The 58,195-nt window shown below is 40.4% G+C and overlaps 7 protein-coding genes across 9 annotated transcripts; 3 read left to right on the top strand and 4 right to left on the bottom strand.

The window, feature by feature from the left end:
- Window positions 1-693: 693 nt before the first annotated feature.
- Window positions 694-8,987, bottom strand: LOC104946252 (sushi-repeat-containing protein SRPX-like). The gene is made up of 3 exons (XM_010772039.1): window positions 8,785-8,987; window positions 3,048-3,104; window positions 694-919 (listed from the first exon to the last, which is right to left on the bottom strand). Exons 1-3 carry the CDS (start codon window positions 8,843-8,845, stop codon window positions 720-722), a joined length of 318 nt encoding a protein of 105 aa, XP_010770341.1. The 5' UTR covers window positions 8,846-8,987; the 3' UTR covers window positions 694-719.
- A 2,963-nt stretch (window positions 8,988-11,950) lies between these two features.
- Window positions 11,951-21,388, bottom strand: LOC104946250 (X-linked retinitis pigmentosa GTPase regulator-like; the record flags this gene model as incomplete). The annotated part of the gene is made up of 13 exons (XM_010772037.1): window positions 20,942-21,388; window positions 20,565-20,684; window positions 20,379-20,471; window positions 19,497-19,559; window positions 18,910-19,068; window positions 18,672-18,821; window positions 18,417-18,575; window positions 17,572-17,727; window positions 17,328-17,452; window positions 16,947-17,153; window positions 16,023-16,527; window positions 15,834-15,925; window positions 11,951-14,218 (listed from the first exon to the last, which is right to left on the bottom strand). Coding segments are annotated over exons 1-13 (4,128 nt in total), but the record flags the coding sequence as incomplete, so codon positions are not given.
- Window positions 21,389-21,906: 518 nt separating this feature from the next.
- On the top strand, window positions 21,907-31,744 carry pfkla (phosphofructokinase, liver a). The gene is given in 21 exon segments (XM_010772038.1): window positions 21,907-22,153; window positions 22,903-22,976; window positions 23,092-23,169; window positions 24,057-24,246; window positions 24,838-25,003; window positions 25,495-25,539; window positions 25,622-25,730; window positions 25,910-26,005; window positions 26,384-26,476; window positions 26,695-26,820; window positions 26,925-27,014; window positions 27,281-27,460; window positions 27,553-27,623; window positions 27,881-27,968; window positions 28,070-28,222; window positions 28,706-28,870; window positions 28,963-29,024; window positions 30,777-30,888; window positions 31,001-31,100; window positions 31,198-31,303; window positions 31,392-31,744. Coding segments are annotated over 21 exon segments (2,337 nt in total). The 5' UTR covers window positions 21,907-22,068; the 3' UTR covers window positions 31,540-31,744.
- Window positions 31,745-32,523: 779 nt separating this feature from the next.
- On the bottom strand, window positions 32,524-36,021 carry LOC104946247 (protein SIX6OS1). Of its 2 annotated transcripts, XM_010772034.1 has the most exons (14): window positions 35,885-36,018; window positions 35,567-35,623; window positions 35,348-35,474; window positions 35,106-35,195; window positions 34,823-35,010; window positions 34,695-34,737; window positions 34,490-34,598; window positions 33,936-34,068; window positions 33,765-33,829; window positions 33,304-33,494; window positions 33,087-33,222; window positions 32,969-33,010; window positions 32,857-32,884; window positions 32,524-32,776 (listed from the first exon to the last, which is right to left on the bottom strand). In XM_010772034.1, the coding sequence occupies exons 1-14, from the start codon at window positions 35,934-35,936 to the stop codon at window positions 32,649-32,651; spliced, it is 1,389 nt and encodes a 462-aa protein (XP_010770336.1). In that variant the 5' UTR covers window positions 35,937-36,018; the 3' UTR covers window positions 32,524-32,648. The 2 variants fall into 2 exon arrangements, with proteins under 2 accessions (XP_010770336.1, XP_010770335.1); XM_010772033.1 differs by having other exon boundaries at window positions 32,857-33,010; window positions 35,885-36,021.
- tmem169b (transmembrane protein 169b) lies at window positions 36,003-40,457 on the top strand. 2 transcript variants are annotated; one of them, XM_010772036.1, is made up of 3 exons: window positions 36,003-36,049; window positions 37,433-37,835; window positions 38,352-40,457. In XM_010772036.1, the coding sequence occupies exons 2-3, from the start codon at window positions 37,562-37,564 to the stop codon at window positions 38,984-38,986; spliced, it is 909 nt and encodes a 302-aa protein (XP_010770338.1). In that variant the 5' UTR covers window positions 36,003-36,049; window positions 37,433-37,561; the 3' UTR covers window positions 38,987-40,457. The 2 variants fall into 2 exon arrangements, with proteins under 2 accessions (XP_010770338.1, XP_010770337.1); XM_010772035.1 differs by lacking the exon at window positions 36,003-36,049 and adding an exon at window positions 36,736-36,856.
- Window positions 40,458-41,683: 1,226 nt separating this feature from the next.
- Window positions 41,684-48,623, top strand: xrcc5 (X-ray repair complementing defective repair in Chinese hamster cells 5). The gene is made up of 21 exons (XM_010772032.1): window positions 41,684-41,746; window positions 42,060-42,173; window positions 42,266-42,449; window positions 42,759-42,807; window positions 42,934-43,056; window positions 43,301-43,480; window positions 43,667-43,781; window positions 44,248-44,386; window positions 44,472-44,584; window positions 44,820-44,882; window positions 44,961-45,098; window positions 45,185-45,275; window positions 45,560-45,690; window positions 45,911-46,107; window positions 46,663-46,753; window positions 46,915-46,984; window positions 47,138-47,247; window positions 47,497-47,593; window positions 47,800-47,867; window positions 47,973-48,047; window positions 48,209-48,623. The coding sequence occupies exons 1-21, from the start codon at window positions 41,732-41,734 to the stop codon at window positions 48,221-48,223; spliced, it is 2,178 nt and encodes a 725-aa protein (XP_010770334.1). The 5' UTR covers window positions 41,684-41,731; the 3' UTR covers window positions 48,224-48,623.
- Window positions 48,497-56,010, bottom strand: LOC104946253 (collagen alpha-2(VI) chain-like). The gene is made up of 26 exons (XM_010772041.1): window positions 55,336-56,010; window positions 54,893-54,913; window positions 54,686-54,751; window positions 54,526-54,579; window positions 54,393-54,437; window positions 54,277-54,303; window positions 54,164-54,190; window positions 54,013-54,057; window positions 53,870-53,923; window positions 53,571-53,633; window positions 53,332-53,394; window positions 53,183-53,236; window positions 53,045-53,080; window positions 52,902-52,964; window positions 52,381-52,443; window positions 52,020-52,082; window positions 51,870-51,932; window positions 51,732-51,782; window positions 51,559-51,657; window positions 51,153-51,215; window positions 51,031-51,066; window positions 50,892-50,937; window positions 50,657-50,809; window positions 49,857-50,312; window positions 49,504-49,542; window positions 48,497-49,420 (listed from the first exon to the last, which is right to left on the bottom strand). The coding sequence occupies exons 1-26, from the start codon at window positions 56,008-56,010 to the stop codon at window positions 48,819-48,821; spliced, it is 3,027 nt and encodes a 1,008-aa protein (XP_010770343.1). The 3' UTR covers window positions 48,497-48,818.
- Window positions 56,011-58,195: the final 2,185 nt, after the last annotated feature.

Here is a 58,195-nt window from a genome sequence, read left to right as displayed (position 1 = left end):
CCCCCCTAGCCATGCCTCATTTCGCTCTATTTGCTCTTTTCCAGCCCTGTTTTTGCAGGGGCTGATTCTGTGAGAAGTCTTCTTCGCTGCTTTTGTGGCAGACTACAGCACCACTTACAGGCCTGGCATATGTACTACAGTGTCTCCAGCACTTTCGAGCGGCAATGGCCGTGGCCCTACCCCCCATTCCCCTGATAGGTGGAGAGTTGCCTATATAGGCGGAGCACCCCTTTTCTGACGTCAGAAAAATTCAAATCTGTATCAGCTCCGTTGCAGCCCCGTTTTTAAAAGATTTGGGTATGGAGGAAAAGAGAGAGGGTTGTGTTTTCTGACTCTTGGTGAGTTCCCTGACACACCGGGGACACATCATGTATAAAAGACGTACAAAAGTGAATTTTGTATGATAGGTCCCCTTAAATAAAAAATAAATAGGCATCACGTGGAATAAATTGACCCATGTAAGTGTTTCAAAATGTTATGTTTTAACATTCATTAATTTGAGAGTTCCTGAACTTCAACTACATGCACTTTTTGTTCATAAAAATGTAAGCTCTAGGCCAATAAAGTAACGATAAAGACAGTTATATTAAGTCCAACGGTGAAGGAAAAAGTCAGGAAATGCTATTTTTGCTGCGGTGTGAATTCGTTCAAAAATGTAAGAATTGACTTTACTTTACATGAGGCAAAACCAGTATGTGCTGCATGAGACGTGTGTGTGTTCAGTTCTTACCTCGGCAGGCGTAGTTAGAGGACCAGTGTTTGTTGGCCATACACACCACCTCTGAGTTCTGGGACTCGTATCCCTGCTTGCAGCGGATTTTACAGCGAGTCCCCATCACGTTCCTGTAGTGTTCTCCTCTAGGCGCGCGACAGCTCACGTCTCCATGTTTCAACTTAATGGGCGCACACCACGGTGTCCCTGAAAGCAGAGGAAAGATAGCTGCTCTGACCTTTCCTTTGCTGCAAGTACAGTATATGTTTTTTATGGCACAGCCTTGGAGTGAGAGAGTATCAGTATTCAATGATAAGCACTTACCTGAGGACTATTAAACATTAGACCTTTATATATAAGCGTTAAAATGTGAAACCCTCCCATCCTCTGAGTTCAGACTGATACGGAGGATTTCTTGTTACCTTATCTGCTACTCTCCATAGTCCAACAGTGTCTCATGAAGATAGACAATATTCTTACTTGTAAAAAATCCAGATAATGATGGGAAGAGAGCACTTAAGTTTAACAGTGAGTGTGATAGAGTGAGATTACGGTGTGTGTTAAAAGTACTGTTCTTTATTGCTGAAAGATTTTGTTCCATCGATTAGGTCTGTCCAAAAAATGGGGACTGGTAATATTGTTTTATCTGTAGAGTTTACTTGAAGCTACCCTGCAGCAGCCGGTCAGTCTGCAGTAACAAGGCTGCAGTAACAAGCTTGGCGCTGTTTGTAAAGGTAACAAAATTCACCTACCAGCAAAAATATGACTGGTTAAAAAAAGTTTTATGAGCATTTCTGATCTTCTCTTACATTATGACCCATCCAGAACTTTCAGGTCTTCTGGGACGGGACTGGTTTCTGTCCGCGGAGTCAAAACTACACATGGAGAAGCAGCGTTTTTTTTAAAAAGCTCTATATATGTGGAACAAACTAGCAGAAAACAGCAGGTCCGCCGCAAATGTCACTACTCTCTATAAACGAATCCAGGGCAAAGACCTTTCTTTTTGCCACTGCTTACTGCTTTTAAGCATTTTAAAATGTCATTTACAGAGTCAGTCTCATTTTTTGTAAAGCGCTTTGAATGGCCTTGTGTTAAAACTGTGCTACACAAATAAACTTGCCTTGCCTTTAGAGATGAATGTTGTTACCTTTGGACAGAGCCAGGCTAGTTGTTTCCCTCAATCTTCAGCCATGTTAAACTAAGCTAACACGTATGGTTATGAGATATTCTATGTACAGATAGTGGTATCTATTTTCTCATCAATTTATAATCAAGAAAGTGTTTTTTTCTCCAAAATTATAAACTAATACTTTAATAAGATAACTGCGTTTCAGTTTTACTTTTCTCCTCCTCCTCTCCTGCCCATCTCTAAAAAGCGTGTGTATAAATTCCTTGTTTCAAGCCAAGTTTGAGGGGCCGCATGGTTCTTATTCCAATACAGTGAAATCCAAATCTGCAGTTTATTTCATGCTGGCTCAGGACAAACATTCTGTAGACCGACACACACAAAGCCCACAGTTGGAGAGAATAGTTTAGGCTAATTTCCAGTTGGAAAAATATTTAGTAGCCTATTCATTACACAGCAAACCTCCCCTTGCTGCCTCTCTCTCTCTCTCTTTGTGTTGGCCAAGTCTCCACAACCAAGGAGTACGAGAAAATAAAATGTGAGCTTTTACACAAGGGTTGTTTGGTTTGGCCTGGACGATAATGTTCCGTGTCTAACTGACCCCGAATATAAACTGGAGGCTGCTTTGCCGTAACAAAACTGGCTTAACTTCCTGGAGTTGATTATACCTCTTAAAAGACACGATCAAATAAAAGTTTTAATACAATTCTAATTTGTTTTGTTATTCTCTAATAGTACATAATCAAAATACATCCCTTCTGAATCCACTCCTATCTGATTTGGGGAAAACATATATACACTTTTTGCTACTGTGGGATTTACTAGCAGCTAGTAGGGGAATTTAAAAGGTCACAGGTGTTTCTTGACATTTTTCTCAATATATTTATTTCTCTTCTGACCTTCTGTTTCTGATCTTTCAAAGCTGTGGAGGGAGGTTTGGGTGCAAAGTGTTTACCAATCTGAAAGATTTTATTTAAATTGTTTTGTAAAGGATCATCGCAGATATAGTCAGTTTTACTCTGAAATAATAATGATGCTCTCACTGCTGTTTTATTCTGACTGTTGACTAGAGGAACTTGGATAACTCTGTTGGTCTGCATGACAATATAGGAAACCATAGTTACTTTGATAAGCAGTCTCTGAATAGATATGGAGTCACGTTTCAGAATACATGTACTGTATGTATCGACAAACTGAGCATGCATTCACCTTTATATCTACGAGAATGCCAGTTCTCGTCGTCTCCATGGGCGTATTGTCCTGACCCTGGGGAAGAAAGAAAGGAAGAAAAGCAACTAACACGGCAAAAAGAGCTGCATCCAAGATGTTAGGCAATGTTTGAAAGCACTGTCCTGGACTGACCTTGATCACCAAGAACAGGCTCAAACATGTTGCCTAACTTTTAATCTGAACCAGACTCAGTGGGGGATCTGGATCTTTTGGACTGACTACATGCACATGAATAAATCACAAAAGACCAATCCTTTCCAACTGGTTTGGAAAAAAGGAATCTGTTCAAAACAAAGTTTCATTCTGCTCAATGCAGTATGCTGTTTTTGCTTTGTTCTTTATTTGTTTGGTTTTGAAACCTTTCTTCCAAATCAGCGCCATAGATAATACTTACCATTGTAAGAATGCACAGAGCATTCAGACTGAGGGAATATATATTTCAACAATAAAACAGAAGCATCCAAGGAGAACTGAAATATTTCTCAGTGGGGGCTGAGAAGAGGGCACAGCGATATTGGTAAAAGACATACGTGAGAGGAATTGTGATCAAGGGGGGATTATTTTAGGAAAGCAGGAATAAGGGAGGGGGTCAGGAGGCAGTAAAAACAAAAATGAAAGAGGACACAGGTGAGGAAGGGGTTAATGTAGGGGGAAGGGTGTTCAACCTTGGCCCTGGGGTGTTATGAACTCCGGTGTGAATGTGTCCTCTGTTCAGGATCCACAAGGGACGAGTGTTCAAGCCTCCTTCAGCTTCATGTATCAGCCGCATGTTGGCCATTGAACCCGATACTGTGATTGAAGAGTCCCTACATTCAATACAATATCTATACAATCATGGCTTTTCTGTCAGTTTAATTAAAGCTGTCTGGACCAAAATGCCGAAAGTTGTCTAATACACACACACACACACACACAAAAGTTCTGAGGTTTTTAGCAGTCTGATCACACCGCATGAATTGTACCGAGCAAACCCACATACTGAGTGAGTCAGATTGAGCTGCCTATTGGGAAAACTTCAGTGTCTGCTTCCTAATGGGGAGAGGGAGGGAGGTGTGTGTGTGTGTGTGTGTGTGTGTGTGTGTGTGTGTGTGTCTCCCTTTCAAAGCGAGCATTATTTAAATCCAAATGCAGCAGAAAATTGATCAGTTCTGTAACAACTCACAGCCATTCCAAGCAAACAAAACACAGGAATTTACACCATGAGAGACAGCAGTTCCTTGTTTGTGATTGGCTGGCAAGTGTTAACAAAAATGTGACTTACTTCTTACATTTTTCAGACGGAAGTTATAATGCTTAAGATTTGGACACATTTTATGTATTTAGGGGCTAAGTCATGTATCGTAATAACAATTTAACTTAACCAGACTATAAAACTTGATAGACTCCTGTCAACAGCTACAATAAACACAAAAAAAGTATGATTTATATAGTCAGAGAAACAGCCCCTTGCTATAGAATAGCAACAAACTTGCAGACACCTTTATGCAGTAAGATGATAAGATGCTTTCTCCGGTAGGATATATTATCTATAATGTCCATTAAGAACTGCTAGTCTGTCCTGTTATTTAATTTCAGTTCACTCAAATCCAGTACTTGAATGCATAGAGGAAAGTCCTAATCCTAGAGCAGGAGCATTAGATCTGATATAAAAAAGATCAGGTTTGATGTGAAATCCATGATGAATGATATTCCCTTTAAGCAGAGGAGCCTGTAATCAATACCACTCTAACCGGGTAAGAAACGGCCTCAAACTACATTATACATATCTTAAAATAATAACATTGTACATCATTGTGCCACACCAGCCTCCATGGGCACATCCAGGCCAACTATTAACAACAGTTATTTCACTCCTGAACAGGAAACATGTGAACAATAACAAGCAAGGCAGAACTAAAGACGTATCCACTTTTCCTTGACACATCCTTAATGTGTTTGCCAGCATTTTGTAAAAAGAGCTGCAGTTACTTTCTTGCCAACAGGTGACGCAGGTTGGACTGAATATCCGGGCCTGAAACTGCATTTCAGCTTTGCATCTCAATTTAGATTAAATTGACTCGGTTTGGCTTGGCCTTTGTTCGTAAAAGCACTCCAGTTTCAAACAAACCAAAGAAAAGAAAATATGATACGAGACTCGTCTGAAGGCTGAAGTGGGATCGGCAGTGATTTCATATTCCTGCTCATCTACTTCAAATGAGATCTTAGCAAGAAAGATGTCAAAATGTTAATAGTGCAGGAAGCGTTGAAGCTTCTGGGAGTGAATGAACCTTTAAATTACAGAGCGCGATATTCCAATTAGTCTTTCTCTGCAGGCCTGTAATATAAACTGTCATTATATGGATGCTCATCTCCTCTTGAAGAATAGCTAAAGGCAATCGGAGCAGAAGAGAGCAAACAATAAATGTCATTTCTTTATCGCTCAATTCAACACAGCAGTATAACAGGGTTATGTAACTCCTCTTAGTGCACTAATGATTTCTGTCCAATTAAATCTGTGAACCAACATTTCTGCTGCTGGTTCTTTAATCACATCATCAATTTCTGGCCCTGAGGTTCAAACTGATGCTGTTTTTAACTCCAATAACACTTTGCAATGAGGGACCGCAGTTGCTAGTTATAGTGATGAACCCATAGCTCACTGGATCTTACTGTATTATTATTGCATCTAGGTTGTTAGCAGGGTTAATTTGAAATTATGAATCTATAAAAGTGTTCAGTTTTCAGATTAGAAACTCATTATGGTGGTGATTTGTGAATGTGGCATTTATCTGTCTGGACTGAAAGCTGCACTTTTAAATCGATTGATTAAATGACTATGTTTTATGTGAAAGGGATCGCTCAGGAAGATGAATCGACTGTAAATGATGGCGTTGTCTTTTAGCTCAAAGCCCACACACTCTCGAACCAGCGTCATTTCCAAAATAAGGCAGCTCTTTTCAGCTAAAAGGTCTGTGGTGAAACGGTGTAGCATTTAGCAGCTACAAATGTTCGCTCTGGAGTTGGGGGATACTGAACACAGAGCTCAAAGGAGGATGAATATTGGACTTAAATTCATCACACCCCAGATACATATGTTGCTGTATGTGTGATTGATGTTAAAAAGGCACTGTTTGATAACTGTTCGCCATATAAACTTCATATACTGTGACAATGTGTTCATGTTGTGTTCTCATCTTCTTACAGTTTAAAGTAAAACAAGCTTTTACTTTACTGTTGTACTGAGTGCACTGCAGTCCTCTATATAACAATAATAAGTGTTTTTGAATGCACTTCAGAGCGGTAAATACCCACTTTGCTTTTCATTGATTTACAGTTAATTTCTGATTTGTTTTATTTGTTTTTTCTTTGTGACTATTAAGGATTTACGTTGTTGTGAAGTGTTTCTCATCTCCTGGCAGAGACACAACTGAACACTCACAGTGACTGTTCTCCAGAGTGATGGTGCCTGCTGGCATTTCCTCAAGGGGCTCCCTGTGTGTGGAGGATTTATCTGCCCCTAACTCACATCAGCACAAGAATCCTCATGGAAAATGTGATCAGGCTTTCAAGTATACTCGCTGTAGAGGAAGATTAAGTGTAAGAAGCAAAGTAGAACTCAGGCAAAAGATTTCCATTGTTAAAAGAGAACCCAAAAGTAGTTATTCTTGTGCACTGCCACCCAATTTTCAAGGCATGCTGAACAAGTCATTTGGGTAATTGACCACTAGAACAAACAAACACACCACTGTAAAATAAACTCCTCATAAACACACTCACCCTAACACAAGTACAGACCAGATCAGAGTCCTTACTGACAGCTACAGGCAGTTTTTAGTGTGTCAGTGTAAATCTGCTCTGCAGCATGTGTTCATGTTTCAGCCTGCATGATGATCATACAGCAGTGAGACACTCTCAAACCATCTACAGGCACATCACCACTGTGACCCCACACACACACACACACACACACACACACACACACACACACACACACACACACACACACACACACACACACACACACACACACAACTTAAATTCATGTTGTAGGTGGGCCTTCTCTTTATGTTTTGTCTTTGTCTATTACTACAGTGTGTTTCTCCATACTCAGGGCTTGTAATACTTTAGCTAGGAATAGATTCCTCACACACACACACACACACACACACACACACACACACACACACACACACACACACACACACACACACACACACACACACACACACACACACACACACACACACAAGCTTTGAGGTCAGTTCAGCTCCTCACTGCGGGCTACTGGCCAGCTCTTGTTGGGCCCTGTTTATCTGGAGAATGTTTTCTTACATTGGATGCTATTCTTCACTGTAGGGCTGCAACAGTTATTTTTCAACTAGTACTTTATTAATGATTCTATAAAAGAGGAGAACATTTAGAAAATGCCTATCCCAATTAATCTTAGGTAACATAATAACATGTCTTGTTTTTTTTTATCCAACCAACAGTCCAAAGCTTTAAGATATTCAAATAATATGATGGAAAACAAAACAAAAACAGGAAATTCTCACATTACAAAAATGGAAACCAGATTGGGTTTTTTTGCTAGAAAAAGTGACCCAGGCAACTAATCAATTCTCAAAATAATGATCTGCATATGATTAATCAACGTATCATTGCTGCTCCACTTAAGGGTGTGCGTGTGTTTGTGTCAGTGATTGGTGTTTACTCAACACCAGAACAGAAACTTATCAGTAACCAGAGGTGGGAGAAGTGCTCAAATCGTGTACTTGGGTAAAAGTATAATTACCAGAGTGTAGGAATACTCTATTATAAGTAAAAGTCCTTCTTTCAAAATGTGACTAAAGTAAAACTACAAAATTATTATCAAAATATACTTAAAGTACCAAAAGTAAAAGTACTCATTATGCAGATTGGGCAATTTCAGAATAATATATGTTTGATTATAATTATTGATGCAAGGTGCAGCTTTCAATGACTCTGTATACTGCAGGGTACCATGTTAATTTACTCCAGGTGTAACTAAAGTCTAATTTAAGTGTTGATTATATTTTACATCATTTATACAAATCTGTAAAGTAACTGCATGTATTAAATGAATGTGGTGGAGTAAAAGTACACCATTGACCCTTGAATTGTAGTAAAGCAGAAGTACAAAGTAGCATAACATGGAACTACTCAAGTAAAGTACAAACATCTCAAAATTGTACTTAAGTAGCCTACTGTACTTGAGTATATATGTACTTAGTTACTTCCCACCTCTTTCAGTAACATACTTTGAACATTTTAAAGATGTGGTTCTCTTTGATATAAGATTAAACCAAAGAGGCGATGAATAGGTTGTTCTTGTGAAAGTATAAGTAAAGGGCAAGATTGACATAGCACTTACACTACAGTTGCAGGGCTTTCATTAGCAGCCTGCCACAGGCACAGACTGAGCTCTGTGCACAGAAACGTCCCCCAGATGCACACTGCACACTGCACTCCCCCCCCCCCGCTGTCCTCCCCCTCCACGTAAACACAAACGCAGTTCACCAAAAACCAGCTGTAGGATAAGAAGCCTCACATGCATTCAAACACGTGTCATAAAAACAATACCAACACAACCAGTTTAATGTAAAATAAGTGAGATATAACGCTTTTCCACCAGAAAATCGAATACAAAAACGGTTTGACACCCCAGCAGTGTTAATACTGTCCAGGGGGTGAATGAGGGCCTTTGTTGGTTCCTTACCTTCATACCCGGAGCAGAGGCAGAGCTGCACGAACAGGAGCACCAGCGGCCACATGTCCATGTCGAGGAGCGGGAGTCTTCAGCATGTGAGGAGGGAGAGCAGGCAAAGACTTCCAGCGCATTCCTGCCTCCCAAAGGCCCGCCTCTCGCTCCAGAAACAAGGGAGGATTCACCAAACAGCCAGGCCAGGATAACGGCATGAGGCGGGCCAGAGAGGCTGCGCCAGCCCCTGTGGGTAAACTGTGACATCCACCCGAGTATCACCGCAAGAGAAAATCATGCAAATCAACCCCAGTTTTCATTTGTAAACCCTCTACTCAGCAGTAGACACCATTTAGGCCACAGCTACTAGTTACACAAGGAGCCTACAATTTGAGGTGCTTAGTAGTTGGGCTACTTCTCGGTTGTGGAAGAAGAAAGCTACTCAGACCCCTCATTTAAGTAAAAATAGAAACACCATGTTCACTTAATTTAAAATGTTTAAACAGTAAGGAAGTTTACTGGAAAATGCACTAAAAGTAGCCTGTGAAATCAGGGTTTATCAGTATGGAGTATATAGAATTACGTGTTGTATTATTTAATTATATATTATTTTGTTTTTCCTCATAACAAATGTATAAGAACATTTCATTTTACAGTTTGGCAATGTGGAGCCAACTTAGATACTCCAACAAGTGTAGCCCAGTATTGTTACAACAGTACAATAATTTATTAGTAATGTTTATTATGCTAAATAGCAGAATGGAAATACTTAAGTGCAAGTATGTCACTAGTATGTATTGTACTTAATTGCTTTAGTTACACTGCTTCGATACACTCAAGTTTATTTACAGTACTTTACTGCAGCTTCTGCACAAACTGTTTATAAGATACTTTGCAATGTTGTAAATTAAACTAGGGGTGACCAGACTGAGGGGCCGAGGCCTCATACCGATGTCTCAAGATGAATACATTTAAGAGTTATGAAGTAATTAGCTGTAGCCTATAGAAGAAAATCATAAAAATTAATATTAGGCTACAAAAATGTCTATTTTCTAAGGGGTCATGTAGTTTAACTGTTTCTTAATCAAGAGGAAATTAAATCAACGTTTGACCAGGATGTGATTTTGTTATAAAATAATTGTTTCTGTTATTCATATTTTGAGCAACTACGTACTTGAACAACATGAAAACACACAGTATGGTCCAGTAAACAGTGTTTTGGATCTCAAAGTTGGATCCCTGCATGTTGTTTCCTTCATACGCTATTCAAATGAAATGTTTTGAAGTTACATTAATGAAATCAATCCTGTCTTGACATTTGCATAGCAGTCTACCTGATTATTATTCTGTTAATAACAAAGACACTGCAGGGGTCGATGAAAGCTGATGTTAGGTTGTTGACCCTGAGCAGAGTGCGAGGGGGCGAGTCCACACATGAAGAGCTCTTTGACTGACGGGAACAGGAAGGGAAGGCGTGTTGTGTGTGGTGATAAAGTGAATGAGAGGATCTCCTGAGCTGTAATTATAGAGAGGAGGCTCAGCCAACAATTAGACATTAATCAGGGGTCAAGTGAAGAAACAGTGACTCCATCTTTGCTCACCTGGATCTGGAGGATTGGACACTTTGATGTGGTGTTACGGTCGATGATCTCGGATTACGATTGTCTCTGGCTTTTGTTTTCTTTGACTATTGTTTACACAACCACACTTGCACTTATCTGGTGTTTTCTTGGAATATATTTTTGAATTCTTTTAAGGTTTCGGCATTTAAAAACTTTGATTTCTACCCAAGGACAATGTGCTTTGTCATTATAAATGTAGCCTTTAGTGTGGTTTGGTATTGATCACAAATATTGTTAAAAACGGTCCATTGTGAGGCCATTACTGAAGAGCAATTCAACTTTCTTCTACAAAACATAAGGATTCACTCTCACTGTGGGTTCCTTTATATCTGGGACGTGGGCATTGTAGTTTAGTTTTAGTAACATGCAAGTGATGCAACACATGCTGCCGTCGATACTCACTCCTAAACTGTGGTAAAAATGAAAAAGGCAATCTATTTTTGCCACATTTGAAAGATAAATGAATATCGCAGACAGTAAGTGATAAAGTATAAGACACAGACTGATGCATTGCTGGGTTTTTTCTTTAATGGGAGACGATAGAAAGAATACACAAAGCATTGACAGCGCTGGACTCACGTGAGCAGCTCGATGCTGAGGCAGAACCTCAGCATCGAGCTGCTGCTCACTTCCTCTCCCCGGCAGCGCTCATCTTCCTCTTCCTCGGTGCTGCTTTGGGAGTTTCTATCTGTTGTTTATCTTTCCTGTCAGGAGGCAACTTCAGTTTGCTCTTTGTTGTTGATGCTTTGACTTGTTCCTCCTCTTCCTCCTCATCTCCTTCTTCCTCTTCCTCTCCTTCTTCCTCTTCCTCCTCGCTAGCTGTAATTTCACTACGTTTGACATTAGAAGCCTTTCCTTTTCCCTCACTCTCCTCTTCATTTCCATCAGAGTCAATGTCTTTGTCATCCTCTTCCTCCTCCTCTTCCTCATCCTCTGTAACCTCCTTCTTACTCTCTTCCTCCTCCTCCTCCTCCTCTTCCTCCTCCTTACTCTCTTCCTCCTCCTCTTCCTCCTCCCCCTTACTCTCTTCCTCATCCTTCCTCTCTTCTTCCTCCTCCTCTTCTTCCTCATCCTCTTCCTCCTTCCTCATCCTTCCTCTCTTCTTCCTCCTCCTCTTCTTCCTCATCCTCTTCCTCCTCCTCCTTACTCTCTTCTTCCTCCTCATCTTCTTCCTCCTCCTCCTTACTCTCTTCTTCCTCCTCATCTTCTTCCTCCTTCTCCTTACTCTCTTCCTCATCCTCTTCCTCCTCCTCCTTACTCTCTTCTTCCTCCTCATCTTCTTCCTCCTCCTCCTTACTCTCTTCTTCCTCATCCTCTTCCTCCTCCCCCTTACTCAATTCCTCATCCTCTTCCTCATCCTCTTCCTCCTCCTCCTTGCTCTCTTCCTCCTCCTCTTCCTCCTCATCCTCTTCCTCCTCCCCCTTACTCTCTTCCTCATCCTCTTCCTCCTCCCCCTTTTTCTCTTCTTCCTCCTCCTCTTCCTCCTCTTCTTCCTCCTCCCCCTTGCTCTCTTCCTCCTCCTCTTCCTCCTCATCCTCTTCCTCCTCCTCCTTACTCTCTTCCTCCTCCCCCTTACTCTCTTCCTCCTCCTCCTTACTCTCTTCCTCCTCCTCCTTACTCTCTTCCTCCTCCCCCTTACTCTCTTCCTCCTCCTCCTTACTCTCTTCCTCCTCCTCTTCCTCCTCATCCTCTTCCTCCTCCTCCTTACTCTCTTCCTCCTCATCTTCCTCTTCCTCCTGAACACTGGCATCATCCTGCTTCTCACTTTCGCTCGAATCTTTTTGATCTTCAGTTTCTTCTTCCTCCTCCTCCTCCTCCTCCTCCTCCTCCTCCTCCTCCTCCTTGTTTTCTTCTTCTTCCGAGACAGATGCTGAAGTGTCCTCCTCCCTGCTCTCGCTGCTTCCTGACTCTTCACCACTTTCATCTTCTTCATCCTCACTCACCTCACTTTCTTCCTCCTCACTTCCCTCCTCCTCTGATGCCACACTTTCCTCAAACTCACTCCCTTCTCCACCTGCTTCCTCACTTCCTTCTTCTTCCTCTTCCTCCTCCTCTTCTTTGACCTCACTTTTCTCACTTCCTTCCTCCTCTTCCTCGATGCTGGTGGCTGTTTCCTCCTCACCATCTTCCTTTGCAGTTTCATTATCTTGTTCTTCCTCATCCTCCACAGAAACACTCTCACTTACTTTACTTCCCCCCTCCTCCCCCTCCTCCTCCGCTTTGTTGTTCCCCACCTCACTTCCACTCTCCTTATCTTTCCCTTTTCCCTCACCTGCACCGTCTTCTCTCACGTGATCCTTGTAGGTTTCCTCGTCTTCTTCATGTTCTTGCTGGAAAGTTTCCTCTTCTGCGCCCCTTCTGTTCTTCCCCTCAGTTTGTGAACATTCCACGTCATTTCTCTCCGCCTCCTGAAACGTGTCGTCACTGTCTTCATCCTGAACTTCATCCTTATTGACCTGAACATCTTTCTTTGAGCTTTCTGCTTGTGGATTTGAAGAAGAATCTGACAATGTTGTGGAAAAGGAAGGTTGCATAACGGCGCTCTGCTTTGTGAATTGCTTGACTCGGTTGGGTGTTTTGGGGGGTGTAGAGTCAGACTGGAAGCCCTGTTCTCTTGTCCCCGCCTCACTAAGGACCCCCATAGCTGCACCTGCTATTCCAACAGCAGGGAGAAGAGAGGCTGCGGTACTGATGACTTCCCCCCACTTTGGCTTTTCTTCAGTGAGGCTCTGAGTGTCCTCTCTGTGTGACCCAGCAGCAAGCAGGTCTCTATCAGCAGGTCCAGGGCCCTGCAGGGACTTGGCTCCACAGACAGAGACGACCTCTGTTCTCCGAGTGCTTTGTGAGGAAATAGGGCTACATAGCACTTCAGCAGATGCATCCTGCTGTGATAACAGCGGGCTGGATGCTTCAGTCTGCTTACTTCTGGGCTTTGCTTTCTTATTACCTTCAGAGTCAGCTTTAACTCTGTCTCCTTCTGCTCTTGGTTTTGCCTTTATTTGAGTTTCTTTTGCCATCTTTTTGTCTTTTACTTTAGCACTGTCACCTTCGGGTGTCTTCTGCTTACCTGCAGTTGTACTATTCATCTTTTGAGCTTTGTTTAACTCATCTTTCACAACTTTTCCTTTGCCTTTAACGGGCGTAATTCCTGCACTTTTATCTTGTATTTTCCCTGGTAGTGATTTTACACCAGGTCCTTTGTTTTGACCTTTTCCAAGGGCAGACTTAACCTTGAGCGAATCTCTTGATGGAGTTGTTTTTAATCGTCGTGTCTCCTGTTGCGTCTCTTCTCCAAAAGGTCTCACCTCAGTGGTTTCTCTCTGAATTTCTTCATGTTTTTCTACAGATGACAAACTTTCACTTTGGACAGATATGCTCGTGATGTCCTTTCCCTCTGTTACATTAAACACTTCTTCTTTCATATCCTCTTTGTTTATTATACTTTCTTTCCCATTTCTATGTTTCCTGTCATCTGCCGTCCCTTCAGTCGTTCTCTGCGGGGCTTCAGTGAGTGTGTTTCGGACAGATTGTGGAGTTTTTGGACTCGGTGATGATAGTTTTTTTGATTTAAAATGGGAAGATTGATTTTGAGCTTCATGACTTTTTATTTTAATGGTCTGCTTTGTAATGTTCTCTTTGCCTTTAGATGAGACTTTTTTGGGTGTGTTTTTTGGACTCCTTGGTGGAGTCACTTCTTTCTTTAAAGAGCCCTTCAGGCGCTCTGTGGCTGAAGCCTTAGGAGAATCTTGTTCTGCCTCCCAATTGAACTGTTTGGCAAACAACTCTGCCTCTTCCGTAGTTCCTATAGGAGGCCTGCCTTTCTTCTTGTCCTGTAATAAAACATAGAGAGAGGGATTCAGTCAGATGTGAATACAAATAAAGCTGACAGAAAAGGTCATATATAAAAATGGAACGTGCAGCAGCAGACCTGCAATCAAGGTGTCTGCATGCGTAGTTTTGGCATTTTATGTTTCGTGTCTTTTACTGCCAAAAGCATGTCCGCTCTAGTTTGAGGAAGCAATTTCTTGTTCAAAGACAGACTTCAGTACCTCAAGCTAAAAAGACTATAAGCATTTGTTTGGAGACTATATGTTACAGTATTTGTGGATGCCATTTGTTAAAATCTTCTGAAATAATTACCAATATAAATCAGCATTTTTGTTAAAGCACAAGGAAAATGATGGGTTTTCTTTGCAGAATAGTCATAAAGGGAAACACATTATGTCGATGACTCATCAATACATCTGTCACTAGGTGTAAATACATATGTGGTAGGAGGTAAAGGAAACCATGGTGATGGTTGAGAGAAGATGAGAGGAATCCTTATTTTTCCAAAGGAACTATAAAAAGAGACAGTGGTTTTTCTGGGGTCAGTCGGGTGTGATGTACAAATGTTCATGTATTCAACTTCATAGCAGACTTTAAAATGCATGTTCAATAACTTGTGGCGTATACTTTACTTTAGAGATAGTCATATTATACTCGCTTCACTTCAGATTTTTGACACACAATTAATATATGGATTCTAGAAGTTTACTTTTAAAACATGTGAACAGTTTGTAAATGTTGCATATTTCATTGCACACAATCGCTTATTCAGTTAGCTTCTAAGTCCTTAACCTAGTCCTTAAAGTCTCATTTAGAAAAGCCAGAAGAAATTTTTTTAAATGAATTGTTTGCCAATGAACTTGTTTCAACTTGTATCTCAATCTATTTTAAATAAAACCCATTTAGTAAGCTTTGCTGATAAAACCTGTGTCAGATTTTGAATGCATGACTTACACTTATAATGAAGTATTTTAATTGGTAGTTTGTCTTAAATAAAAGGCCATGTATTCTCCTTCCACCACTGCACATGAATGCACATGCAGACACACTTATCATTACAGCTGGACAGAATTGGGATAGTGATCGCTGCGTGTTGTTCTAAATTACACAACAACGCTAGAGACTCTTTCACAGCTTGCTTCATCTCTGGCTGTGGAAAAACTGATATGATGTGGCAAGATTCCTGCCAACGTTTTCAATGCATCATGTACATGTGTGTGCATGTGTGTGAGAGTTTGTATGTGTGTGTATTTGTTGCTCTGAACAACACACAATTGTGTATTGGCAGAAGCAATCCTAATCTCTGAACCTGCTTTGAGGAGATGTATTACACATTATTGGAAAACACACACACACACACACACACACACACACACACACACACACACACACACACACACACACACACACACACACACAGCTGAGCTATGCACATTTCCTGGAAAAGTCAGTGAGTGTTCAACATCGCTGCTTCCTGCCCTGGAGTGCACATAATCTAGACCACATCCAAGAAGCTTGAAGAGGAGAAAAACGTTCCACTGACTCTCCGTTTATGACTCTGTGGACATTATAATTGTATTTCTTTACTCTTAATCAAAGTCAACAGAGTTTTCTTACCATATTTGGCCAAATGTCAGAGTGAGATCCTTCCTCAGACAGATCCTCCTCCACATCTTCTATGGTCATTTGCCTCTGCATAGTTTCTCCCTCTGAAAACAAACAGACAGTGACTTGGTTAATAAACAGCTGCATACTAGAGTATCTATACCTAAACAGACATGTGATAAAACTATAGCTTATTATTACCTGTTGATTGCGAGGCAGGTTGCTCTTCTTCCTCACTGAGAAGTTGATTGGAAACATCACTGGAGGGTCTGTTGGGGCTGCAGGGCTCTTTAGGTGCTGAAGGAGATTCTTCAATTAAGGCTTTTTCAGTGGTTGCCTCTTTATACAGACTTTGTTCTGGCGTACTTTTAGGAGATATTGATGTGTCATGATTATTTAAATACTCTGGTGATAGTATGGGAGAAGGCCACTCGGATGTAGACCTATAGAAAGCAGAGGATTTGTTCTGAGAGGTGTTTGATGACTGAGAATGTGGGCTCGATGGTTGAGATGAGATCACTGGAGATCTGGGGGAGAGTGGGGGGCTTAGTGTCACTTCTGATTGTGGTTGAGGGGATGATGTAGGGGTAGTAAAGTCCTTTGAGAGTGTTTTGGGGGTTGGAATATTTCTGGATGTTTGCCAGGAGGTGTTGAGGAAACCAGAATTTAGACGTGGGAGGTTGTGAAACATCTCCTCAGAGATTCCCTGAAAGAGGAGAGGAAAAAACAGCCAAAAACATCAGTGAGTTAAAAATTTGAACCACATCTATGGAGCTCCCCCAACCAGTTAGGAAGTGGCACTGCGGCAGAGCTACAGCTTAGTGTAACGCTCCCCCCTACTGGAGTTAGAGTGTCATTACAATCATCTAAAACTGAGATAACAAAATGTTCTACTCTAAAAATATTTTTGCATCATAATACCCATTTCATTATTGAATAGGTTATAGTAGTAAAGTAAATTGTAATGGAAAAACAGTTGTATTGCTTAGAATGATTTATTATTATATCACATATCTAGGTAAGAAGTTTGCTACAGGTGTGATGGTGCTGAATCGTTTAGGTGTCTAGAAAAGTGTGAGAACTTGATCTCGCCTGGAAAATAAATACCAAGGGGTAGGTTCTCACTTTTTGTCTGTGGCGGGCTCGAGCAGCGATCGCTGAGAGTGGGACGATTAAATTAGGATCAATCAAAGTTTCCAGCAGCAGGAGTTCTCGATAATTTGGCTCCAAAAAGGTATCTGTGATTGTCACATCCTCCCCTGGCAACACTTCTTGACTCTCTGGTGGTCTGGGGGCTGCAGTTACCAGCATGTGGTTTCCACCGCAGGACACCTAAACCAGAGAAAACACAGGAAAGTTTATCACGTGTGTTGTGTATGTCCTCTCAATATTCAGAAGCATGGGGTAAAGATTGGTAAACTGCACATATAAAGGGGTTTTTAAGCCAAAAGTTTTTCGGGTATGGATGACATAACCATCCTGAGATGTTGCTCAATATTCACTTACTATTAGAACATTGTACTTTAGGAAACGTGTGCAGAGGGCCGGGCTGAAGTGGTTGATAAAGTTCTCCTGCCCTAAACCCAGTTTCCCATGACGACAGTTACCAAACGTGTAGAGAAGCCCGCTGCCTTTGGAGGAGGAGGACAATTGCATTAGATAAAGTTTCATTCAATTGCTGGACATTTCAATGATGAAAGGTTGCCAGGCTGTATCATAATGAGCAGAATGAGCTTTAGAGATTGCTTACTTGTGATCACAGCGGTGTGGTTTTCTCCACAGGCGACATGTTTGATACTACTGTTAGAAAAGTGCTCCAGTGGTTTTGGCAAATCGACTTCAAACAGAAATGTTCCGTGGCCCAGCTGACCGTACTGACCTCGGCCAAATGTGTACACGTTCTCCTCTGGCAAAGCAACACAGGCACAATGAAACAAACCACTTATATAAACCGCAGGGGTGGAAAGCATGTACATTTAGTGAGCATGTTCATTTACATTTCAAAGAGAAAAACAAATATGTTTACCTCGCTACATGTTTGATTGCTTGGGGTATTTAGTTCAAGCTAGTTTTAATAGAAGTCAACTACAATCTAGAATAAGGTGACTTTTTTCTTGAAACTAAAGCAGGTCATATTTATCTTGTCGTCCTCCATGATTTTTACAATCTTTTCTTAAATATTCAAGTTGGAAACAGGTCTAATTAGACTACACTAGAGATTTGTTAAAATGTAAAGATTTGTTCATTTAATAAAAAATAAAAATCAGTTTCACCTTGAGTCGCTAACGTCAAAGTGTTGCTTACATGTTAATACATACCATATATATATATAAATTAATGAAATGGTCTGTCTGCATAAGGAGTACTTGTTGTTGTTTAGTTACAATTAACTGATAATGTACTTTTACTTGAGTAAAACTTAACTAAGTGCAGGACTTTCACCTAAGTAAAGGATCTTAAAACGTCTTCCACCACCGATTAACCTAGGACGGCTAGGACGGGAAATGTTTGAATTTGTAATATATCTATAACACAACAGTCAAGTGTGTCCTAGAGAAAGGTGTCAGTAGAAATGTCTCTTATCTGTTCTTCTACCTGTGAGTGCCACGGTGTGCTCGCCTCCACACGAAACCTGCGTGACATGACCCACAATCCCTTGCACCCGCTGAGGGACTCTGTGATTGGCCAGCTGCTCCCCCTGGAGACCAAGCCTTCCATTCGCGCTCTCGCCAAACGTGAAGAGATCTCCGTCCGCTAGAACAACAAAACCAACACAATATTGTTGGTTAAATAGACACTCAAACTGGGTGGGCGGTGTCTTTTGCTGTGTTTGGTTGGACTGTGTTGTACCTGTGACAAATGCTGAGTGGTGGCACCCACAGGAGACCCAGATCACCGCCTCACCAACACCCACCTCTCTGGGTTCTGCTGAAAAACCCTCATCCCCCAAACCAATCTGACCCTGAGAGTTGTCTCCCCACATGAACAGCCTCCCATCCTCTAGCAACACAAACACAGGGAGACACACTATTATGAGTACATTTACTACGGAAACAACTCTTACATTATTATTAGTCACTGTTTGAACCTGTTAAGGCAGCTGAGGTATTGCATCCAGAAGAAAGCTTTTTGATTGGTGCATAGCCACAGAAGGGTTGCAGCAGGAGGAAGGATGAAGTGTTGTCGTGGTGACCCAAACCGAGCTGCCCCTCTTGGTTTCTGCCAGCACTGTAAACACTGCCCTGCCCTAAAAAATTAAATTACAAAACTGAGAACATGTTCAAAGGAACACGTTGGATGTTTTGAAGAGGGGTGTGTGTGTGTGTGTGTGTGTGTGTGTGTGTGTGTGTGTGTGTGTGTGTGTGTGTGTGTGTGTGTGTGTGTGTGTGTGTGTGTGTGTGTGTGTGTGTGAGGAATCTATTCCTAGCTAAAGTATTACAAGCCCTGAGTATGCAGAAACACACTGCAGTAATAGACAAAGACAAAACATAAAGAGAAGGCCCACCTACAACATGAATTTAAGTTTAATATATATATAGACCGTTTTTTAAATTTAAGTTGCCGTAGTTTTTGACAGGCAACTTATACGCTGTGGAACTTCATTCAACCCCACCTCAAAAGATCCAAACTCACACTTCAAGGAAACATTCTGATATTGTTTAAGTATCATCTTACATGTGGAGACGATTGTGTGATCCCTCCCACAAGCCACAAGCTTCACCTTCTCAGACTTTAAGGCTGAAAAGGAAAAAAGCACAATTGTACTGAAATACCACAAAGAATGCTCCTCAGTCTATGTTTAAATGAGGGCTAAGACAACAAGTTGATTGATAGTTTAGTCGATTTAAATCCATTAATAGCAAGTAAGTTTGATTATATATTCCTTTGCACGAGTAATTATTTGGTTTCAGTTTCTAAAATTGTGAGGGATTTATGTTCTTCCTTATCTACTGTGATCAAAAAACGGGACATCTTTGGGTTTTGGTATGTTGGTCAGAATAATAAGGTGGAAGAAGAACTCAGATCTTTTATTTAAGCAAAAGTAGCAATAACACATTGTAGAAATACTCTTGAGCAGTGAAAGTCTTGCATTAAAAATGTACAATTATTTTTAACATACAAATATACTTTAAGCACCAACGTTAATGACTTCATTAATGTATTAACTTTAATGTTGAAGCTGGTAAAGGTAGAGCTTGTTGAAATGACTGTATACTGCCAAGTACCTCAGAATTATATGGTACAATGTTTGTGTCAATGTTTTCATAACTTTGGAAAAAAATATTGATTTTAAAGTTGGGCTTTTTCACTGTTTCCCTGACATTTGATCAAATCAAATCAAGTTTTATTTATAAAGCACATTTAAAAGCGATTTTTGGTCGAGCCAAAGTGCTGTACAGTACATTTAATAAAAACACATTACTACAATCACAATAAAAGACAATAAATTACAACAGATGTAAAAAACACAGGGAAAAGTCAAGCGATAAAAGGATTGGCATAATGTCCATTTAAAAGCATAATCAAAATTCACAGTTTAATTGTAAAGTAACTCACCTTTCACAAAGGCAGGTTTGCTGGCAGCAGGTTTAGATCCAATCCCCAGTTGGCCCCAAGTATTACCACCAAACATGAGCAGCCTGCCATTTTCTGCAGGAATAAGAGTTGTTCAATCAGGCTATACAGAAGACCCACTACACATAGTAAATATTAATAAATAAAACGTGCAAAGGTTGTATGCACCTGTGGTGACAGCAGTGTGCTCCCAGCCACAGGAGATGTGCACAGGCAGGTCATTCTTCAACCAGAATGTACTAGGCACGTTGTCAGCAAAAGTGCTCTTTCCAAATGTAAAGATGGCTCCTGTTTCTGAAGACAAATGTAAGATTCATTTTTAAACTGACTTTGATAGGAAAATTAGACATTAACTTACTCTTCTTTACCTTAACCCCGGCTAAGTCCTAACCTGCTGTCAAATCTCAAGCTATTTAAGTAGCAGCCTGACAGAAATAGCAGAGGTCAACCGTGTGGCATCGGGAGCAGAGAGCCAGGTAAGCACGCCTCATAAAGAAGAGTAATATATGTGCCAGGTATTCATGTGTAGAAGTTAGGTATCTCACCGGGTATGTCCACATCGTCCTGTCCGGTCATCTCAATGCATCCCTCTCATCTCCTCACCGTGCGACTCGGTGCCGACTGACAGGTGGATCAGGATACGTCATAGAGGGGCGGGACCCAGGAGCAACCTGCCCGAAGTTAGTCACAGGAAACCGATATAAGTTTTAAAAAATGATTGAAACTGCTTTTGTTTTAGCACTATCGATATAACTGCATATTCCTTGATGGTATCTCATGATCCATCTGTCGTTGAGGTGATTTGTTGTTGCGTTCCTGTTGTGTGTCGGTCTGTATGTCCGTCTGTCTTGTCTGTATGTCTGTCTGTTTGCAGGATAACAGTCTGCTACTCTGTTCCAGAAACATTTTTAATCTTGTGAAATTTCAGTAGCGGTGCTCTGTGGTTAAAGTTTTTCCAAAGATGTATGTTTACGGAAGCAGTGTGGATATGCGCCGGCTGTGATTGGTTGTTCCTCGTCACATGACAAGTGGTGCTGGCTGCTGCGTCCCAAAAGTTTAAATACTTTCAAAAGAAGGACACAGCCGCATGATGTGTACGGCCTTCTTATTATACATCCATGGTACGGCCACATTGAGGCATTGCGCACTGCATTGAGGGGTACTTGGTACGTTGTACTGTCTTACGAACTGCTTTTATTGATTTTCCTCAGAAAAACGTAGGAGCAGAGCGTCTTTCCGTTGCGCTGCGACAGCACACTTGTTTCAACCTGTTTAGGGGGTTGTCTTGATATCATATATTTCTATAAAGAGCAAAGCATAACGTTTTAATACAACACTTTGCCTTAGAAATCAAGACTCGGGAGTATGCGCGTATTGTTGGAGGCGCTCCCAGCTGCATGCTCCTCTTTGGTGTTCGGGGACTCCTCTGCAGGACACTGGATGATAAACTAACGCCCACTCTGCAGGGCGGAGTCATGCACGCTCTGGTAGCTGACATCCGCTTATATCTATGGCTTATGTACACAGTCCATGGAGTCAGTTTACTGCCAACAAGGAAGCGACACCTGGATGAACAACCTGAACGTTACTTTAAGGACCGCTTTATTTTGCTAGCTAACGGATATTTCTTAGTTTTTCTCCCGGTTTCACTGTAGCAAACTGAGGGGTCAAAATGAACTCCATTGACCTGGAGAAGCTGAAGATGACGGGAGCTGGTAGAGCCATGGCCGTGTTGACCAGCGGTGGAGATGCACAAGGTGACTTTAAACAAAACACATATTACAGTTAGTTTATACAGCCATTCTTTAAGTAAACGTTGATATTAAGCTTACTTTTTGCAACAAATGTAAACATTGGACATCGGCTCGTGTGTCAAAGGCATAGATTAAAGGTCAAAGGTCGTGTATGAGCAGTCTAAAAATAACGTAATTACTAATTATATTACCCAATTCCTGAACAATTTCACGTACATGAGTACTAGAATGTTTTCCTACTTACATATTTCTTCTCCACTACAACTTATTGACTTAAAAATAGAATTTGTTATACCAGGCACTACATGCATTTAGTTACTGATAGTTTGCATATTAGGGTTAACACAACACAATATAACAAACAAATTAATGATGGCACATAATCTTACTTATATAATACTTTAACTTGTACGTTTTCAAGTATATGATTCATGTGTTATACTTTCAATACAGTGAAATTAGTGATGCAGGACTTTTACTAAGTTGTAGCAGAATGTTTCTACACTGTGGTACAATTACTTTATTTAAAATCAAAATATTCTACCTCCTGTACCTCATAGAGTGGTAGGGACCGTTCAACTAATGCTTGTAGGTCATTGTTACTATTTCCACAGAGTGGGTGGCACCTTTGCCCAATGAGAAATAATTAAGTCATATCCATTGTTTGATTGCACATGCACGGTTATTTTTGCAAACAGCTTGTGTGTAATGAGAAACAGAGGTGAATCTAATCATTTCATTAAACTCTCCAGGGATGAATGCTGCTGTCCGAGCTATGACCAGAATGGCCATCTATATGGGGGCCAAGGTCTATCTTATTTATGAGGTAAACAAGTTTCTTTAATATGACCCTAATAAAAATGGAGTTTGCTCTTTATTCTTGTTGACTTGCCCACATTGCTATTTTTAACAGTAACACACCATTGGAAATTACTTTTCAGGGATACCAGGGCCTGGTGGATGGGGGAGACAACATCAAACTAGCACACTGGCAGAGTGTGACCAACATCATCCAACTGGTGGGTTAAAACAACATCATCAATCCCTTGACAGCAGTGGTGAATCTAGCTATAATTATTTACAGGTTTCCACCTATCCTGCATTAATTGTATCTTGATTTATATTTTTTTCTATTCATTGTGGTTAAAATATCTCTGTTTTTCTCTTTCCTTTTCATGTATTTACTAGGAATTTTATGATTTAATCCATCTCCTCTCATCTCTTCTCTTCCTGCCTGTCTAATTCTGGTTATACCCTGGTAAGGGGCCTTGCTGCATGTGCTCTCAGCCGTATTAGTTGAATAATTGGAAAGTTACTTTTCATTATACGCTATCCAACTGTCCCCTTTGCATTGCATAGTATCCAGACATGTACAAACTCTGTATTGCACTGTTTATTAGCTTGTGTGCTGGTGACCCCTTAGCAATTTTTCAATTTACAAGTTGTCTTAGGTTTGATGTTTATGAATTTTGAGCAGTTCAAACAAGAGTAAATGTCCCCTCTTTAAGGCTGTTTCAATTGAATAACTTTTAGTGTTCGAAATTAACAATTTTTATGTAGCAGAATGTGATTTTTCCTACTAACTATGCTAATAGTTTTTAGGACCCCCTAGTTTATTATTGCGTCCCTTTTTCCTGGGGGTCACCATCCACAACTTAGTAACCTCGCTGTAAAGCAAGTGGATGGCAGGTTTCACTCGGCATTAAAACAGAAATAAATCTGGAATGACTGCTTGTGATCTAGCTCTGTTTCTAATCTTCCACCCCAGACATCTGATTTATCTAACAACACCATCAGGACGTTGAGCAAAAGGAAATATTTCTGTATCTTTGCAGCACATGATTTCAGTGACAGATTACTATGTCCTGTTAGTCTTGATTTTGTTTGTGTGTAATCTCCTCTGCAGGGTGGGACTGTGATAGGCAGCGCCCGATGCAAGGCCTTCACAACTCGTGAGGGTAGGCTGGCTGCTGCCTTCAACCTGGTGAAGAAAGGCATCACCAACCTGTGTGTGTGTGGCGGAGACGGCAGCCTCACCGGAGCCAACATCTTCCGCAGCGAGTGGAGCAGTCTGCTGGAGGAGCTTGTACAGAAAGGTGACGTGATCTCATTGTCCACTTGTCACTGTGTAGTTTACCCTAATTATGTACTTTTACTGCATTCTGGCCACAGCATGGTACATACAATTTCTATGCTAAAAAGTCCTATATAATAATTTAACATTTCCACTAAAATGTCTAAAAAACTAACTCCACCTATGATATATATTCGGTTAAATTGTTATCTTATTCCAAATATTTCCAAGAACCCTTAGACCTAAAGATATCTGTTATTTTAATTAAAGTAAACGGTCCGTTTCATTTGGTGGCCCAAAATGGAGACGTATCACCTTTGGCAGGTGTTTTAGTTGTTTTGCCAGAATCGGTCCTAAATTCACTTTTTATTCAGTTGCAACCCACATATTTATATTAAAAAAGCTAATGTTTTTTTTTTAAATATATATTTTATCCAGATTAGGGATTTTAAATACTGTGTTTTTAGAGAAACAAGCTGAACAAACGTTGGCAGTTGCCGAATGTCCTCTGAAACAACACTTGATACAGAAGTAATGATTTTATCTTGTTCTGGTGTGTTAAATTGTAAGCTGCTAGAATAATATCTATAACAATGCACGTGTGTCTCTTCAGGAAGAATCACAGACACTCTGGCTAAGCAGCATGGCCACCTGAACATCGTGGGGCTCGTGGGCTCCATCGACAACGACTTCTGCGGCACGGACATGACGATCGGAGTCGACTCTGCTCTGCACCGCATCATGGAGATAATTGATGCTATCATGACAACAGCACAAAGGTCAGGCACCGAGTGACATTGAACAGTGGCAGCACAAAAGCAGATGGTATTTCATCAAAGCAATTATAATGAGATCCCTTCTTACTAAATAAGTTATAGAATATGAAGATGCAACAATAACGCAGTGGGAAATATACAGTTTATACTTATAGCTGTGATAGATGGTATCAAACTACAGCTGAAATGATTAATCGATTAGTCCCTAAAAAAATGATTTTTGAAAATAATTAGTTGGTATTATAATATTAATATAGATCATTTCAAATATATAGCAACAGTATCTGTCTCATGAGAATTTTCAGACTTTATCAGACTTACCATAATATGTGTATGTACCTGCATGTTGTAATAAGTAATTGGAATGCAACCGTGTTCTAACCCAGTCCCATTCAAGCCTCTTTGGCATGTGGTCTTGCCTGGACTTGCTCCCTTAGATCTTGGCAGGCTGCAAAATGTTTTGTTTCATTATAAATCTTGTGTACCTCCTCCAGCCACCAGCGCACATTTGTTCTGGAAGTTATGGGGCGACACTGTGGGTGAGTAGTAACACTTTGACCAATTTGTCTATCCTTCACATACTGCCACTGGATAAAGCTAATGATCGTGATATCCCTCCAGATATCTGGCCCTAGTGTCAGCACTGGCCTCTGGGGCAGACTGGCTCTTCATTCCAGAGGCTCCTCCCCAGGAAGGCTGGGAAGACCAGATGTGTGCCCGTCTAGAGGGGGTAAGATGAACGAAAAGGTCAAAACAAACAGTATATATTCGCCCCAGGCATTTGTGTTTTCACAGGAGAGGGTTTTAAAGTAGGGGATTAATAAACATGCTCTTTGATCTACAAGCATTTCAGGGATAAAGCTTACTGACCTACTGCTTGTTCTGTTTTTCTTAATTTTTGACCTCAAGAGCCGCACAACTGGGTCAAGACTCAACATTGTAATCCTCGCAGAAGGAGCCATTGACAGAAATGGCAAGCCCATCACTTCAACTTATGTAAAAGAAGTAAGTTTTAAGATCTCAGTGTTTCCCCTCAGTTGAGCTGCTCATTCTTCCTCCTACCAACACACCAAATTCCACTCCTCTCCAATGAAAGATTAACTAACTGATCAATATGTCTCAGTGCTCTCTCCACGTGAAAGGCACCAGTGCAACATTTCATCGCTTCCATCAACCTTCACAAGGAACAATGAGGGCAAACAGCATCACTTATCTGGTTGAATTGAATATTGAAGATTATGAAGGCACATTTTAAACTGGAAGATATCAGTTTGTTCAAAGTTTTATCTCAAATGTTTGTAAAGTACGATTATCTTCTACGGTGTGAATGGGTGGTCAATGACAAGCCAACAACAAACTGAAATTCTTCCATGTGTGTTACAGCTGGTGGTACAGAGGCTCGGCTATGACACCAGAGTGACAGTCCTCGGCCATGTTCAGAGAGGAGGAACCCCCTCTGCGTTTGACAGAATACTGGTGAGTAGGACAACATACAAATGTACATGTAAATTGATTATGGCAAAAAAACAAACATGTTTAAACAATTTTAAAGGTTATATTACTGCTTTTAATCCAAAATTGTAATGAGACAACCCAGTGTAGGCCTACGAAAACACACATCAGTCACACAGTACCTGAAATATCAAGTCTTCAGGAGGCCCCCCTCTAACGGTGTGGAGTCTCTTGTGTTTCAGAGCTCTAAGTTGGGGGTGGAGGCGGTGGTTGCCCTGATGGATGCCACTCCTGACACCCCAGCCTGTGTCATCGGTCTGTCAGGTAACCAGGCTGTTCGTCTGCCTCTGATGGAGTGTGTGGAGATGGTGAGTCAGTCTGTCACTCTTATCTATTTTAGAATTGATTTCATTAGACATACTCACAAGCATAGGGAGGTTGCTGTGTTTTTCAACTGTACCATTATTTGCAGACTAAGTTGGTGCAGACAGCCATGAACGAGAAGAGGTTTGATGAGGCTATCAAACTGCGTGGAGGGTGAGATGTTTTTCATGTATATGAAATAGCTAGAATCATTTTTAATTTAATACAAAACAGCCTTGATGCACTGTAGATCAACACATGTGCAAGTACCTTCTATACATTTAACATCCACTCAAATTATGTTTATCATACACAAGATATATATATATATATATATATATATATATATACACACACACACACACACACACACACACACACACACACACACACACACACACACACACACACACACATATATTCAGTAGTATCCTTACCACATAATTACAAAGGTTAAGCACAAACATGCTTATTAATATCCGACTCTTGTTGCCTCAGAGCAACTTCTCCTTGGCTATCCTGAACGTGGGGGCTCCGGCTTCAGGGATGAACGCAGCGGGGCGCTCTGCGGTGAGGCTGGCGCTCGCTAAAGGACACAAGGTCTACGCTGTCCACAACGGCTTTCAGGGACTTGCCAATGGAAACGTAAGGGAGTCTACCTCTACATCTACACCACAACAACAACAAGTTATCTGTGTGGAACTGTGAGGAGACTGTTCTCTGCTGTCTGTCTGCAGGTTTTGGAGATGGGATGGCACAGTGTTGCAGGCTGGACAGGGCAAGGGGGCTCACTGCTGGGGACAAAACGGTGAGCAACAGAACAATTTCCGTAATTTAAACATATTACTGCAACAGATTCGTTTTGTACTTTCATTAGGTTCTGGGATTTTGGACATAGCCATATATTTTTGAGCAATAATTGATGCAGGCTTCAATTAGACAGTATTACAACGTACACCTTCTCACAGAATGTGCTATACTTCCAACTAACAAGTGTTCTATGACATAGACTTGTTAGAGGGCCTCTGAAGAGTTTTTTCACCTCTGTTTTATGCGCTTTTTCAGAACTCTTCCCAACAATAACATGGAGGGGATTGTGGAAACCATCAGAAAGTTTAACATCTCAGCTCTGCTTGTAATTGGAGGGTTCGAGGTATAAGACAGAACTCCCAAAGACTGAACTTGTGTAATATGTTTTACTGACAATGTAACATCAAAGAGGTTTTTCATTCTATCTCTTGGTGACTTTTAAAGGGGTACGCAGGAGTGTTGCAGTTGTTTGAAGCCCGGGGTCTCTTCGATGAGCTCTGCATCCCCATGTGTGTAATCCCTGCTACCATCAGCAACAACGTCCCGGGAACGGACTTCAGCCTGGGAGCAGACACGGCCGTCAATGCTGCCATGCAGGTAATGCTGAGCAGGCAACAAATTAACAGTGTCAATTCCATTTTTCAAGAGGATTAACACAAATAGAGACTGCATCAAGCCAGAACACCTCAAATATACAGTAATATGAGCTGCCGTCCTTAGTACGATACATCTCAACTCTGTATTCTTTGTTTGAAACAGAGGTGACAGTATTTACACCTATAGTTTTTATCTTTAAACTTTGAAGGATAGGGAATCAGAGACACGCTCTAGTTACTTCCAATGCCTTTTTATTTAATCAATAGCAAAGTCCACATTTTAGCACGACACATGGTAATTAATGTAAAAAATACACTTCCACTACTGGTCTTTCTAGACGTTGCATGATGGGCTTTTAAACTGTGCACAGTATTGTGTAGGTGAGGGTTATACCAATAAAATAAAACTCCACTTCTACAATGTTGACCCTGCCTTCAATTGCTAATCTCTCCTTTCACTCTGCCATTTTGATTTGTTACTCAGGGCTGCGACAAGATCAAGCAGTCTGCCACCGGGACCAAGAGACGGGTGTTTGTGGTGGAGACTATGGGGGGCTTCTGTGGATATTTGGCAACCTACACTGGCATAGCTGTGGGAGCGGACGCAGCCTACATCTTTGAAGACCCCTTCAACATCCACGACCTCACGGTGAGTCTAAAACAAGAAATGCTCTGCTGTATTCTATTTTGTCAATAATGTTCAAATCTCTCCGTCTCTTTAATTATCTCTCCTTTTGACAGACCAACGTGCAGCATTTGGCTGAAAAGATGAAGAAGGACATCCAGCGGGGTCTAGTACTGAGGTGCACAACATTAATTTAGCCATACAGAGACTATTATGAAATGAAGAAGCTAACCAAGAAAGTGTTTTTACTTAGTTTAACAGGTTTGCATGTTAATATTTGCTGAAAATAGAATACTGCTGAGGGAAAATTAGTATTCTTTTGGGCTGTACTAAATATTTCAAAGCTTCCTCGAAACATTGAAATGTTTTACTCTTAATGACGTATTCTAAGAATGATTGGTTCTCAGCTTTTTTTTGCAAGTGGATTTAGTTTGAACCCGTGTCCTGCTCTCACTCAGTTGACAATGAAGGAAAGAGAGGAGGTTTGGTCGAGACAATCAGATTTTTATTTGACTATCCTTTCCTGCTAAAACATAACAGGCTCTAACAACAATAAACGTAAATATCCCCCAGTGCCCTGAGGCCGCTCTGTTTCGCACATGTTCCTCCTTTAGGGCGCAGCGTCCTGCAAGAAACAGAAAGTAGGACACCAGCATAATTATATCATTGGTTTATTACCTGATTCTGCGCAGCTTTATGATCTCAGGCTGGGTTCCTCCTATCTTTGCACCAGAGCCGACTCTGTACCAGCACTCCACTGCTGCAACCAGTTCAGTGTTGGACAAAAAATAGGCTACAGAGGGAAGAGTTTTATGATAGGTTTCAATAAAATGTGATAAAAAATGTACCTACTAAAAAAACATCCTCATAAAACCTGACTAATGATTTATTTAAATTCAGGATTGTTTTTGGTGATGTTATAAACTATGACCGATATCCCAAACTTCCTCATAGAACCTCCATAGGAGCTGCCAAATGTAAATAAATATATTTTTGTCTGGAACAAAGTACCATCCTTAGAGCCACACAAGAAGGGGAAAATACTATAGAGATATATATTTTTTTTTTTACTTCAATCTTAAGAACATACTGTACTGTGTTTATGGAACAATATATCACTACAGTCATTTTCGACAGTCAGCTCAAATTCAACCACCACATAAATCACATCACCAGGACCGCCTTTTTCCACCTCAAAAACATTGCCCGTCTCCGCCCATCACTCTCCTCCTCTGCTGCTGAAACCCTGATTCATGCATTCATCACTTCACGACTCGACTACTGCAATAGCATCCTCTATGGCATACCATCCAACCTCCTCAATAAACTCCAACATATCCAGAACTCTGCTGCCCGCCTCCTCACCCACACCCGCTCCCGAGACCACATCACTCCCATCCTCCAGAACCTCCACTGGCTCCCCGTCCGTCAAAGAATCCACTTCAAAGTCCTCCTCATAACTTACAAAGCCCTCAACAACCAGGCCCCCCCCTACCTCACAGACCTGCTGCACCACCACACCCCTTCCCGCTGCCTCCGCTCATCAGAAGCCAACCTCCTATCCATCCCCACCCGCACCAATCACCGGACCTGGGGGGACAGAGTCTTCTCCGTCGCTGCCCCCTCCCTCTGGAACTCACTCTCACAACCCATCAGAGACTGCACCGACCTCACCACCTTCAAAAAACTCACCTCTTCAATCTGGCTTTTCATGTGTGATTGTTTTTGTATTATTTGACTTTAACTTTAACTATATATTTATTTGTTGTTCCTTTCTTCTCTTTTCTTTCTTTCTTCACTATTATCTGTAAAGCGTCTTTGAGCACCTGTAAAAGCGCTAACAAATTAAATCTATTATTATTATTATTATTACATGAAATACTGTCAGAACAGGTTTTTCCTTTGTTGATAATTTTCTCTGTCATAACAGGAATGAGAAATGCCATGAGAACTACACCACAGATTTCATCCATAAGCTGTATACATCAGAGGGGAAGGGCATCTTTGACTGCAGGGTCAATGTGTTGGGACACCTTCAGCAGGTACAAGAGCCATCCACCAATGACTTCTGTTACAGTGGCAATATAACATATCACTCATATCCTGGGAAGAGTCTTGCAACATATGTATTCTTCACTTGTGTTTATAATTCAGGGTGGAGCACCTTCCCCATTCGATAGAAACTTTGGCACTAAGTTGGGCATGAAGGCAATCGAGTGGATTTCAGCTAAATTAACTGAAAACTTCCGACAAGGTAATGCACTATATAAAGTCAGTTTATATTAAAAATTGCTCAGAAACCCAAAGTTAAAACGCCACAATTGAATCATTCCACTGTTTTTCCCCACCAGGACGCGTGTTCGCTAACTCTCCAGAAACAGCATGCGTGCTCGGTCTCAACAGGAAGGTGATCTCCTTCAACCCCGTCACTGAACTCAAGGATGTGACTGATTTTGAGTAAGCAATCTCAACACTTTCATGTCAAATAACAGAAGAGTAAATTATGATTCAGTCTTAATAAAAACATGTGGTTTATGTTTTTCAGGCACCGGATGCCCAAGGTCCAGTGGTGGATTAATCTGCGGCCAATGCTGAAAATGTTGGCCAAGTACCAAACCAGCTTCGGTGAATATGTCCCAGGAGAGATTCAACATGTGAACCAACGCTCCATCAGCATGGACTCCGGGTTCTAGACTCTCTGAAACTACAGTAAACTCTCTGCACTAACCCTTATCTGTCCTGCCTTTGTTAATTTGCAGACTACTTTCAATTTCACAGTTGTTCATGTTAACAATACTGAATACTTTTAAGACCAGCATTGATTGTCAGTCTTGTCAGTATCACAGTAGCTTCAGTACATTAAATGTAAAGATTAAATTCAGGTATTCATTTATTGCAGATTGTGTTCCTCTTTTTGCCAAACAAACCTTTTTTTGTTGTCAAATCACTGCCATTAAAAGACAATCAAGTGTGCCATACAGTAAAACTTAAATTAAGTATGTTGAGTTTAAGAAATAATCTGATCAGGAACCTTAAGTGAAATAAGTATGTTCATGTTATCAAGCTCAAAATGAGATCTTCTATCATTTGCACAAACATTTAATAATTAGTCCTGTTTGGTTTGAGATTCTGAATCAAGTTCAAATGAAGAATAGGGCTACATGTTTAACCGACAGATATCTCCTTTAGACTTTCCGATTGGATTACCTAATTCTTTTTGTATTTTTTAAGTTTTCTGAAGTATGTTTTTAAAGTCAAATGACTCATTATATTATTTAATATATAATTTGCAGAACAGAAATCTGAACATTGGAATGGAAATATGACTAACAAAAATGTGGGTATGAAAGTGGACATGTTTTGCCCATAGTGTCTTGCCTTAACTTACCTAATGTCAGGAAGGGACTCATGGGACCAGAGAAAGTAACATTTAATTTATACATTTCTGAAGTTTATTTCAACATGTAACCAACTTCACAACTACTGTACTTACAATATGGAAAACTGAAAAGGAATATGAACACATTTGAGTATTATTTTGATATTGCTTTTTTCCCATTAAAGGTCTATCAACAGTTAATACTGTTACAACATGTTCTTTGTTGTGTGAATAGTTATTAAAATAAGGTTTTAAGTTGCATTTAATAAAAAAAAATTAAAATAAAATACATACCATTTAACGTGGTGGTGTTAAACCATGAACCTTTCCCTAAGCTTAATTAAGAACATTACAGAAGAAAACAGGTAACAAAGTGTTCTCAGAAACACCATTTTCAGTATTTAAATGTTGTTTCTACACATCTCAAAAGTTAAATGAGAACGGAAACTCATCCCTGGTTGTATTTTTGTTCGTTGTCTGAGGGCTGTTGGAGCTGAAGCCAAAATGGAAGTCTTCACTTTGCTCTGGTTGGCCGAACAGAAATTCGGGACCTGCAAAATGATACACATACATGTAGTTCAAAGCAGGTTATACACATCTCTAAATTAAAGTCATTTGATTTGAGACTTACCAGATGCAGACTTTGTTTCTGTGGTTTTCTGAAAGAATATACACACAGTTTGATATTTTAGTTTGAGTAGTATTGTATAAAATATAGTTGGATAAAAGTACAAATGCAGTACCTTTTCATTAAAAAAAGGGCTGGTGAAAGCGAAAGATGAGTCCTGTAAAGAAAATAAGATGTAATAAACAAGAGAAGTTATTTCTGTTAAATCACTCTTTCTTTTGCCCACTCCTCACCTCTTCCTGTGACATGCCCACGTCAAATCCAAACCCAGAGAAGCCTGTGGTGCTGGGGTCAGACTGCAGAGAGAACAGGAAAGCTGGAGATTTGGTGTCAGTGGAGCCTGGCTGTGGGGAGGCGGCAGGGCTAAAGCTGTAGTGAGCAAATGAAACATCGTTTTTAGTGGCAGTCTTGACAATAATTCAAAGTATTGGACAATTCAAAAAGCCTTACTTAAATGGGAACGTTGGGGTGGAAAACACAGCTGGCCTTTCTGCCACGGAGGACTGAGGATGCGTCTCTTTAGATGTCTGATGGAAAGCACCAAGGTCCTCATTTTCGCTCGGTGGCTGCTCTTCATCTGAAGCGCCCTCTTTCCCCACATCAGCCTCCACTCCTTCCCCCACATCCGACACATTGGTTTGCTGTTCATATGCAGAAAAATCTCTTTAACGCATAATATGATAACTGTTAACCGTATGTGATTATCCTTGGTATTTATTGATTGGTTGAGATTGATTCTTGAGAGAGCCGTCGCTCACAATTTTTTAAAATTCCATAAAGTTGATAAACTTCTTGGGACAGATTACAAAAAAATGCCATTAATCTATTAATAATACTTTTAGTTCCTATTATGACACAACATGACACTGTTGTTTTTAGGGGTACAAAGTATTATAGAAAAAATAACCTACCAAGACCTGATCCTCTTGTCCAGTTTCCTGCTCCTCAGTGTGCATCTCATCTTGCGGTATTTGTTCTGAAGAAATAAATGTTTGCTGATGGGTTTGAAACATAAATATGCAAATGTCGCATATAAAGTGTTTTTATTAATTGAAATGCGTAGGGAGCTTTACTCTACTTACCATCCAATGGATGAGATGACCACCGCTCATCGTTGTCTTTCTCTGGGGAAGAGCTGCAGGTCGTCGTATACTGGACCTCATTTTCCTCAGAAAAGTCTTCATCATTTGCCTCGACTGACGCTTTATGGCCAGACTGAAATCAATCAATAATGAAACACTATTTACATAGCACATTTCGAAACAAATCATATTAAAAAGGTTCTTTACAAGCAATTGACCAAACTAAGAATTTCAAAAGTAGTGAATCTTAATAAAATATACTAGAATAGAATTATAATGATCTACAAAAATGTTGTTCCAACAAAAGGGAGTTAAATTAATACTAAAGTTGATAATAGAAAAGTATAAATAATACAATTATTATAATCACTACCTAAAAGTGGCATAATGTGTGCTCTACCTTTTGTCTCAGTAAGGTTCATGATCAAATGCATGATGTGTCCAGCTTTTTGTTAGTGGCTATAGGGCCTGTTTCAACTTTTACATTTGATAATTGCTAGAATTTGGTCAGCTCTAGGATTCCGTTAGTACTGTTGTTTGATGTATCCAAGTACCTTTGTCTGGTTGAGATGAAGAGAGGAGATGTCAATGGAAGAATTCTCATCCTCTGCCTGAGGATCTAATTGTTTCTCTGCTTGTGCTATGGGGTGCTGGTCAGAAACACTAGAAGGAAAAATCAACTCAATCGGAGAAAAACTGAACTTTTCTTTGCTATGGCTTTTTGTCATTGTGATATTTATAAGATTCACTGAAAGATACCTGTCTGGTAATTTCTCCGGGGAAGAAGAATAAATTACTGGACCTGGTCAGGCAGAAATTCAATTAACAGTATCAGGAGCTGTAAATATATCTTACCAGAGCAAGTTATGCTATTAAAAGTGTATTACCAGTGAGATGGTCCAGCTGCTTCTGTTTCATTGTTATTTGATCATCACAAGCCATGATCCTAGACTCAATCTCTTCTTTTTCAGCCCGCAGCCCAAGGAGTATTTGAGCAAGAGGATTTTGGCAATAATATTCTTTGTGTGACTGGAATATCTTCCTGTAACTTGCAATTCTCTGTTCGTAGACTTCTCTTTTTGGGATACAAATAAAGAACAATTCAGCTTGGTTTATTATGGCACCCCAAAAAATAAATTAAATGCAAACAACATAGTTAACTGAACCCACATGTCACGGTTATAGCTGTCTTTTCCGTTCTCCAGTTCTGTTTTGAGTGACTGCTCATACTGAAGAAGCAGGCTGTTGGTTGCCTTCATGCTAAAGTTACATGGATGACAATCAGAAATATATTATATCCACACTTCCCCGCACTGCTAATAATAATAATAATAAGTTATATGTACATTTTGGTTAAGTATCAACTTGGTTCATCATAGTTTGTCTCATGCATTACCTAGTCAACATCATACCTTTTAGCATTAGCCTTATTGTGTATCACAGTGCTCTGCTTCACCCTGATTCCCTCCTCAAGTTTCTGGATTTCACTGTGGATTGTTTGAATGCAAGACCTCCTCTCAGCAGTGTCAGCTCTGCAAACTGTTCACAAAAATGTAAGCACTTCAAAGATACAATTTCAAAACATACACTATATTGTAAACTAAGAGTTTATTTGTTATCATTAACCTTACCTTTAATTTGTTGTTCGATGTCATTCTTCTTTTGGGAAAGCTCCCGAGTTTGAAGAGCTATAAAATACAAACAATAGTGACCTTATTTAAAAATGACAATTATCCTTTTCAGTATTATTATGAATAATTGTAATTATCACTTCGATTGAATTTGCTCCGGTTTATTAAAAGCCCAACACCAAAACTGGCTTTCTAGTGAAATCCATTAGCAAAGCAGCTAGCATTAGATAACTTTAAACTTGCATGCCATGCTAATGACATCATTTGAAAACAAAACCACAACTTTTAACATACAATTAAGTTAAAATGTAAACTCACCGAACTGAAAGAGGAGGCTGTCAATATTATTAAGTGAATATTGGTCGTTCATTTTGACACCAGGCTAATATTAGCGACGTTAGCTCACGCGGGGCGGGCTGCTGCTGTCAACGGCTCAGACGTTAGGAGACTGAAGCTGCGCACGGTTCTTTGAGCTCCTTCCAAGTAAAATACAAAGTTTTAAATAACTTGGTCGTTGAGGAAAATACCATACATTCATTCTGTGGCCTCTATTACAGTTAAGATCGGTTTGGGAAGCCAGATTTAAAATAATGTAGGCCTACTAAGCGAACCTAAAGATACTGTGTCATTCAAGTTAAGCTGGCTACCTTTAGTTAGCTTTGGAGTGGACATTTAAGCTAGCAAACGTTTTCGGGCCATCATACAATTGCCCATGGCTTTTTTTTAAAACACTTCATTAACAATGTATTGTACATTTTGCTTTAAGTGAAAGTTAGTGACCACCATAGCGATACTGCTATACATTTCTTAATATATTTTAATATATATTTTGTACCCAAAACATGTATTAAGCCAAGCCTATGGCCTAGTATGTTGTGTTGCATTATACAAGTATTCATAGGCTAACGTTTTTAAACTGACGCAATACAAATTCATAGTGTGTACAATAGGTTATTATATAAGATTATTTGTAATCTATTCATTTTGTGGGTTATTATTTCCAACGTTTTAAGGGCATACATACGGTGCTTAAAATAGTGCTTTCACTATGCTTTTCCTCCATCATTTTCCACATGATGTCAATCAGGAGGATCACGGATCAGGATTGGTGGGATAGAGGGCTGGAGGCTGGAGGGGCGGGTTTAGTGCTATTCTGGAAATCATTTTTGCGTAGCGCATCTGTATGATGTGTATCGGCAAAAATACAGCCTTGTGATGTGTGGGGTCTTCCAGTGATTTATCCACACACGGTTAAGTTTATTTACCCGGCTCTTGTCTAACATTTTAAAGGTAAGAAGATTACATTTGAATTGCACTTCTATTTAGATTACATGCTGTTCGCCGGCTGGCGTCGGCACTCTGCAGACAAAAGAGCGGACATGGGTGGGATTTAAATGGGAAGGGATCAGCTGTCTGAAGAATGGGTTGTTTTTTCGATTCCACCCCCACCAATGAAATTAAGCATTTGTCTCGAAAACAACTCCATCCGTCAATTAATTGTGTACTTTTTCATTTTGTCTGTAAAGGAAACAGGATGGTGTAAACAGATCAAGCTCGCGGTACATTTACTCAGAGTAGGATATCGTTGTCCTGGCATGCAAAAGAATGACAACCCCCATTTGAAGAATTCATTTACGCCTCGTTTGTTATCTGTATTTCGTCTGTCTGGTTCTATATGTATAATTCCATATCAAAGATAATGTGAGATTTTGTATATTTGGTATATGTGTAAAAAACGCCTCTGCAGAATCTAGGCCAGGCTCACTCTACATAGAGGAGTGTATTATTGTGACAGTAAAAAACCATGGCTGTTCTTTAATGCCTCTCTCTCTGTTTGTGTGTGTGTGTTTGTGCTTTTTCATCCAGCCTGAAATCTTCCCTAGATTTAACTTTTGAACATAATGAGTAGTCTGTGCTGCTCAGATCTTCAATATTAGTCTTCATATATAGCCCATCATAAAGTAGCCGAAGAGTCTTACAGGATCAGAGGAGAGCATGGCCCAGCTAGAGGAGCCCCAAACTGAGGGAGAAGGCAGCTCCCAGATGATCTCCTTAAGATCAGAGATGTCAGGGAACCATGTGGCCGATGGAGAAGTGGGAGCCCACATAAGGAGGAAGAGGAGGAAGAAGAAAGACCAGCGTCCAGAGTCCATTATTGTTTACCACTCTGAAATGGAGAGGGGCTCTGGAGAGGACCAAGGCAGTGAGGAGGGAGCAGAAAGGAGCACGGAGGAGGGAGCCAAATTCCTCTGCACACCTACAGGAGAAGGTGAGAGACTTGTCTTTCAATATCAAGAAGTGCCATTATTATCACAGAAGGAAAGTTAGGTGGTGTGTTTGACATACAGTCTACTGTGCAATTTACACCATGCATATTGACTACATAATAAAACGAAAGAATAATTGATGTATTTGTTATTAGCATATGGCCATTTTAAGGATAACATAATTTGACAGGGAAAAAAGACTAAGGCTGCGTCAAAAGCACATGCTTGTATCCATGCCTCTTTCTTGTAGGCCACTTTCCCTGCAACATCCATTTAGCTAATTGGAATGATCATAAATATACACTCATACCCCCACACACTTGAAGCATTACTTCAAACTCTTAGACCGGAAAATTGCGGCAGGGAAAGGTTAGGCGTATGTTGTGAATTGACCTATATAAATGATGGTTACAGCTGAAGAGCAAGAATGTGAGTTTACCACATGTTCTTCTTGTTGGCTTTTCATTTAGCTGTTTGTGATAAAGGTAACTGTCTCTTGTTTCATAATCTCTTAACAGAAGAAGGGTGGAGCCTTCCTCCAGACAGCCGCTACGTGACCCTAACAGGCACCATCACCCGAGGAAAGAAGAAGGGTCAGCTGGTGGACATTCACCTCACTTTGACAAAGAAGGAAATCAGGGATCTGGCTAAGTCAAAGGAACGTCTCGACGCAGAATGTGAGGCAGGGGAAGGCTACAAACGCAACTGCGGCTTAGGCGTGTGTCAGGGACCCCATGTCGTCCTGTGGAGCCTCTCCTGCGCTCCTGTGATTTTCCTCCTCTCCTTCATCACTTCCTTTTACTACGGCACTCTTACCTGGTACAATGTCTTCCTGGTGTACAATGAGGAGCGGACGTTCTGGCACAAGATTACAATATGCCCCTTCCTCATCATCTTCTACCCCATGCTCATCATGCCCATGGCGCTGTCCCTGGCTCTGTACTCTGCCGTGGTGCAGGTGTCCTGGGCCTTCAGTGAGTGGTGGCAGGATGTCAGAGATATGGAGAAAGGTTTCTGTGGCTGGGCCTGTGGGAAGCTGGGACTGGAGGACTGTTCCCCCTACAGCATAGTAGAGCTTATTGACTCTGATACTGTTTGTGGCACTCTGCATAGCAAGGCCCCCAGTGAACTCGCCCAGACCTCATCAGTGTGAAGTGGTGGTATGCTGAGGTGCAAGGCACATATAGGAGTAGGCCTAAATCCAAGTGATACGCAAGAAAGTTAGAGTCGCTTATGGGGAAGTACTTGAAAGCTTTTCTGTAATTGATGATCAAAGACTACCTGAATAGTTCCAAAATTCAGATCTATTATGCATCATGGGATCCAGGCCACTATAAATTATTCCTCTAAGCATGCGAGTGGTAATTTTTGTTATTTTTAAGTTGTTATGGTTATCCTCCAACAACTTTATCCTTCTTATAACTTTTTGATATTTTAAGGCCTCAGTGCCTCCTGTAGTGAAGTTTGGGTAATCTCACCTTGTTCACTGCTCCATATGTTGTTGGAGGCCTGAAAGTTCCACCAAGTTCCACTTCATCTGTAAATATCTGTAATTAAATGTATGTGCTCACAGAGCTGCGCACTGATGTAAAACACTGGATGCATTTCAAATGCTTGTATGTAAAGTCATCATAATCTGTGAATTTGTATTTGAAGTAAGGCTGGATTACTAACAGGAAACAATGGGTTCAGAACTTGCTTTATTAAATGTGTTTTATTACTGATTGATCTGGGTGTATGCACCATCCACAACAATATTGTTGAAATAATGAGCACCGGGGGAAACATGACAACTTTTCCCTTTACCCTCACTAGCATTTCCTTTAGTTACTGTGGTTCCGCTAGTTCCGTTATTTGGGATAGTGACCGCAAAGTCTTTGGTAACTTGGGATAGCTACCAGGAAAAAGAGAGATGCATCCTCTTCCTGTTTCTTTGTGCTTCTTCCTGTTTCTATTGTGCAAATAACATTTATTGTACAAGTTGCTGACACGAATACTAGTGTCTGGGCATCTAAATGTTGCTGCTTTGTGCACACATTAAGTACATAGTGTTACAGTGTTCTGACAGACAGAAGAACAGGGATCAACAGCAGGTTAATCCAGCCATTTTTTGAAGCCATAGTCAGAAAAAGCTGACAAATTAGGCATTTCTCTGGTGTAGTCATGTGTTTTCATTGTCATTCTTCATATATTTAAGGCACCATCAACACAGATGTGTGTGATCTTAAACTACATGTGTTGTCTTCACAGTTTTGTTCCACACACAACTTAAAAAATAAGTAATTTTCCAGTGTTCATGTTACATTTACACCCAGTTACATTTGAATGTTGATTTAATTTATTTTATATATTTAAGACTACTCACTTCCTGTCTTTGTTTTAGCTATTTGTTTTATACTCTGGCACTAAATGTATTGCAAATGGTTATCATGAACAGATTTTGTTGGTTTAAGTTGATCAGATAGTTAAAATATTTGTTTTAAAAAATATTTATGATCAGTCCTTGTTTGGTTTTATTATTCAATTTTGTTTCAAACAAACAGTGACATTAATCAGTGGTTGTGTCTTTATTCCATGTTACATGTTGTGAGACCACAGAATGCAAAGTAAAGTACACAAATGAAATAAAGTCTTATGTCATTACATCACAACTTTATGACATTTTGGGGGTAAAACAAACAAGACACAATGGGATGTTTTATGGGAGGTTGATAATGTCTTGAAAAACAGTCAGTTTACAGTATTTCCCTGAATGGCTGACAACAGACGAAGCTAGCTCCCTGGGGTCAGGGTGTTTTAGATCTGATTATTGGCACCCTGGTGTTACACTGGGATGTTAAGTAAAGAAAATCCATATGCTCCAAAACACACATGAACCAACAAGGCCAGTTTTAAAGTCTGATTGTGGGGAGCTAAAGCTTAAACAATTTGTTAAGTCCTCCAAAAAAAAAGTGTTCTGGAAATGAAGAGGTTTAGGTATTATGTGTAAAGAAAGTTTAAGCAGCATTTAGAGACCTTAATGTAGGAAAAACATTTTAATAAACAAAGACAAAAAAAATCAAAAATAATTCAACAGTTTGAGGGGAGAAGGTGCTTTATGGAGACTTTGAGTATTTTGTTTATTTCTATTTTATTTATTTTTATTTGTATAATTTATAGCATATTTTTTGGATCAGCTTTAATTCCCAAGTAAGCGTGTGCCCATTCCGGGAATTTGATTCCAGTTGTGTTTTTTTCTAAACATACATGCACAGAAATAGACATACAGCTAAAACAAGACTAAACAAAGGTTAACTAAAATATGTTACTACCATAAACATTTCGCAACTAATATACAGTGTATAAAAACAACACAATATAACTTTAACAGTTACACAGTGGTACAATGTTGCAAAGTGCAAATGGTGCTGGAATAATAATGATAGGTTGCTTTATATATATTTGCATTACTAGTATTTCTTTATTATGTATTTAGTTGTTTATACTGATATAACATTTATAATATCCTGCCTACCAGTACCAGACCAGTCTATTAACACAATAAGCACAGACTATGCTATGGGACACACATTACAGTGTGCAATGTACAACGCTGGAGGGCGTTTGACCTACATCCTATAATTACATTTCATTGCACTCTTCTTCTCGGGAACAGCACGACACTGTATCTACTTTATACAAGTGCGGTATGTTTCTTAAAAAAGTACACCTATACTGATTTTACATTAGTATCCAACAAACTCTAACACTTCGTAAAGTGCTGTCTGATATCTGAATGCGGCACAATTATCCAAGTATCCCTGGAAACCGGAACTAAGTTATTGTTCCTGTAGTTCACTATTTCTCTCCGGAGCCATAACAGAGTGACACGCAGTCTTAGGAAGAGGGAAAAAAGAAGATGGCAGGTTCCAAAGTAAGTTCATTTTTCTTTCTTTTCTATAAGTAATCTATTAACGTAATGTAAAGCGTTGTTAGCTTGTGTTTTCTGTTAAATTCTGGAGGTTTGCAAACAAAAGAAAAACATTCTTTCTCTTATTCTGAGCTTCAGAAGTTACACGGCGTGACCAGTGTTTGGCGGCGATATGTTCAGAAATGTTGGTGCTAACGCTGTCACGCCCCCAATTGATTGTATACAAAACATTACACAACTGTACTGGTTTGACAGAATGAGGACCAGGTTCTGCCTTTAATTAAATACATGTTGTTTTATTGTTTGTTTTCTGTAGTCAGCGTTGGTGTTGTGCATGGATGTTGGGTTCTCCATGTCCAACTCCGCCCCGGGTGAAGAGCCTGCCTTTGAACTTGCCAAAAAAGTCATTCAGAAGTTTGTCCAGCGCCAGGTAAATGTTTACTACGCGTCTTCCTAAAACGAGGAACAAATACCATGAGGATCTCTGTCACCTTTGACACACTATGAACATGTCTTTCACAGGTTTTTAAAGAGACCAAGGATGAGCTGGCTTTAGTTCTGTTTGGCACAGACTCCACCAACAACTCACTGGATCAGGACGACCAGTACCAGCACATCAGCGTGCATCGTCACCTCATGGTGCCTGACTTTGAGCTTCTGGAGGAAATAGAGAATAAGATCCATCCAGAGAGTCAGCAGGCTGATTGTATCCTTTTGCTCAGTACTTTAACCCCACAATTAAACCTGTATAAAGACTACAACTTATAGTACTTTACATTTGAAGAATGTTAGGTAAAAGTAAAAAAAGAAGAATGTAATTAATGTGTAACCAAATTGAATAGTGATTTTGTTAATTGTATCCAAGGTGCATCCAAGGTTAGTTGTTGTTTTATTGGATTTGTTTGTGATTGTTGCATCAATGTGAAATACTACTTCATTGTGAAGTTGCACAATGTAATGGCTATTCTATATATGATGTGATAAAATATGTTACCTCCTTCACTCCGATCTACAGGGCTGGATGCTCTTGTTGTGTGCATGGATCTCCTAAAGAAAGAAACACAGTAAGAAGCTCCTTGTATCACATTCTTAGTTTTCACAATTCAAAGAAAAAATAAAGTGTATCCATTAAAATGTTTATTTTGCTGATGTCATTGTTGGTTTTTCATTGTGTTGGGTTTTCTTTTCAGGGGGAAAAAGTGTGATCGTCTCAACGTTGTCCTCCTGACTGACCTCAACACGCAGGCCAGCTCAGAGCAGCTCGATGTCATTATTGAAAACCTGAAACAAGCCGACATCACCCTGCAGTTCTTGTAAGGTTCAGACCCACAAACTATGTGTCATTTTAAATGACATATTATATGAATAGACCCAAAACATTATACCAATAAGGTTAAAGAATAATGATGATTTATAATGTATTTGTGTTCATCAATACTTATATAAAATGGCAGACATCTATTCTGATAAAGCCTTCAAAGTTAAATGTGTCTCTTGTAAAGAACATTGAGTGTAGTTAATAACATTGTATCCTTCCTCGTAACAAACCATTTTCAGTTTGCCCTTCCCTGCGGAGGAAGATGAAGAGGTTGGAGGAGATGCTGGCGAAGGAGGCCCCTGTCACCCAGGCACAGGAAAAGGTCTGTCCAGGGAACAGCAGAGTGGCCTGGACATGGTGAAACACATCATGCTGAGCCTGGATGAGGAGGACGGCTTGACTGAAATTTACTCCTTCAGGTCCGTTAGCTCATATTAAACACACAACATTTCCTAGTGTATACGGTCTATGGATATTTCTCTTGTCTTACATATATATGTTTTTCTCTCTGAACCACATGGTGATCTCTACCGTCAAAATTTGTAAATCTCTATTTGGATAAATTCACATGACTTGGCTTTCCATGTGCTTCATTCACGCTGTAGGAAAGCAATCGAGCAGTTGTGCATGTTCAAGCGCATCGAGAGGAAACCCATGGCCTGGCCCTGTCAACTGACCATCGGTAGCTGTCTGTCTATCCGTATCGTTGGATACAAAGCAGTAAGTCTACAGTGAAGACAACTGGATACATATGTACTATATGCGCATTACACAGCTCTTTGACTGTACAGTACAAATATTGAGTTCCTTTCTGGGAAAAGTGCTACTCCACATGTTATCATCTACAAATCTACTTTGTGAGACCTTGTAGCAACCTGTATTCCACTTATTTCTTACTGCTATTAATGTCAAGATTGTTGTCTTATTTGTATTATAACATGAATACAAATTGAGTTTTTCCCAGTATGTATCTTTTGACTGTCATTTTTAATAGTACTGTTTTGTTATGAGTTAATGTGTAGTTTTGATGTATGTTTTGCTCATTCACTTAGTGAATTTGAAAGGAATCTCTGACATTTCTTTAACCTCCCTTTTGAGTAATTTAAATACACAGATGACAGCCTGTCAGTAATAGTGAAACCCATGAAGGTTTTCTCATCAGCAACCACTACTTACCATATTCCAGGTGACAGAAGAGAAACTGAAGAAGATATGGGCTACAGTCGATGCTCAATCAAATCAGAAGGACGACGTGAAGAGAGAGACTGTCTACTGCCTGGATGATGACAATGAGACAGAGGTGCCAAAGGAGGATACCATCCAAGGTGAGAAAGTTATTTTCTAATTAAATAACTCAATGTTGAACTTATCACTTAATAATTCCCAAAACATTGTTTTTGTTCTCCACAGGTTTTCGTTATGGAAGTGATATTGTTCCCTTCGACAAAATTGATCAAGAGCATATGAAATACAAGCACGACGGGAAAAGCTTTGCTGTTCTCGGATTTGCCAAACAGAACATGGTATAATACGTTATGCTACTGTGATCTGCTATCAGGGTTTCTTTCTTCCCCCATCTTAAGTCATTTTAATATTGAGTATAATTTTAGACATTTCCTGTCACAAATTGTTAAGCTAAAAAGAGGCTAGGGTTCCTACTCAATACATCCGATACTTATCAGTTAAAATATACTAGTGATAAGGAAATCCCTACTTTAATACTTAACTGGTTACTTATTTTTTTCCATCTGTCTGCAGATACGTCGCCATCAGTTCATGGGGACTCAAGTCATCAAGATTTTTCCTGGCAGAGATGATGAGGTGAGAATGGAGAGACCCGACATGTTGCTGGTGACTGCACGTTGATACTGACCTGTCTGTGTTCCTACTGTTGTGCAGCATGCAGGAGTTGCACTGTCCGCTCTCATCCGAGCACTAGATGAACTCAACATGGTGGCCATTATACGTTACGCGTATGACCGACGCTGCAACCCTCAAGTAGGAGCAGCCTTCCCGTGCATCAAGCTGGACTATGAGGTGACATCACAGAATCCTAAACATGCTGTTTTTATTTCATCTGTCATATAGCACAGAGCTAATGATCTGTCTCTCCCCCTCAATAGTGCCTGATGTACATCCAGCTGCCCTTCATGGAAGACCTGAGACAGTATACATTCCCTTCCTTTGAAAACAACAAAAAGTTCACTCCGTCAGGTACTAAACGCCTCATAGAATTAACCGATAACTCACAAAACTGACTGCAGATTCTCCACAAGAGGGAGCTTTCTTATCATGATCACAGCAGCAGCTAACCTATTTAGACCTGCGGGTCTGAACATGACATTGTTGCCCCTTCGAGTGAAAAAACTGCTGTTACATTGTGTAACGTGATCGACACTGTGTACATATATGTTTTAATCTAAATAATTTTGACTACTTCAGTGAGAGATGCAGGAATGGACTTGAATGTATTTGTGTGTGTTATGTGATTCCCCTAGACACCCAGCTGTCTGCTGTGGACTCTCTTATTGACTCCATGATGCTGGTTGAGAAGGATGAAAACGGGGATGAAAAGGATATGTACAAGGTCCATAACATTCCCAACCCGTCCTTCCAGAGGCACTTCCAGGTACTGCACTTTGTATTGGAGGGATACAGTACATCTATTACCTTCTCGTTCTGAGGTTAAGTTTTGAAGGAGACAGAGAAGTCATTTTTTTCATGACCTCAACAAAAGATGTGAAGTCTCTGACTGGAGCTTCACCAGCTAGAAGCTGTTGATACTCAATGTGGATGTATTCTTCCTCAGTTACTGTCTGTCTCACCCACCTTACCGACATTTCCTTCAGTGTGTGCATCATCGGGCAGTATGTCCCGGCACCCCGCTTCCCCCCATGGAGCCGTGGCTGAAGGCTGCTCTCGAGCGCCCTGATATCATTACTGAACGCTGCCAGGCTCCACTCGAGGAGGTGAAGAGGAAGTTTCCTCTCACAGAAGTGGAGAAGAAGAAGAAGGTCAAGACCAGTGCACAGATATTTGGCAAAGAGTAAGTTGAATTAAGTGTGGTGGTGGGTATTTGATGTTACAGACAGAGCTGTTAGTCATGGAGTGAAAAGTATTTGATCTCAAAATTACTCATTATGTCAAATTATCAAAAACAGTAGTGTCTGTGCCAAGGTTTTACAGATTATACAACTATTTTCACTATTCAAACTGCCCCAACTGTCAAAATTGCAAAGAAAATACATGTATTTGTGTTGTTAGACCTTTATCAGCCCATTGTCAATGAGAAGCCCTCTTAAATGGGTCTGCAACATAACCACATTACATTGTCTTTGTGCAATAGAAAGGCTTAAATACCATTAATGTATTCTATTAAGATCAACATTATCCTAAATGCTAGAAAAGTAGAACTCTGTATAGAAACAATCTCTAGTCTGACTCAAACTGCTTGAATTAAATGGGAAGATTCCATTTACTTTTTGCTAGACGGAGTGCAAGTCTGCAACCTTTAAACTACTCGTCCCTCCCCTGTCTGATGAAATAGATGTGTGAAGTGTTAATTAATCTGAGTTATAATGACCCCTTTGGACGTTTACAGCTCTGAGGAGCCAGGTGCCAAGAAGGCCAAAGAAGAGGAAGACGAGGAGGATTATAGCCTGGCTAACATCGCTGAAGGCCCTGTTACTTCGGTGAGAATCAAGGGAGCTGGACTGCATAATAATCCTAGAGAGACAACCACTTTTAAAAACATCAGCTATTCTTAAAAGAGTACTTCACCACTTGTTTGAACCAGCATACTTTATAATTTCCATTTCACTTCAGTCCTTTGTAATTTTCAACATTTAACTAGGTGGGAAGCGTGGATCCAGCCAGAGACTTCCGGACTCTGCTCAAGAAGAAGAGTCTTTCATTTGGAGAGGGTGAGGTCAAATTCTTCCGTCTTTTTTTCCCGATGGAGCTCGACTGATAACAAATGTTCCTGTTTATATTATAAACTGCCATGACTCAAGTTCAGCCCTTGTAATTGTGTTTATGTTTTTGTTTGCCTGTGGTGACCCCCGTGTCCTTCCCAGTCTGTCAGCAACTGACTCACAGGATAGAGCAGTTGCTTGGCAACAAGAACACACACTACTACATGAAAAGCATCACCTGCATCGAGGCTTTTAGAGAGCAGTCTGTTAAGGTAAACAAACATTCCCTATTTTCCATTTGTGGAAATGAATGATTAATACGAGAGTCTGTGTGGAACAAATCTTGACCTATCGGAACGCAACGTTTTGGTTTTTGCTTTGGAGATAATGAGCGAACTGTCGAAGATAACAATGAGTACGTTGAAATCTCGCGACTTGAGCCGAGGCCAGCTCTTGTGTGAGTTGTGTTTTTAGGAGACTCATAAACAGATCATGAATGATGCATGTCTTTGGTTACTCAGCTGGGGGATGCCAGTCTGTACAATGGCTACCTGCAGTCCCTGAAAAGAAGCATCCCAAACCGAGGGCTGGAGGTCTTCTGGGACCTGCTTGTTCAAGGTATGATAAGCCTCTTTACTCGCAGCTGCAGGATTTATTGTGAAACCTTTCCTCCCTTGAGGTGAAAAGACAATTCTATAATTTAAAAACTGCAAAAACAACTGATATAAATTTGGAGCTGATTTATGCTTTAAAATGAGCTTGAATATCAAGTTTTTTAAAAGTGGCTTGATGTATTTGACTTAATTCTTGCTTTTGATTGGCAGATGCCATAACACTGATCAGCAAGGACGAGGTTGAAGGAAGCACTGTGTCCAAAAGTGAATCTAATCAGGTGACTCCTCGATTTAAACCATTGTGAGGTGTTGAGTAAACAAACCCTTTTTTACATATTCAAAATGGTGGCCGTCCTACTAACTGAAGCTTATTTTGTCCTCAGTTTCTGGTTACTGAGGAGAAGAAGGAAGAGGCAGCTGCACCTCCTGCTGAAGATACTGGAGATGTTGATGACTTGGCAAGTTTGATTGTTGTTTAATTCTGACTTTTCAGGTTTTAAATATTTAACTGCAGTGCCCAAAACCCACGTTAGAACCATTTCCTGTGTGGAAGGATGGCCTGTTGAAACGTTTTATATAAACTCTCCAGTCTTACTTTTTTTTTTCTCTTCCTACACAGCTGGACATGATGTAAAAAAATAGGGAAGGTCTGCAGCGGACATGCAGGGAAACGAGAAGAATGCATCATTCATTTCGGATAGACCAATCCAATTCAGCCGTCCATTGTTCTGCTCCAACTTGGGGACCCCTGACGTATAACTGGTGATACTGAATGCAGAACTGTGTTGAACTAAACTGAAATTAATAAGAATAACTGTTTGTTGAGGGCTTTACATGTGTTTGTCTTAAAATTATTTTATACTGAGTTCTAATTTCAATGTTAATCATCAGTAATGTCGGAACAATGAATGTTTAAAATCTCAAGATTTTATTTGCACTTCAAACCCTTTGTGACTTTATATAAGAGAGCACTGTCTTATCCAATAAGCTGCTGGGTTAATATCTTAAAGCTTAATCGCTGATGATGAATGCTCCACTTGTGTAATTTTTTCAAAATATACAACAAACCATTGCAAATTAATACAGTTTTCCTGACAAATGTAGTAAAGCACAATGGCATGTTGTCATTTGCTAATTGAAAAGTGCAAAGTAGAATCGCAGTAAACCAGTATCTTATATTAAAATGCTAGATAAACAGCAATAGCACCAGTATGACTAGTGGCCGCTCTTTAACACACCCACTGGACGAAACGGTCAAACAAACTGGACTGGGTCATATCCGCAAAGTCTTTTACTTTAAAGATGGCGTCCCGGTCGTCCATGGCCAGCTTCATTAGGACTTTTTGGTCAACGTCACTTCTTGTGGTTACCACTGTGGAGACCACCTGTGACCCGCGCATGGCACTGACTGCCTCGTCCAGGTTTTTGCTGTCAGTGACGCCATCTGTGATGAAAACAAATGAAACCTCTGCGTGGCGTCTTGTCAGGCGAGCATTTCTTTTACCCAAGACTGTGTTGATGGTGTGGATGATGGCCGGCCCTACGCTTGAAGAAGAATCCATATATTGCAAGAGTGCTATGCCAGTGGCGATAACAGTAGGGTCGTGTGTGAGAGGGAAGGCCTCGAGGTTCTCGTTCTCCTTACCAAACTCTATCAGTGCCAAGCGAGCTCGCATTCGATCAGTCCTGCTAGCAGCCAGACTCAGTCGGTCTGCCACCTTTTGCAGAAATTGACGGACATACCGGAAGTTCTCCTTCCCCAGGCGCTCTGAGCCATCCAGTAAAAATACCAGATCCACTGGTCGCTGGAGACACGGAGCTACATCAGGTTCTGCAAATAAATAAAATGAATAAATCACTGAGCTGCAATCCATTGTACCATTAACAAATCATCTAGCCGTGAATAACACCTACCGCTTTTACAGGGAAGATCAGGGCACACAACCACAGGATCTAGAAGTGAAATAAATGGATTTAGATTAGAAAACGGGTAAGCAGAACCTGTATACTTGGTGCAGAAACAAATCATTAAACATGGAAGTAAGCATTTTAGGACTTCTATTCGCTTGTCTCAAAGTCAAACATTTTTAATGGGCTTTTTGGTTAGATACCTAAGAATAAGGTCCATGGTTTACACAAGCTTAAGGGATATGTCATGAAATATCGCACTTGAGAATGTCTGAAACTTCAATGTGCCAAACGGGGGCTGCTAACAATGGGCTTCAACTCTATTGTCATTCTGCTGTGTGTAAGGGTACAGGACTTACTGGGACAAAGCACAGCCTCCATCGTCTGTATAAAGTCCTCAGCCACCAAGTCAGCGTAACGCCTCATCCCAGTGACGCGTTCCTTCTTGTTGCAAGCAATCGACCCCAGGATCTCATTATCCTGTGTCTTCTCAAACATATCACCAACCCCAATCGCATTCACCACCACATCGTCATCGTTGCAAAGGTACTGCAGCAGATTCTCATTGTCGCGCGGGTCATAGCGGCCATCTGTGATCACCACCACAGATACTTTGGCCTGGGCTCGCTTGCCGTCCCTGATGAGGTTGTCGTAGGCGAACTTGAGGGCTGAGGGTGTGAAGGTGCCCCCGGCAATCCACTCTAGGTTCTTCACTGCTGTTTTAAAAGCAGACATGGAGTTGATTTTGGGGTCATTGAGACGAATGGCTTCAAAGGTCCCGTTGTGACTGAATTGTACAACTCCGACTCTTGTGCCTGAAAGAGGGAGACAAGTCAAGTGGTGCAGATCAAGCTGGCTTTGCTCTATTAGTTGTTACTCTCAACAAATCACAAGAAAATTAACTAGTTACACTTTAGATGGCTGAAAATGTATAAATCTGACAATCACAGTCTGCCGGTACTGTCAAAAACGGGTGTAGTGCCAAAGAGGGTTACTGTAATTTTGTATTCAACCCAATATGTATATTGAATTTGGATTTGGTGACTCATTCTTTGGAAACGGTTCATCTTTAATGGCAAACTCTACTTCTTGACACTTGAAAATGTGTGTGCGGAGAGATTTGCAGGGTGGTCTGGGCTGCGGTTTTGCTTCACTGTACCGGTTAATGACGCAGGATCGTTTGCCATAGATCCCAGCCTGTTGATGGTGTTGATAACAAAGTTCTTTTCCAAGGTGAAGTTTGTCAGCCCCACACTCTCTGAGCTATCAATTATAAATACAATGTCCAGAGGTCCACACTGCTTCTCACAGTCTGAGACAAAACACAAGAACAGGGTCAGTAATTCAAAAGAAATGAAACGATGTAGCTGTGTTTGATCGGTGGAGATATTTACCACAACAACCACACGTCTCCCTGATGTAAGTCATGACATCGCATTCCTGTGGTGACAGGTGTGCATGTTAGATACAACCAGGCAAATCTAAGTATTTACGGATTTTGAAAACGGTGTGGCTTTTTTAAAGTTGACTCACATTGAGCCCAGGATCGCCCACTGGTCCTTGGTCGCCCTACACAAAGAGAGAGAAAGTGCAATTGGAGCTCAAATTTGCACGCATGGTCAAGTCATTATTTGAGTGTTTGTGCTGGTGTTTACATCAGATCCAGGGTTTCCTATGGGTCCTCTCTTTCCTGGCTCACCCGGCTGACCTGGGTCCGCCTACACAGAAAACATTTTCAAATGAAGGTGACTCATTTTTCTTAAGTAATATGTTTCATTAATGTCTGCATCTGATTAAAGCCAATACTACATTTTTCTTCAGAAGATTAGTAGAATGTTCCTCATAACATTAATGTAATGTGTTTTCAAAGTGTTCCAGCCTCCATGTACTCTAGGCACGTTATTGCTTAACAAAACATCCTAATGCATCCCACACTGTTGGTGTGTTTCCAAAGGAGAAACTGCACCTGGTACAATATTGAGTGAGTAAACTTAAGCATCGCATGTTTTAATGTTGTCTTTTCTAACTATCAAATTCAACTTTTTAAGTTATCAATCTTACAGGCCCTCCTGGTGTTCCTTTGTTTCCAAGTTCTCCTTTGGCCCCACAATCACCTCTTCCCCCCCTGGGTCCTCTTCTACCGGGATCCCCTCTGTCTCCCTGGAAAGATCAGAGGTACTTTAGATTCAGCAACATATGCAAGAATATTGTGTGTGGTAAACAGAAAACCGTACAGTGGATCCTCTCGATCCAGGGTAGTTGAATCCTGTTCTTCCGTTGTCACCCTTTAAAAGAAATATATCATTCAAAAAATGTTAGCGCATTTTAAAAGATGCCATATTGAAAGTGAGGAACAGAATATTGTTACCTACTTTTGGTCCAGGGGGCCCAGAGTCTCCCCTTGGTCCTAGATCTCCTTGATTTCCAAGGCTGCCCTGAAATGTACAGAAAAAAAAGATATGTTTTCAAAACTCAAGCTCCAAAAATGAGCAGTATTGATGATGAGGGTACAAACAACATACGTTTCCTCCGGGGCTGCCTGTTTCTCCGGGCTGACCCCTCGGTCCTGGGAGCCCTAGATCTCCCTGGAAGGGAAAGAAAACTTCATCACTGGGCGTCACCTCGACTCCAGAGAAAAACTGACCTAGTTATGTTGATGTGAATTTGGCAATGCACACTACTTTCTTTTAAAAACGCTTGTAAAAAAACAAAAATACCAGAAAAAACCTGTTGTTAAAATAACAGTCTTCACTCAGCCTTTTTTTGGCAGCACAGTCAGGACATTCAGTTCAGTATTGATGGTCTGAGGAAGACTTGCAGATTTCTTAGGGAGCTGCTGAGTCATCCGTCTGCCAGAATCCGCCCACAGCACAATCCCCTCACCTTTGCACCCGTTAGTCCATCTTCTCCTGGCCGGCCTCTAAGTCCCTCTGGCCCTAAGTCGCTCTGAATAAGTAAATGATTGAGTCAGGATTTACAATGAAACATTAATCATCAAGTAATGTTAAAAATATGCAACCGAGAGCCATTAATTCTATATCTGCAGAATGTGGGAGGAATTTTCCTGAGAACTTGGTTAGAAAAAGCCCCAAAACAACATCAAACAGGACAAGGAAGTGTTTAGCAACGTTATCTGGACTAGACCAAATCCCTGCAGAGGGATTTGAAACTTGTGGGAGTTGAATTCTCTTGTAAAGTTCACACAGATCCGTTGTTTTGTTAATGGTTCATTTTTTCCCACCATGTTCTTCTTTGCATGTTTCTTTTCAAGCATGCTACTCTTAGTTTGAACTTTATTACATTTAATTAAGTCATATTTCAGAGGAATATTTATAGATTTTACATTTTTGCAGCTTTACGAGGTTGGTTTAAGATTTTTTTTTTTTTCTGGGCGCTGGACTTACCTTCTCTCCCTTTAGCCCATCATTACCCGGCCCTCCTTTTTTTCCAGATTCTCCTCTCCTTGCCTGTTAATATTTATTTGATGATTATTAAAACCAACTAGGGTACATTTTTATAATAATGTATATTTTGGTTGTTGAGATACCCCTTCGCCTCTTGGTCCACGTGTTCCAGGAGGCCCCTGCAAGAGATGGTGGTTTTATATCAGACTCAGCTTTGTAACATTAACTTACAGTTATATATCCTTCAAGTAATGATCACAAAAAGAAAACTTGTTCTGTACCGAAGGTCCCTTTTCTCCAGGCAGCCCTGGATTTCCAGCATTTCCGTCTTCACCCTGACACACATAGATATCAGGGTTTGTTTTGCAGTTCAGGAACATTTTCATTTTTTTCTGACTGTGTTTTCTCTTGTGTTAAATTTAAAGTGTACCTTTGGTCCTTGGTCTCCACTAGGGCCAGAGGGACCTGACTTTCCAGGAAGTCCTCCGTCACCCTAAACAAACAAACAAACAAACAAACATACAATACTAAAAATCTACTAATACATATTTGCAACAGTTAAAACATGCAGAAAATGGTGGAATGCTTTTCCCGCTGGAGGTGGAGACCTTTCCTGTCGTAAAAACGTGTTAGAGACGAGACAGATCGCAGTTTTGGTTGCACACAGACCTTTGCTCCGTTGTCACCAAGTGGCCCAGAGTCACCAACATCTCCATGGTAACCATCTGGTCCCTTTTAGGCAGAAAATCAGATGATAAGATATTTCAATAAACCAATAAATTATTCTTTATAACTGTATATCTGATGGATTGTAAAATGAATCATATTTAATCTAATAATTAAATATGATGGTGGATTAGCACTGGAACATTAATAAAAACATTTCACCTTATTTGAAAAGATTAAACATTTCAACACCAGCACTTTAGGGCAACATTTTAATTAATTCACCAAACTACTTGACTTACCTTGTCACCTGAATCCCCTTTGCAACCAGGAGCTCCGATTCTTCCCATTTTACCCTAAAGATGTCCCAAAGACAATAATATTATATCAGTATAATGAACAGATCAACGAATGTACTATATTTACTTTGTTGTTGTAGACTCACCTTTTGACCATCAGTTCCATTCATACCAGGTCCTCCTGCCACACCCTGAATATTTAAACGTCAGAGAAGACAGTTGATTAACAACAGTATGCAAACACTGACATGTTCTAATATAAAATATGTGCGAGCACAAACTTTAACCATTATTTACCTTTGCTCCACCTGATCCGATTTCCCCCTGACGATGAACAGCAAAACCATTAATTTAACAGCATTTCATTTAATTTGACAGATAAAGCTGGGATATAAAGATGTATCTCTCACCTTGTCACCCTTTGAGCCAATCTCTCCCTATATCAGAGCAAAGAGGGACATGTTAGTGAAATGAAGAATACCAATAACTTAGTACATAAGATCATCAATAAGAGACCTCAGCAAACCTTTGAACCAGGTTGTCCGATTGGACCTTCAATGCCAGGATCGCCCTGTAATACAAACACACTCAGAATTAAAACAATATAATATTGATTTTACAGAATTCCGAGTGTAATAACAATGCAGACTTCTTCCTACCAGCTGACCATTCGCACCTCTTGGCCCAGTATGACCTCTGTCTCCTTTCATACCCTAGAAAGAAGTGAAAATATCGGCATTTCAACAAAAAAAAGTATAGTCAAGCAGAAATATACATTATTTATATAATGTTGATTTGATTTTGTATGTCTGTACTCACCTTTGGACCTTTTGGCCCGTTCGGTCCATGGATCCCAGGAGTTTGAAAGCATTTATGTTCATAACACTACACAATGAAAGAGTACAAAAAAAAAAAATTAAACCTACCAACGCATGAAAACTGAGAACACCAGAGCATTTTTTAAGACAAACATTTAATTATTTGTCTTATTTAATATATCAATAATAGTGTCAAGGTCTTTCCTACCTGTAAGTAGGCTTGATATTTCTGCAAAGACAAGACAACAGTAAGTGAAAAGTACATAGCAATGATACTGTCATTTAAATCTGAAAAAAGTATAAGCATTCAAGTTAGGGGTGACACTGTTTACCGGTATTGACGATAACCGTGATATTTAAATGTTTTGGTTTAGATTTCATATTAATAAAACACATTATGATATTATCATTTTAAGATAAAGCTCTTCTTAAATCATTATTGTGTGTTCCTTTATGGTTACATTATCTCTCTAAACCTAAAAAAAGAGACAAATGGCACAAAAAATCGCATTATTATAATTATTTCAGATTTTCTTGTAATATAATGTCATAATAAAGTAATCATGAATTATTTTGCCCTAGGATAATCCTGTAGTGAAAATGCCCTGACAGCTCTTATTCAAGGTGAAAAAACGAAAACGTTTAGAACACCATGATTTTTATGATACGATCGATGGACTGCGTCTTTATCTCTGGTTTCCCGTCAGCGATGTCCACGGCTATGTAGTCGTCTCGGTACAGTTCAGTGGGAGAGCCGGCGATATCCCTCAACCCCAGCTCATCGACGCTCCTGGACGCAGCCACTGAGAAAATCTGGATCCCTTTCTCGCGGGCTTTCTCTGCCTCCGCCTTTATCCCTCCACACTTCTCTGCTGTCACATGCCCGTCGGTGATGACCACTGAGAAGAGGACGGCCTTCTTCTGGGAGTAGTGGGTGGTCATATGGTTAGTCATTTTCCTGATGGCGCAGTCTGTGTACGTGCCTCTGCCCTTGTATATAATCCCGTTGAGGTTCCTGATGAAGTTCTCCTTTGTTGTGAACTGACTGAAGACATGCTGCGTCTCGGAGAAGTTCAGGCCTCCTATGGACCAGGAGATCTGGATCTGACCTCTGTACTCCTCGTCGTCCAGCTTTTGGGCAAACATCTTGGTGAACTCCAGGACTTTTCTCACCAGGCTCCCAGGCGGGGACTCTTGTAAAGCGATGCTCTCCGAGGTGTCCAGGGTGAAAAACAGCTTGATGGGACACTCAATGACCCCAGCTGGAGGAGAGAAAGTGGCAACAGTTAAGTGCTCTGCTGTAATTTGTTGCACTACTAGACACATGTAGGGGTGGAAAGCAACAATGTGCTTGTACTCAAGTGCTGTGTTTATATTCAGGTTTGAGGTATTCTTTACTTCACTTGGGTGTATTCTTTGGTTTAGTTTTGAGATATTCTTCCTCTACTTTTCAGAGGAACATTTAGGGTGCACTATTTTCTTCACAAATTCCGAGCTTTGCACACAAAACATAACAAGGGCTTTTAAAATATGATGCTTTGTAAACATTAAACTAAACAAGTCAAGTGGAGCTGAAAGAACAGATAAATCAGTTGACATTATTTGGCAACACTTTTTGTTAGTCATTTCACAACATTTCATGGTTCAAGCTTCCAAAATGGGAAGAATTGTCATCTATTATCATTTAAATAATTTCAATTTACTTTAATAAGTAGGAGGTTTAAGCTATTAATTGAACAAAACTTATAAGTATATAAGTAAATCATCTAAATGCATCTTCCACGACTGGTTTCACGTTTTTTTTCTTGACCTAAACTCATCTACATTACACAGGGAAATATAGTTTTTACTTGACTACATATTTTTACCCAAAGCTATTTGCTGGTTACTTTCCAGATTGTCATTGTTCATACAAAACAAAATATCAGTTTATGATATTGTTATAGATTCAAACCTCCAACACCTAATGTATATAGAGCAATATGAATGGACTCCGCCTTGACCAATACAACATCTGAGCAAACCTCTTATACAGTGGGGCAAAAAAGTATTTAGTAAGCCACCAATTGTGCAAGTTCTCCCACTTAAAAAGATGAGAGGCCTGTAATTTTCATCCTAGGTATACCTCAACTATGAGAGACAAAATGGGGGGAAAGAATCCAGGAAATCACACTGTAGGATTTTTAATGAATTAATTGGTAAATTCCTCGGTAAAATAAGTATTTGGTCACCTACAAACAAACAAGATTTCTGGCTCTCACAGACCTGTAAATTCTTCTTTAAGAGCCTCCTCTGTCCTCCACTTGTTAACTGTATTAATGGCACCTGTTTGAACTCGTTATCAGTATAAAAGACACCTGTCTACAACCTCAAACAGTCACACTCCAAACTCCACTAGGTCCAAGACCAAACAGCTGTCAAAGGACACCAGAAAATTGTAGACCTGCACCAGGCTGGGAAGACTGAATCTGCAATAGGTAAGCAGCTTGGTGTGAAGAAATCAACTGTGGGAGCAATTATTAGAAAATGGAAGACATACAAGACCACTGATAATCTCCCTCGATCTGGGGCTCCACGCAAGATCTCACCCCGTGGGGTCAAAATGATCACAAGAACGGTGAGCAAAAATCCCAGAACCACACTAGGGGGACCTATTCAATGACCTGCAGAGAGCTGGGACCAAAGTAACAAAGGCTACCATCAGTAACACACTACGCCGCCAGGGACTCAAATCCTGCAGTGCCAGACGTGTCCCCCTGCTTAAGCCAGTACATGTCCAGGCCCGTCTGAAGTTTGCTAGAGAGCATTTAGATGATCCAGAAGAGGATTGGGAGAATGTCATATGGTCAGATGAAACCAAAATATAACTTTTTGGTAAAAACTCAACTAGACGTGTTTAGAGGAGAAAGAATGCTGAGTTGCATCCAAAGAACACCATACCTACTGTGAAACATGGGGGTGGAAACATCATGCTTTGGGGCTGTTTTTCTGCAAAGGGACCAGGACGACTGATCCGTGTAAAGGAAAGAATGAATGGGGCCATGTATCGTGAGATTTTGAGTGACAACCTCCTTCCATCAGCAAGGGCATTGAAGATGAAACGTGGCTGGGTCTTTCAGCATGACAATGATCCCAAACACACCGCCCGGGCAACGAAGGAGTGGCTTCGTAAGAAGCATTTCAAGGTCCTGGAGAAGCCTAGCCAGTCTCCAGATCTCAACCCCATAGAAAATCTTTGGAGGGAGTTGAAAGTCTGTGTTGCCCAGCGACAGCCCCAAAACGTCACTGCTCTAGAGGAGATCTGCATGGAGGAATGGGCCAAAATACCAGCAACAGTGTGTGAAAACCTTGTGAAGACTTACAGAAAACGTTTGACCTCTGTCATTGCCAACAAAGGGTATACAACAAAGTATTGAGATGAACTTTTGTTATTGACCAAATACTTATTTTCCACCATTTGCAAATAAATTCTTTAAAAATCAGACAATGTGATTTTCTGGTATTTTTTTTC

Source organism: Notothenia coriiceps, unplaced genomic scaffold (genome assembly GCF_000735185.1).
Source record: "Notothenia coriiceps isolate Sejong01 unplaced genomic scaffold, NC01 NC01_scaffold00010873, whole genome shotgun sequence".
Classification (NCBI taxonomy): Eukaryota; Metazoa; Chordata; class Actinopteri; order Perciformes; family Nototheniidae; genus Notothenia; species Notothenia coriiceps.
Note: the sequence above shows the minus strand (reverse complement) of the source record. Positions and strands in the feature narration are given on the sequence as shown.

What these genes read in the sequence shown, in the direction of transcription:
- xrcc5 (XM_010772032.1), top strand. An exon ending in CTGAAGGCCCTGTTACTTCG is followed by an intron (nt 46,754 to 46,914) that starts GTGAGAATCAAG and finishes ACATTTAACTAG; the next exon opens with GTGGGAAGCGTGGATCCAGC. An exon ending in CCAAAAGTGAATCTAATCAG is followed by an intron (nt 47,868 to 47,972) that starts GTGACTCCTCGA and finishes TTTTGTCCTCAG; the next exon opens with TTTCTGGTTACTGAGGAGAA.
- LOC104946247 (XM_010772033.1), bottom strand. Translation starts at nt 35,936, where the DNA reads ATGAACGACCAATATTCACTTAATAATATTGACAGCCTCCTCTTTCAG. An exon ending in CCGGAGAAATTACCAGACAG is followed by an intron (nt 34,599 to 34,694) that starts GTATCTTTCAGT and finishes TTTTCCTTCTAG; the next exon opens with TGTTTCTGACCAGCACCCCA. An exon ending in AGAAACAAAGTCTGCATCTG is followed by an intron (nt 32,777 to 32,856) that starts GTAAGTCTCAAA and finishes ATCATTTTGCAG; the next exon opens with GTCCCGAATTTCTGTTCGGC.
- tmem169b (XM_010772036.1), top strand. Translation starts at nt 37,562, where the DNA reads ATGGCCCAGCTAGAGGAGCCCCAAACTGAGGGAGAAGGCAGCTCCCAG. An exon ending in CTGCACACCTACAGGAGAAG is followed by an intron (nt 37,836 to 38,351) that starts GTGAGAGACTTG and finishes ATCTCTTAACAG; the next exon opens with AAGAAGGGTGGAGCCTTCCT.
- LOC104946252 (XM_010772039.1), bottom strand. Translation starts at nt 8,845, where the DNA reads ATGGACATGTGGCCGCTGGTGCTCCTGTTCGTGCAGCTCTGCCTCTGC. An exon ending in CCTCTGCTCCGGGTATGAAG is followed by an intron (nt 3,105 to 8,784) that starts GTAAGGAACCAA and finishes TTTCTTCCCCAG; the next exon opens with GGTCAGGACAATACGCCCAT. An exon ending in GCATTCTCGTAGATATAAAG is followed by an intron (nt 920 to 3,047) that starts GTGAATGCATGC and finishes CTCTGCTTTCAG; the next exon opens with GGACACCGTGGTGTGCGCCC.
- LOC104946253 (XM_010772041.1), bottom strand. Translation starts at nt 56,010, where the DNA reads ATGTGTCTAGTAGTGCAACAAATTACAGCAGAGCACTTAACTGTTGCC. An exon ending in AAGGGGATTCAGGTGACAAG is followed by an intron (nt 53,634 to 53,869) that starts GTAAGTCAAGTA and finishes TCTGCCTAAAAG; the next exon opens with GGACCAGATGGTTACCATGG. An exon ending in GGAGGCTGTGCTTTGTCCCA is followed by an intron (nt 49,543 to 49,856) that starts GTAAGTCCTGTA and finishes TTTCACTTCTAG; the next exon opens with ATCCTGTGGTTGTGTGCCCT.